Source organism: Rhodamnia argentea, chromosome 4 (genome assembly GCF_020921035.1).
Source record: "Rhodamnia argentea isolate NSW1041297 chromosome 4, ASM2092103v1, whole genome shotgun sequence".
Taxonomy (NCBI): Eukaryota; Viridiplantae; Streptophyta; class Magnoliopsida; order Myrtales; family Myrtaceae; genus Rhodamnia; species Rhodamnia argentea.
Genome location: NC_063153.1, coordinates 23,228,952 through 23,300,584, shown reverse-complemented (window position 1 = coordinate 23,300,584; position 71,633 = coordinate 23,228,952). Strand labels below are relative to the sequence as shown.

At 40.0% G+C, this 71,633-nt stretch overlaps 5 protein-coding genes and 1 long non-coding RNA gene across 8 annotated transcripts in view; 3 read left to right on the top strand and 3 right to left on the bottom strand.

The window, feature by feature from the left end:
* LOC125314753 overlaps window positions 1-15,253 on the bottom strand; it is a 19,338-nt gene extending 4,085 nt beyond the window's left edge. Inside the window, exons 1-2 of the long non-coding RNA XR_007198184.1 lie at window positions 14,855-15,253; window positions 2,090-2,099 (exon numbers count right to left, since the gene is read on the bottom strand). This is a non-coding gene — a long non-coding RNA (uncharacterized LOC125314753). The remainder of the gene's footprint in view (window positions 1-2,089; window positions 2,100-14,854) is intronic.
* A 4,452-nt stretch (window positions 15,254-19,705) lies between these two features.
* On the top strand, window positions 19,706-21,230 carry LOC115730436 (anthocyanidin 3-O-glucosyltransferase 7-like). The gene has a single exon (XM_030661044.2). The coding sequence runs from the start codon at window positions 19,841-19,843 to the stop codon at window positions 21,215-21,217; it is 1,377 nt and encodes a 458-aa protein (XP_030516904.1). The 5' UTR covers window positions 19,706-19,840; the 3' UTR covers window positions 21,218-21,230.
* Window positions 21,231-34,163: 12,933 nt separating this feature from the next.
* On the bottom strand, window positions 34,164-36,532 carry LOC115730437 (E3 ubiquitin-protein ligase ATL42-like). The gene is made up of 2 exons (XM_030661045.2): window positions 35,087-36,532; window positions 34,164-34,297 (listed from the first exon to the last, which is right to left on the bottom strand). Exon 1 carries the CDS (start codon window positions 36,390-36,392, stop codon window positions 35,088-35,090), a length of 1,305 nt encoding a protein of 434 aa, XP_030516905.1. The 5' UTR covers window positions 36,393-36,532; the 3' UTR covers window positions 34,164-34,297; window position 35,087.
* Window positions 36,533-61,292: 24,760 nt separating this feature from the next.
* On the top strand, window positions 61,293-65,638 carry LOC115740709 (probable glycosyltransferase At3g07620). 3 transcript variants are annotated; one of them, XM_030674278.2, is made up of 6 exons: window positions 61,293-61,466; window positions 62,146-62,709; window positions 62,791-63,042; window positions 63,130-63,260; window positions 63,702-64,050; window positions 64,468-65,638. In XM_030674278.2, exons 2-6 carry the CDS (start codon window positions 62,263-62,265, stop codon window positions 65,134-65,136), a joined length of 1,848 nt encoding a protein of 615 aa, XP_030530138.1. In that variant the 5' UTR covers window positions 61,293-61,466; window positions 62,146-62,262; the 3' UTR covers window positions 65,137-65,638. The 3 variants fall into 3 exon arrangements, with proteins under 3 accessions (XP_030530138.1, XP_030530137.1, XP_030530136.1); XM_030674277.2 differs by adding an exon at window positions 61,793-62,008 and having other exon boundaries at window positions 62,146-63,042; XM_030674276.2 differs by having other exon boundaries at window positions 62,146-63,042.
* Window positions 65,639-67,639: 2,001 nt separating this feature from the next.
* On the top strand, window positions 67,640-70,495 carry LOC115740580 (xylogalacturonan beta-1,3-xylosyltransferase-like). The gene is made up of 5 exons (XM_030674085.2): window positions 67,640-68,551; window positions 68,639-68,769; window positions 69,609-69,957; window positions 70,173-70,362; window positions 70,431-70,495. The coding sequence occupies exons 1-5, from the start codon at window positions 67,640-67,642 to the stop codon at window positions 70,493-70,495; spliced, it is 1,647 nt and encodes a 548-aa protein (XP_030529945.2).
* A 63-nt stretch (window positions 70,496-70,558) lies between these two features.
* LOC115740635 lies at window positions 70,559-70,799 on the bottom strand. Its single transcript, XM_030674160.2, is given in 2 exon segments — window positions 70,559-70,708; window positions 70,710-70,799. Coding segments are annotated over 2 exon segments (240 nt in total).
* Between the last annotated feature and the right edge of the window lie 834 nt (window positions 70,800-71,633).

Genomic DNA, 71,633 nt, shown 5'->3' with positions numbered 1-71,633 from the left:
AGAAAAAGTTGTCCTCTTTCGTAGAAAAAGCAAGAACCTATATGCGAGACTAACGGATCAGAAAAAGTTTATAAATGACCACCAGAACTCGTCACGAAAGACCACCATCACTTTTGTGATTTTCGGGCAGATTATTTTGCAAGTCCGAGAACATCTAAAGCTCGGTCTGCGGTCGAAACAGCCATTTTTGATCTACATATGGAAGGTTTTAAAAGAAAAACACGTTCATTCCAGAGGAAGTATGGGAACCTTCCTATCCCGAAGATCTGCGAGTCATGGTCATTGATGGCAACCCCGTTTCCCTCTCAATCCTCGTTGCTATCTTTGAGAAGTTGCATGTACGGGGTTTTTGCTAATGCGAAAGCAACGGATGCCTTACAAGTACCGAGGCAAGATAAATATGATTTTGACATCGTCGTCACAGCCGTCGTAGGGATCGACATGGACGGTTTCGATCTCTTAAAGATCATTGATTCCGAGTTGGACATACAGGTCATCGTAGTATCAACAAGTAATGATCATCAGTTCATAACGAGGGCCATATCGCATGGTGCTCGAGACGTCCCCGCGAAGCCGGTTTGCGTTCAAGTGCTCCAAAACATTTGGCAGCATGCTGTAAGGAAGCAATTACTTGTACAAAAAAACCACGACCAAGGCGACGACGACGATTTTGTCCAAAAGAAAAGGCCCCTTTGGTCCGCCAAGCTTCATTCTATATTCATTGAGGCGGTTCGACGGCTAGGAATCAATTCAAGACGACCACCGGCTGTACACAAAATGATGAATATAGACGGACTCACCATGCAAAGTGTAACAAATCACCTTCAAAGGGTTAGAGATAAGGCGAGGAAGCACGATGCAGCTTGGGACCAAGGCGACCGGACCGAGTTGGTTGGAAGATCAATTCCGGGAAAACCTACCGAGCAAAAGGTACCCGGCCACTTCCCAATCAAGAATACAGGTCATACCAACCTTCCGCTGATGGTTCTAGTAGCAGCGACCGGTTGATCATCCCTACAAGTTCCCGAGCAACGACGGAGGCTCAAGCTTAAGGAGTCGACCGCTCACAAGAATCGTCACCGGTGTTAGCAAGTAACAATGCCCAATTCGAGTATCAATTGCTCGAAAAATCAAAAGATTACTTTGATGATGAGCTTGCTACCTTGATGAGCCTGTTTGGAAATGAAGGACCTCCAGAGCCGTGATCCGAAGCAAGTTATTATGGGTCTTCAAACAACGATTGTTGGTGTTTAGTCCAAGACAGAATCGGTTGATCGTTGAAGTGGCCAGAAGAGAGGTGGAACCAATCTCGCATGAATACTCCTTTAATTTCATGTATAGTTCCCCTACGTGGGATATTTTTTTACTCTCTAACTGTCTAGAATTTGCCTAGAGTTAAAGGACGAATTTTCTCCTCTCTTGTCAAAATGCGTAAGTTCCTTACTAAGCTAGGCCTGTAGCAAATCAATTTGTGGACGACGCCCCTGAACGCCCGTAAAGAGAGATTCCGAATAGCCTTACTTGGGAGAATACGAGTAAAAGGCCGGACGGGCTCAAAGATGGGTAACTCCGTATCGTCCCCAATTGGCTCTCGTTCATTTCAAACTCTAAATTATGCTTATTTTATTCTCGACGAGGGGATTGCCAACCTGTTTTGAGAACAATATAGCAAAAAGCGAACCAACCGTGGACGCCAACATCATCACAAATTTTAGTGGTTGGGGGAATGACAATGGTCCGAGGCGTTCCGGGTTCGATCCCGGGATTTGGCATCAATGTACAAAGATTAATAAAAACCTTTTTGCTTCGCAGTTCAATGACCGATTGAAGCTCAGCCCGGATGGTTACAAAACCGGAGAGATAACATCCCGGCCATACAATCCGATCCAGATGAGTTGATCTTTTCAATTCAAAGTTCACAAGAAATTCGTACAAGGGTAAAGCGGTATCGTTTCAACTCGTTTAGGACATGAGAACGTACATTGATGCTTTCCCTTTTGATTTTTACGAGGGTCACCGTTTTCCGGATAGGGAAGTATCCATTCTCCCCGAAAAATTAATGAAATAAGAAATTCCCGAAGCCTTTGACAATCTCATGTCTCGAACCGAGATAATGAAGTTTTTGCAACTCATTTGCATGAGCAGGGGCAACTCGCGATCCACGCCCCTAAGAAGTTTCTTATGTGCTTGCGAATTCTGTCCACCAAGATAAAAAGTTGTTGCATTTTATATGCTCAAAAACACTCATACATTGCAAAGTTTGCGCATGACCTGTTCCTCATGTTTAATTTACCAACTCGAATAAGGAATATGAACTACATAAGATACATCGAATGTATGGAATGGGGCAGGCGAGGATGATGAAAGGCAATCTTTTCCCAAACACGTCCAATTTTTTCAGGCGAGATGAACAGTGGCAAAATTCCGCATTCCCCGAGGTAAAGAGTTTTCTCGCGAAAGGTACGATAGCCGAAATGACAGAGGCATTCAGTTCTCTATCCCAAACACTACAGGTGATCCATTGATTACCCCTTTTGAGCGGTGGTTTCGTTTCTTTACCCCTGTCAAGAACCACCCCACATCGGGGTCCAGACGATTTAATTCTAGCAGCAACACGAGGTAAATGGTTAGAAATTTTCTTGCTCGGACTAACATTAATCTTCGGGTGTTTCTTTGCATTTATACTCGAATTTTAATTCAAGTGCCTTAGGATGATGAAGAGCATTCACTTCTCTATCCTATACACTTCATTCTTTGCATAGCCCACTTGAGCCTGCAAATTCATTTCTTAAACCCCCGTTGGTGATCATTTGCTCATTCCAAAGGCGAAGATAGCATTTTCCCAAGGATTAGAATTGGAGATGGTCGAGTCAACAGAGAATTCCCCGAATGATCATTATGCTTGTTGTAATTCCCGGTTCAAAGTCATGGGATTGTAAAAAAAAAAAGGAGAGGCAAACTCGGCTTTAAAGGAGAAGGGCCCGCTCTAAAAAACAAAAAAACAAAAAAACAAAAAAAAGCAAAATAAAGAGATGTCGAAGGGCTCTCAAAGAAAAAGGAAAAGAAATCTTTTCTCGAAAAAAAAGAAAAAAAAAAAAAAATGAGAGTCGGGAGTAAGAAAAGCAAAGGCCGATCTCATATGAAAATTTCAAGCATAGGAAAAGCAAAGTGCCTACCAAAAGTAAGGCCAATGCACATTCATTTGTAAAGTACTTCTGAATTTTGAATGTACATTTTTGCATGTTAAGTTGTAAATTCCATGTACATGTTTGCATTGTGTCTCTTGCAAATCCTTGACAGACACTTGTTATGAAGAAGACTCCCCAAGAAATCGGTTTGTAAAGTGCAATTTTCAGTAGAAAACTACCATCCCTCATTCAATGATGGTATTCTTTCCCAAGACATTTCCGAAGACCAAGATCGGTGACTAGTCGGCGATGATCACCAACGTCAAGCCCCTTCTCATTTAATTTCTGAGCCAAAACGAGCCTTTTCGTTCCTCGCTCCCCAATCCTAGCCTACGTTATAACCCTCCAAAGTCTCTTCCGATTAGGGCACTTGAGTTAACGTAGAGTTAAATGATTTTAAGCATCACTCGAAGAAGTTCGAGCAAGATTATTTCTCTCTCATTTTTGCAGGATTCTTGACTTGTAAATCCGGAGCAAATGATGAAGAAATTCATTTCAAAGAAACCTTGACTCAACCGGAGTCCCCTTTGTAAACCTTTGACCTAGCTCTCATTACGGTCCTAATCAAGACCTCCGGATCGACTCGGTCGTATCAATTGCGAGATTACTTGGATCCTTATCGAATGCGATGATGGAAAGATTGAGTGATTTCTCTTGAATCCTCGCAGACAGGATAAATAGCTTTTCTCGAGAGTGAGAGAAAGCCCTTTCGGACCGAAGTCCCCCATTCAGCTCACATTCGAGGTATTCGTAATGTGAGAACCTCCCTAGACAAAATTGGTAATGCAAACTTGACAGAATGGTTATGCATGAACCATAGTATGAGTGATTGCATTATACTCATTGTTGAATATGTTTGTGTGTGTTACCTCGACATTCTATGATAGGTAATACATTCCCGATGTTCGAGTTCCCTCCCAAGGTCTCGAAATTCTTCCAAGGATTATTGAATGAGCAAGTTTTGCTGGCAAATGCCTACCAGGTACGATACAAACAATCCGCTTCGTTCCTTGATTAATCGTTTGGAGAACCCGGGTAAGTTTTCCGAACCCCTTTTCAAATTAACAACTCTTCTCATGATAGTTGTTATGATTCAATTCAGGCAATATGCCCCTTTTGTACTTATCGATTTCATTCGATGGTGCTCCTATCAAATATTGTTCAATTCCCGGCAATATGCCTCTTCCGTCAAGTCGTGTAGACATATGCACCGGCGATCTTGACATCTTATCAAATTATAACGACGTAGCTCTTATGGTTTCAATCTCGGGACGTGAAGACATATGCACCGGCGATCTTGACATCTTATCAAATCATAACGACGTAGCTCTTATGGTTTCAATCTCAGGACGTGAAGACATATGCACCGGCGATCTTGACATCTCTTCAAATCATAACGACGTAGCTCTTATGATTTCGGTTTCGAATCACGAAGACGTATGCACCGGTGATCTTGACCTTTAGTCGGCTCATAATGACATAGCTCTTATGATTTTCGGCTCCTTTATCAAATCATGAAGACATAAGCACCCATGATTTTGATCCAAACCAAATTATAACGACGTAGCTCTTATGATTTTGGTTCCCCTTTATCCAATCGTGAAGACATATGCACCGGCGATTTCGACATTTAATCAACTCACAACGACGTAGCTCTTGTGATCTCAAACGACACACATATCTTGCGCTGTCTTGCATTATGGAGAAGTCTCCGATAACGGATAGGCCAAATACCTTAAAATCCTTGCATCCGCAAAAAGAAGCTTGGAAATTAAGAGAACCATTAGCTTACGAGAAATTTGGTAAAACAGGTATTCTTGTATGCGATCCATGTGCGGGTTTCTCTAACATGAAAAAGGGAAATTATGACACATGTTATTTACAGTCTTGCATATCATGCACCACTTCATAAAAATGGGATTAAAACTCCCGCCAAAAAGTTCATCCATAATTTGCACCGTCAAAATTTAGGATTCAATTTTGTCTTTGAGCGGAATCTCTACGAGCCTCCACTCAAAGAGGGGCAACTGTTGACGCCTAAATTTTGACTAATCTATTTTTTGCATAAAAATTATAAAAAATCATCTCACATATTTATTTTTAGCGTACATTGCATTGGCATATAATTGGGCAAAGCGAACACTTAATTTAGCATGCGTCTAGACTAGGCACGGGATGGAAAAATACACCGATAAGATTTGAAACTTCAAGGACAGTATTGCAAATACTTAAAATTTCAGGGACTGCATTGCAAATACTTAAAATTTCAGGGATCGCATTGCAAATACTTGGAACTTCAGGGACTGTATTGCAAATACCAAAAGAAGATGAAGAAGGGAAGATGAAGAAGGGAAGATGATGAAGGGAAGGTGATGAAGGGAAGATGAAAATGGAAGGTGAAGAAATGAAGATGAAGAAGGGAAGATGAAAATGGAAGGTGAAGAAATGAAGATGAAGAAGAGAAGATGAAAATGGAAGGTGAAGAAATGAAGATGAAGAATGAAGGGTGGAGAAATTTGGCTATAAAAGAGGGAGAGTTCTTGAGAATTAGGGAGGAGAATTTTTGTGATAGAGAATTTAGAGAGCTCTTGAGAAGAGTTTTAGGGAGGGGAGTGGAAGAGAATTGAGAGAGTTTTTGAGAAGAATTTTTAGAGAGGAAAAAGAGAGTTCTTGAGCAAAATCAGAAGAGAAAATTCGAGAGTGAAGAAAAGAGTTTTAGTCGAGCATCATCTTCGACGAGTCCCGACACATATTTCGCCTCTCGCCACCCAACAACGCTATTGCTTGCCATTTTCGACGACACCGCGCTTCTTCCACTCCGAGATCTTGAAGGGAACTATAACGTGTATGTGAGTAAGATTTTGTGTAATAGAAGGTAATCATTTCCATCTCGATCTACAAAAATGTAATCGTTTGGTTTGAACATTTGTTTGTTTATTTTAGACATGCCACGTGTTCCAAATTTTAGCATTATTACATGTTAATTTATTTTTATAAATACTCGTGACTGGCTGCGTTTTCTTTCTTTCTAAATCACCCATGGTGTATATCGTACAAAGTTCAATGTTTTACATCCCCATAAAAAAGAAGAAAAAACCAAAAAAATTGCATCTTTGAATTTCAAGTAAAATCCATCAAAATTGCCAAATCAAATATTTTTCATGAAAATGGTACCGAAAGGGCGTTAGAGAAATCTGACGTAACCAAATCCCCGAATTCAAAATCTCCGGTTCGCGGAAATAAGATAGTTTTCTCCCGCTATTTTATTTAGGTTTCTAATCAACCTACCGAAAATGATTAGTGGCGACTCCAATTCAAAACACGTTGCATGTTAATTATTTGAATCTTAAGTTGCGATTTGGTATGGACTTGGGAGAGTCCGAGTTAGGTTAGTTAATTAATTAACCTGATAATCCATTAGCCCGAAAATTAACTCGTCTATTTTTTTAGGTCGCGACAGAACCATACCCTAAATTGCTTTCCAGATTTGATTCGGCCCAAACTTGACAAGATTGCGGATGACGGACCCGCGAGTAAGGCTTGCGGATCAGCGGCTTGCGGCTGATGACGACTCGCACTAGTGATGGGACTACTCGATCACTTCGCAGATGGGACTCGCATCGTGGCGCAGCTTAACGGAGTCACAGTAGTATCCCGCATGAGGGACGAGCAAAGATACGGATTGCAGGTGACCCGTCATTGTTCGGTTGCCAAACGAAAATTTTGGTTGTGCAAAAGCTGAGTCACCAATTGGGTCTTCGTCTGATCATCATTAGGTGCTTGGATGCGGAGTCCCAGATGGTCGGTCTTTGATGGCTTCTGATGGAGTCTCGGCAAAACTGTAGAGGTAAAGGAAAAAGCAGCTTGCCTGTCGCGGTGCAAGGACGACAATTTGTCAGAGAGTTACCTGAAGGGCACCAAGGATTTTAATGGTGTATGGTGCAGGTGTCGTCTCGATGATAAGAGACATAACACTGCCCATTGAAGACTTCTTTGGCTTCTTCTGCAAATTGGTTAATCTTGCACGAGTCTCTCTCTCTCTTTTTTTTTTTTTTAATGAAGCTCTCCCTTTTCACAGTACGAAGCTCACTTTTTTGAACCAACCCTCCACTAGATGAAGCTCTATGGTACTCTGGAGCTCCCTTACTTTTCTGCACCATAACACTATGAAAGCTCCCCCTCTTTTCAACGAAGCTCCCTCTTTTATAGACCCAGGAGAAATCTCCCACGATTTTTATGCAACCGTGAAATCCCTTGATCGTAGGGATTCAACAATTTTTGTTCAGATCATTTTTGATATCCCACGGTCTTGGATTTCTTCCTTAAAAATCGCAAGGAGTCATACCAAATAATAACTAAAAAAATCTTAGTATTATTGGCTAGTTGATTCCCATAATCTGTTTAAGTTCAAAAACCCACGTACACAATTTTGACCATATAAATGATCAAAGGACTTGGCCGTACATCCAATGTATGGGTTTTAATTTACCAAATTAAACCCAGAACCTCTATCACTTAAACCTGTCCACCGCCAGTCCAAATTAAAATGCAAATGATATGCATGAACGACAAACTTAAATACGAATGATGAGCTAATTTTTGTAGGAACTAAAAATAATTCCTAATTTTTATGCTAATTAATGATTGAAAATTTTAGTCAAAATTTAGGTATCAACAACTGCCCCTCTTTAAGTGTAAGCTCATAGAGGTTTCATTCAAAGACAAAATTGAACCTAAATTTTGACAATGTAAATGATGAATGATTTTTTTTTTTTTTTGCGGGGTTTTAATCCCAATTTTCAAATGCAATGATGCATGATATGCAAAATGCAAGCAATAAGGAACGTATCTTGAGGCTTCTTACTTCATGCGGAGTGGTCAAAGAGCCTTATATACGGATTGCATACAAAAAGCACCCAAGTGAGGGGAAGCTTTATAATGCTTGAACTCCCTTGATCTTCGAACTTCTATTCTACTGGAAGTAGGTTCTCAAGGTACTGAATTGCCTGTCTGCTACCCGTAATTTCCTACAGATGCGAAACAGCGCATGATATGATTTAAAAATCATTTGAAGAAATGAGAAACGTGCTGCCTGTACCACCGGGCAATCACGAAAAAGGACCATGCCACCTATTCCACTGGGTGAACATGAGGTTGGTTGTGCTGCCTATTCCACTGGGCAGACACAAAGAAATATGTCACCTATTCCACTGGGTGAACATATAAGAGGGATCATGTCGCCTATTCCACTGGGCGAGCATGAGATGGATTGTGCTACCTGTTCCACTGGGTAGACACAAAAAGTATGTCACCTACTCCACCGGGTGAACATACGGGAGAAATCATACCGCCTAATCCACTGGGCGAACACGAAATGGATTATGCTACCTATTCCATTGGGTAGACACAAAAAAAAAATATGTCACCTATTCCACTGGGTGAACATATGAGAGAGATCATGTCGCCTATTCCACTAGGCGAACATGAAATTGATTGTGCTACCTGTTCCACCGGGTAGACACAAAAAAGTGAAATAATGAAGAATAATTTAGGAGACTTACTTGAATTCTTCTTTTGCTATAAAAAATGACAGAGCTAATTGCCTTGCACTTGTTTTTACCCGAGACAGGGTTAAAACAACACACGCGCACGGACAAAGAGAATAGAATTCATGAATCTGCCTGCATTACCAAGCTTCACCGGGGAATTTATCAATGAGAAAAACAGTTTCATCCTTTTGACAATTTGATCACATTAAGTGAGGGACCTTCAATCAGAAAGGACTTTCCACTCGCTCTCAATGAAAGGCTTTTGACCCGACCCTTGATGCGGGTATAAAAATCACTCGGACTCTCTTCATCGTGCTTGACGAGGGTCCGGATATTCTCGAAATCGGTATGACTTGACCAATCCGAGAGGTCTTTTGAAGGACCGACATGCGGGTTTGGTCAAAGTTTTAACAATGGGGACTCATGGGAGTCACGACTTTGAAAGAATTGATATCACACATTGCTTCGGGTTTACAAGTCGGGAACCCCGCAAAATGAGATAGAAAAATCTTGCTCGCACTTCTTCGAGCCACATTTATAAGCATTTAAAACTCTACGTTAACATAAGTGCCATAATCTGAAGAGACTTCGGTAAGGGTTGTAACGTAGGTTCAGGTAAGCTTGAAATGAATGGCCTACTTTTATCAAGAGGGCTATTATTTGAGGAAACTGGGAATTGGTGATCATTTATCGGGCTTCCATCACAGACTCTTGCTTTGGCAATTTGCAAACTCCTTTTGGGATCCTTTCAAATGATTTCCTTCCGAGAAGCAATTTTGCACATCAAAATTTTTCGAGATCTCTCTCTCCTTGATTGATTTTTTCAAGAGGGATTTTCTCTCTTTTCCTTCCCTTTTTTTTTTTTTTTTTGAGAGAGATATCTCTTTTTCTTTTTCTTTTTTTTGAGAGAGATATCTATTTTTCTTTTTTTTTCAAGAGAATTCAGTTTCTCTTCTCTTGTTGTTTTTTTTTTTTTTGAGAGAGATCTTCTTTGAGAGAGAACTTTGCTTGATGGAGTCCTTTTGCATCCTTTCTTCGACTTCTTCTAAGCTTCTTCCACTTGCCCCAAATCATTTTGAGCTTGCTTTGAGCTACTTTCATTTGTTCACCATGGGAATGATCACCAATCAGGTTGAAATGAATCCATCGCTCAAATCGGGTATGCAAAGGGTATAGTGTGTAGGGAGATAGAAAGAAATGCTCTTCGTCATATCTAAGGCACTCAAGCTAATACAGAATTTGTATGCAGTAAATACGCTTGAAGATTGATGCAAGTGAAAGCAAGAAAAATTCCAACCATTTTTGAATTTCTGACATATTGCCCCAATGTGGGGTTGTTCCCGACAGGGATAAGAAATGAATCTCCGCTCAAAAGGGTTAAGCAAAGGATAACCCGTAGTGTTTAGATAACGTAAATGAATGCCTCTCATCACTTTGGTCGTCATACTTTTCTCGAGATAACCCTTGACCTTGTAAGCACGGAAATTTTCACTCAACTCGCACCGGGGATTAATAATCCGGACGTGTATGGAAATGGCTTGCCTTTCGTCATCCCGATGTCTCTCACTTAATATGATCGTTTCATTAGGACAGAAAAAGACTGCCCGATCAAAAGGCTTCCTTAATAAACCATGCATGGAATTTTGCAATATATGAGCATCTTTTAAGTATGCAAAATGTAGCAATTTGAATCGACTTGTCATGTTTCATTAAAAACTTGTGCATTTTCTTAATTTGAACAAAATATGCAAATATATTCAAATTTGTGAGAAAATCCTCTTGGATTGGGAGATCATGGATTGCCCCCGAACTTCTAAAAGAATCAAACAAGTCGGTGAGTTTGTTCCTTGAGTCGAGAAGTGGCTTGTTCCCGAATCCGCCCAAAGATAAAGAGAAACATGCACGAAACAAGTCAAGTGAAGACTTTGAGATGCCCTGGCTTGTTTAACAGCAGTGACCATCATGGTTAGTCATATGCCCCTGTAAGAAAAAAGTAAAGTGTCACTTTCAGAGCCAAGTAGGTAGAGGAGAAATATACTCCCTTTTTAAGACCGGGTTTCACTGTCAATTTGCCCCTTTTTTGTTGGGACAGGCTCAGTCAGGTACCCATAATATGGAATTGCCCCCCAGTTATGCCCCACATTGAAAGTTTGACTTCCGGCTTTTAGCGGAGACTTCACTTTTGCTCCCGATCCTGCGAGAAGAAATCAAAATGTCATTTTCAGAATTTGTCGAACTCTGTAGAGATACTCCCTTTGAGGTCGGGTGGCCTTGGTTTTGCCCCACCTTCCGTCAACTAATATAGCACGATTGAAAGATTGGTTGAGGACAAATCATGGATTGCCACAATCGGCCAATAGATCGGGACTAGCCCGGGATTTCTAGCTTGCTTTAATGCTCGACATTCATCTCGCGGGTCGTCACGGGATGATCATGCTTGTGCATAGTTAGAGTTAAAATATTCCCTTTTTGCCCCCGAACATACAGTAGATGGATCAAGAAAACAAACAAGGTTAGACCGCATGCCAGAAAATTTTTTTCAAAAAACACATTTTTTTTTCGAACACCTTGGGACGAAAATTCTTGAGAAGCCCAACCCTCGGCGCTTACCATAGATGACAAAATTTTCAATCGTTGGTTATTGTCATCGGGTTGGTTTGGGATACTTCACCAAGATTTCAAAACTTAATGAAAAAGTTCTGTAATTATATTGATATCAAATCAATGAATTACATCTTATTGAAATGCAAATCCTAAAGTGCAACATGAAAAAAAGAAAGGGAAATCTTAAAAAGCAAGAAAGGTTTCCACGTAGGGGAAATGAAAAGACTAAAAAAATGATTGCTATTGTGGGCCGGCGCCGTCTCCATCGATGACTCTTCAAATGTCGATCGAATGATCCGGTAGTGGGTTGCTCTGCACATTGGGTTTACCGGCCGGTTGAAATGCAAATGCCCCGGTTTCAAGTAAATCCTGGATGCGATGCTTGAGTACAAGACAATCATCGACCGAATAACCCATTTCGCCGGAATGATAATCACACTTTTTCGTGAGATCATACTTAGGATACTTCGGGGGATTGGGACGTTGCGGCTCAGAGGACAACGGACCCTTCTTTCGTAACACAGCCCGGACTTGGGAAAGTGACCCGGGGAGTTGAGTAAACTAGCAAGGTTTGCGCTGCTGGCGTGGGTTCTCCGGGCTTTGCTGCCCATAAGAGGTTGGCTGCTGGGTGGTGAATTGCAACTTCGAGGCTTGAGCTGGTGCCTTACGTGCATAAGTCATGTTGACTTCGGGGACGGACTCCTTCTCCTTCTTACCGAAAAATCTCTTGCTAGATGCACCCGACTCACCGTACCACCCCTTCTTGAGCCCAGATTCAATTTCTTCTCCCATGGAAATGAGCTCACTAAACGTTCGGACCACCGTAATCGGCATGCGTGAACGGACTGCGTGCGGAAGAGTCGATACAAATATCTTCATCAAATCTCGCTCCGAAGGTTTAGGCATAATCTGTCCCACCATGTTCCTCCAACGAGTAGCATACTCCTTTAGAGTTTCGCCTTTCTTCCGCTCGGCTCTCTCCGGATCTTCCCGTGTAATGGTGACATCAAGATTGAACTTAAAATGCTTGACGAAAAGGTTCACCACCTCTTCCCATGAGTCCTTCCGGTTAATTTGATGGTTAGTGTACCACCTCATCGCAGCATCCTTCAAACTTGCTTGGAAAGTTTGGATCATTAGAGGTTCATTAGACATATATCTACTCATGTGCCCCCGGTACATCTCGATGTGTTGAATTGGGTTTGAGGTGCCATCATACTTATCAAAGGTCGGCATCTTGAATTTTTTGGGCACTTGAACCCGGGCAAAAATGGACAGATCAACAAGCGGAACACTTTGAGTTCCCTCTACTTCTCGCAACCTCCGGTCGAGCTTTGCCAGCAACTTGACATTCTCATCATTTAAGTGTGGATGATGAACATGGGCTGCCGGAGATATACTAGTATCACTCAAAATGACATCATCCAAAGTGAAAAGTTGGGTCAAGATCCACCGCATGAGCCTTGTCGGCACGACGACCTTGGCGAGCCGGAGGTGGAATCTCCGACCGAGAGCCAACATTGACTTGCTGCTGCTTGGCCATGAAATCATTCATCATCTTGGACATGGTAGCCGCAACATGTTCATTCATTGCATTCATGTGTTCCTTCAGCTTTTCATCGATCATGGCTGCAATCTCGGCCTGATTGGCCATCCTTCTCTTTTTCACCGACCGAGTGTTATAAGAATGTGGAGGATCCGTAGTAAATTACCCTAAAAAAAATTGATTGAAATGAATATAACAAGTAAAAATAGCGAGTCGATCCATGACATCCTCTAGACCCCAAAACGAAATAAAGGACTAAATCAGAAAATTTCCAACTTCGTCGATCCTCACAAGAAAATTCATATCAATTCGAAAAGTGGTTGAAAGAAAAAGTCACATTTACAAACTTAAAGTCGAATTGATGATGAAATAAATCAATAACATTCACGTAAGACCGGAAGGTCGATCCGAACAAGAACCTTTAATACAAGAAAAGCCCATAAAATCATGAAATATAATTACAACTGGATGAAACTAACTAAGAACAAAACAATGACTCCTAAACATGGCAATCAAATCATTTTTCTCTTCTTTGTGAGGACACGATCTATAGACGAACGGGCCTCCAATTCTTTTCCGAAGTCGTGCATTTTCCTTAGCCAAGGTCTCCATTTGCTTCTTAGCCTTTTGCGCGTTCTTCTCATAGGCCTCGATCTCGGCTTCATGAGTGGGTTTCACGGGCATCAATGGGAACTTCGGGAGCATATGGGCCAAGATGAAATGATGCTGGATATACTGGGCTCTAGCATGATAAAGCCTTTCCTTTCCCTCGGGCTCCGCTTCGGGTAGCAATAGTTGGTGAGTCTCGGACTCAAGCCAAACTTGATCGATATGTCCGAGCTCGGTTGCATATTTTTTGGCTGCAACGAATTGGACTTGAAAAGCATCAGGCCCCGGTGGTGGTGGAATGTCCCGCAAAATCCCATATTGTCATACCACGCGAAGAGGATGATATCTCATCACACCCGTAACACCCAACAAGGGTATGGGCTTCCGCTCACCGTGATACAAAAGGGCCTCGGAGACTCGGAACCATATAGCTTGCCATAAGAAAACCTTAGGACTCGGATCTTTAAGTAAATCAATCCATTGAGAATAAGACATTCCTTTAAAATTTCTTTGCAGTTCTTGAAATTTTGCAATTGGATTTTCATTTTCACTTATTCGAGGTATAATCATCTTAGAACCAAACTCAGCATAATGAGAGAAAAACCACATTTGCAAAAGTTTAGGTGAAGCATGGAATGTCTTATCTTCCTTTTTTATGAAACGAGTCAAGGATATGAAAGTTTCAGCTAGGATAGCGTTAATGAAATTCATTCCACTACAAATTTGCCTAACTATCCAAGCCATAGATGGATTGATGAAATTCTTTTGAAGTGGAAAAATCACAAGCCCAAAGAAAGCTAGAATGAAAATCCTACCTCGCAAGTATGAATTGCTTTCATAAAAACGCTCCATGAGAAATGAGAAAGGACACATTTGACATTTTTCTTTCAAAATTTTTCTCATTTTATTCTCGCTAACTTTCAAAAATTCAGCTAAAAAGAGAACTGGATCAATTCCCACACAAGGACGAATTAAATCACTGTCTAAAGGTTTTCCAATAGCAATGCTATATTCTTCCAAAGTCGGAGTGAGCTCGTGCTTACCTAGAATAAAGGTAGCAGTATCCGGGCACCAAAAATATGCAAGTGCCTGCGTAACCCCAGCCTGTAATCCGATGTCCAAAAGTGGCAACATGTTACCCATACGGCTAAGGACATAATTCCGTGCATCAGCGTTCAAATGACCCCACATCTGCTTCAACTCGGCCTTCGGAACGTACACGAAACGGAGATCCGAATGCCCCATTGTCTATAGATCACGTGCCACAAACCTAAGTATCATGGACCGACCAAAAAAAAAATAACATAAGACAAGATAAAGTTCAGGAGCATACATTACCGTAGGATAGGAAGATAAACAATCACCTGGACATGCACATGATTCGTAAGTTAACCTTATTCTATCTATCCTAGAGGCTGACAAATTGAAGCAAAAGACTTGCGGCAAGGCGACAATCTCGCGCACATAATCAAGATTAATCGTAATCCTACGATGTAACCAGGATTAGCCGCGTCATTTCACAGCGGCTTCTCGAGTTAAAAATCATAACTCTTGCTTCGGTAATCCTACCGGGCATGAGTTCTAATTTTTTAAACTCATTTTTGGAAAAAGATTCGGGATTGAATTTGGACTAACTTTCGACCATGATCCCACGGTGAACGCTAGAACCAATCTCAATACCATCCTAAAACTAGTGGCCCAAGTCCAGCCACGGGTTATTGTGTGGTGTAGTGCTAAAGCAATTAATCATGCACAACAAATAATATGCAAACACCGCTTCAAAAATTGCAAGAAATAATCACAAAAATTCCAAACTCCAATCCTGCAAAACAAAGGGGTTAGCCACACACTCCACCCCTTATATCCCCCATCCGCAAAACCATTTAACACTTGAGTTAAGACTTACCCGGAATCCAATTGCCAGACAAAAATGCAGTTTTTCCCATGAAATTATTGGCCTAAGTCCACTAAGGTTCCTTTTAATTCTTTCGAAAATTAAAGTGACTAATCAATCAATTTTTTTTCGAAAAAAAATCAAGGTAAAATCCCGAATGGAGTCGCCAAGTTGTCGCGACCTAAAAACCAAGTTTCTAGGCTAATGAATTATTAGGTTAATTATTCAACTAACCTAACTCGGACTCTCCCAAGTCCATACCAAATCGCAACTTAACATGCAAAGATATTTGAATTGGAGTCGCCACTAATCATTTTTGGTAGGTCGATTAGAAACCTAAGTAAATTAGCGGGAGAACTAAATTACTTCTGCGAACCAGAGATTCTAAGTCCGGGGACTTGATTACGCTAGATTACTCTAACGCCCTTTCGGTACCATTTTATTTCATGAAAAATTTTTGTCGGGCAACATTAATTGATTTTAACCTAAGTTACTAATAAAGGTTATCATGCGATTGCACAATCAATTAATTGAACATCCAGAAGTCAAGGTAATTGCGGGAAGCATACGCCAAGATAAATTGTTCTCACTTTTGAGTTTTTGCTTTTTAATGAGATAAAGACTAACTTATATGCAATGCATGAATTTAATCTAAGATGCAAATGAATTAAATTAAATGCAAGGAAACCCTAAGCGTGCATATGAAATTAATTCAACTACATGACTAACCTAGATGACATGCAATTAAATGAAACTAATGTACAAATGATGTTATGATCTAATTAAATGGATCACATGACGTAAAGACCGAAACATGCAACATGCAGATTCTATGTATTCCAAACCTAGCATGCAAATGACATAGCAAGCTTGTTTTATTTTTTTATATTTTCGGATTAATGAATGACCCTAAATAAAACTATGGCTAAAGATAATTATCTTTACATATTTTAAGGTTCGGAGTTTGCCTAATCCCTAACATATTAAAGATAAATTATTTTAGACATGAAAATCAATGCAAATATGCATGTTCTATCCTAGAATGCAAATCTACATTAACCTATTCTAAAATTAAATTAACGTGCAAATATCTACATGATTTTAATGCAATTTTATCTAAAAATGCAATGCAATATCTTTTAGAATTTTAAATATCACGCAAGAGAATATTCATTCTAAAGATATTATGCCAATCAAATCAATCAAAAAAGTGGATATCTCAACCGATTTTTGAAAACATTTCGCAAATATCTGAATTCAATCTTTAATCCGTAATCTTACGGTTAACGGTTGAATTCAAATCCTTGCTCGTGGCAAGTTGCGGATTAGGACATTTTCCTAATCGATTACATTTTGAAAGATTTTTGATATCTTGAGTATCTTGGATATGTTCAAAAGATTTTTCTTGAATTAACCATATTATCAGCAAGATTTCAAAAATTCAAATTAAGCAAGTGATATGACGAGATACCTAAAACATTCAAGATCCGATGCTAAAATTCTCCAGGCAAATAATCAACCATAATATCCCAAAGATATTCAAATGATATCGCAATCTTTCAAGTCGGGTAAGCAAGACATGCAATTTCTCAATCAAAGCAACCATTTATGCAATGTTCTAAATCAAGTAACAATATTCTCCAAATATGCGATCTAATCGGCAATTTATACATATAAGCAATCAAATATTGAAAGCATTTGAAATAGGAACCATACCCTAAATTGCTTTCCAGATTTGATTCGGCCCAAACTTGACGAGATTGCGGATGACGGACCCGCGAGAGCGGCTTGCGGATCAGCGGCTTGCGGCTGATGACGACTCGCACTAGTGATGGGACTTCTCGATCACTTCGCAGATGGGACTCGCATCGTGGCGCAGCTTAACGGAGTCACAGTAGTATCCCGCATGAGGGACGAGCAAAGATACGGATTGCAGGTGACCCGTCATTGTTCGGTTGCCAAACGAAAATTTTGGTTGTGCAAAAGCTGAGTCACCAATTGGGTCTTCGTCTGATCATCATTAGGTGCTTGGATGCGGAGTCCCAGATGGTCGGTCTTTGATGGCTTCTGATGGAGTCTCGGCAAAACTGTAGAGGTAAAGGAAAAAGCAGCTTGCCTGTCGCGGTGCAAGGACGACAATTTGTCAGAGAGTTACCTGAAGGGCACCAAGGATTTTAATGGTGTATGGTGCAGGTGTCGTCTCGATGATAAGAGACATAACACTGCCCATTGAAGACTTCTTTGGCTTCTTCTGCAAATTGGTTAATCTTGCACGAGTCTCTCTCTCTCTTTTTTTTTTTTTTTAATGAAGCTCTCCCTTTTCACAGTACGAAGCTCACTTTTTTGAACCAACCCTCCACTAGATGAAGCTCTATGGTACTCTGGAGCTCCCTTACTTTTCTGCACCATAACACTATGAAAGCTCCCCCTCTTTTCAACGAAGCTCCCCTCTTTTATAGACCCAGGAGAAATCTCCCACGATTTTTATGCAACCGTGAAATCCCTTGATCGTAGGGATTCAACAATTTTTGTTCAGATCATTTTTGATATCCCACGGTCTTGGATTTCTTCCTTAAAAATCGCAAGGAGTCATACCAAATAATAACTAAAAAAATCTTAGTATTATTGGCTAGTTGATTCCCATAATCTGTTTAAGTTCAAAAACCCACGTACACAATTTTGACCATATAAATGATCAAAGGACTTGGCCGTACATCCAATGTATGGGTTTTAATTTACCAAATTAAACCCAGAACCTCTATCACTTAAACCTGTCCACCGCCAGTCCAAATTAAAATGCAAATGATATGCATGAACGACAAACTTAAATACGAATGATGAGCTAATTTTTGTAGGAACTAAAAATAATTCTTAATTTTTATGCTAATTAATGATTGAAAATTTTAATCAAAATTTAGGTGTCAACAATAGGCTTTAACTAAAATGTGTTGTCGTTGTCCTACCATAAAGGAGCAACGTGGTGGTAATAACTTTACCATAAAAAAGTCATGTGGTGGTAACAACTTCGACGCGGTTGCACGAGGTTCGCTAGCTATATTCTGCCCTACCGTGCACGAGAGATGGAGTCAAAAGGACGGGAGATGAAAGTAGATGGAAGACATGAAAATAAAGTTTGAAGGAAAGTAAAGAGCGTGACAGGGCGACTCAGATTTTAAAAAACCCATTCAATTAGCAGCGGTTTTCCTTTCATACTTTATTTGAGGCATCTATGCCACTCAGCTACCGAGTGAAAGCATTCACAACAATGAATTATTCGATAAAAATAATCAAATAATTGCCACCAGATAATCAGTTCGATCGGGTTCCCAAGCAGGTCCATAGAACTGGTCTAGGATCACTGTAATCCCGTACGGATCTCCTCTCTGTTTGCTAAGAGACGAAAAAAAAAAAAACCCCCTTTAATATTGTGCTCGAGCTACTAGATGCGAAGCAAGAGCGAATCAAAGATGGAGCTCCCAGAGATTGAATTGGGAAAAAAAAACCTGCAAAGACAGAGTAGAGAAAAGAGAAGGGGTCCTGCTAGCATACTAGGTATAAGATCGGAGGTGGGTCTCGCCATAATTGCTAAATATTTTTTGTTGTTTATAACATTTACGGTTAAGATTATACCGTTACCAGTTCTTCCGAACATATTGGTATCCACGTGGAGGGCTAGGATATAAGGATAATAGGCAAATTTTGACTAAGAAATGTTACGTGGTTAATCAAATTATATGTGTATATATATATATATATATATATATATATAAATATATGTATGAACCGTCCGGTCCGAGTGGGTGGGTGGGCAGTTCCGCACTTGAAATCGGGAGCTAGATTGGTACTCATCGGTTCCAGTAAATTGGAATCGAGCATTAGATCGGTTCCCATCAAAACCGCCGATTCGGTCCAATTCTAGGCGGTTCCTAACTCTTTTCAACACCCCTAACGGACATACTGGTATCCACGTGGAGGGCTAGGATATGTGGATAACAAGCATATGTTGACAAAGGATGTTTGGTGTAGTTTACCAGATTTTATTTGACAAATGATTACGTGATAATTTTTAATTTATTGTAAGAGTAATAGCCTGCTTTGGTTTTACCAAAAAAAAATTAAAAATTATTGTGAGATTCACTCTTTTAAAAATTTATGGCTCACAATATATTTTACTCGGCCACCCCAAAGGTTGTTATGCTAGGAAATTTTATTTTATTTTCATATACAATGGTTGGATTCTATTGAGAGGTGGTCAAAAGAATTACCGCACGGGTTGGAGAATTTACTTTCATCGTTTGATAAAATTCACGTCCTCTATTGAAAAAATTTATCTCTATAAATAACTGATGAAGCAGAGGGGTTGGTTAGTGAAGGCATCGCTCTTCCTGTCACTCCCACTCTCTCTCCACTTCCGGATTCTCCGCAAAACACCCGGTCATATCCAACCATCATGCCGTCGGAGAAACACGTCGCGGTTTGCGCTTTCCCTTTCGGCAGCCACCCCTGGGTTCTCGCCAACCTGGTCGGCAAGCTTGCCGCAGCGGCCGCTGACGTCCGCTTCTCTTTCCTAAGCACGGCCAAGTCCAACTCCGCCGTCTTTCCCCCTCCGTCGAGGGCCGCCTTAATACCGCCGAACCTCAGAGTCTACGACATCGGCGATGGCTTGCCGGCTGGCTATCGCGAGGGGACCGGCGACCCGCGGGATCCAGCCGATCTGTTCCTCAGAGCAGCGTCTGCGAGTTTCCAAGCCGGAGTCGATGCTGCAGAGCGAGAGGCGGGGAGGAAAGTGAGTCTCTTGCTGACGGACGGTTTGCTAACGGTGGTCGCATGCGAAATAGCTGAGAAGATGCACGTCCCGTGGGTCGCGTTCTGGGGTTCAGCTCCGCACTCTCTGTCCATGCACGTCTATGCCGACCAGATCCACCAGCTGAGCCGAAACGCCACCGGCGAAGAAAAGACCCTGGACATGATCCCGGGACTGTCCCTCATGCGCATGGTCGATTTGCCGGAGGAACTAGTGATGGACCCGGACACGTCGACGATTTGCCGGATGTTCCGCGAGTTGGGGAATGTAATCCCACGCGCGGCCGCCGTCGTCATGAACTCCTTCGCGGAGATGGATCCCGAGCCCCTCACCGCCGACCTTAAGTCCAAGTTCAACATTTTGCTCCACCTGGGCATGTTGACGTTGGCACTGTCCTCGCCGCCGAGCCTCCCTTCCTCGGACGAGACCGGCTGCTTGACCTGGCTAGACTCGCGAGGCCCACAAACCGTGGTGTACATATCCTTCGGGTCCGGGCCCTTGTCCAGCCCGCCGCCGGACGAGATAACATCCCTCGCCGAAGCCCTGGAGTCCACGGGGACGCCGTTCCTTTGGTCCCTAAACGACCGGCTGAGGGCCAGGTGCCTGCCCGGAGGGTTCGAGGAGCGGACGAGCGGGCAGGGGAGGATCGTGCCGTGGGCCCCGCAGAGGGAGGTGCTGGGCCACCCGGCGTGCGGGGCCTTCGTGACGCACTGCGGCTACAACTCGGTGTTCGAGAGCATGGCGGCGGGGGTGCCGATGATAGGCCGGCCAGTGGCGGTGGACCAGAGGATATGCGGGAAGATGGTGGAGGAGGTGTGGGGGGTCGGGGCGCTGGTGGAGGGTGGGGCCCTGACGAGGGGCGGGATGGTCAAAGCGTTGGAGGCGGTGCTGAGGAGCGAGGAAGGGAAGGCGATGAGGGAGAAGGTCGGAGAGCTCAGGCGGAGACTGGTGGAGGTGGCGGGACCAGGAGGGAGAGCTGAAGCTGATTTCAAGGCTCTCGTGGAGCTCATCTCTACCTTGTGAAAAGCCACAAGCCGGTAACCACGAGGTGGACCCCCTGGTGTTCCCCATTTGAAAGATCTGCGAATACATTTCCTTTTGTCGATTAATTAGACTAGTATCTAGAATTATTTATGTTACTAAGCTCCGTTTATTTCACAAAAAATCATCCCATTCAAGTTCATTTAAATTATAAAAGCTTTTAATTAGCTATCTATTATTCGAAAAAAAAAAAAAGGCCTTAATTGAGCCCAAAATTGTGCAGCAAGCCTATAATTAATTGGAAAGATTCGGCTAAGGCTTGGATGAATTCTATAATGGGGCTTTGACCTATTTTTAAATTTAATTCAGTCCGTTTTTGTTCACTTAAATATCTAAGGCCTTTAATTAATTAATTAAAGCCCGAATTAGGCTCGGAATTGCACGATTAAACCTGGATGAGCTGGAAATTTCGGCCACCATGGAGATACCCTCTATTGGCCAAAAATTTGAAGAGTTTTGAGAGATTTGGACTATTCAAAGTTTGAATTAAATCATAATTTATTTAAATTAGGAATCCTACCTTAGCTAGGAATTAGTTTTTTAATAGACTTGGACTCTTCGCATCCTACGATCCATATCTAATCCTACTCTAACTAGGTTTCCTAATCTTACGGTCAAAAATAAATCATACTCCTACTAGGATCATAAAACCTCATTCTATAAAATCTTTATGTATAATATTTTTCTTAATTTTCTTTTTAGGAAAATGACAATATTTTTTGGTATTCAGCACCGTTCGGTACGAAAAATCGGATTTGATTTTTCTTCGTGCACTCCTCTTAATAATTTTTTTAAAATTAATTTGAATTCTTATTTTTTATTATTTATATTTTTTTATTTTTTTCCTTTCATCTTCGATCGGTCACAGGCGAGGCTTGACCTTACTTGAGGCTAGCAAGGCTTGACCTCCCCTGGCGAGGCCGAGGTGAGCCTGGCTGGCCAAGGGCGAGCTCGTAGCTCGCCTGTGGCTAGTCGTCATGGCCAGCAACAGACAAAGGAATAAAGAAAAGAAAAAATAAAAAAAATAAAAATTTAGAGTGGCGCTATTTCTACTCCCTATATGACTAAATCCACCCAATTTTTATCAAAAAGGCAAAATCGTCCTCTATCATTCAAATGCAATTTAAATTGGTGGTCTCAAATTTAATCACTTTTTTTAGTATGTAGGATCTACCTACGACAATGAAGAATTTCGTATGTTTAGTTTTTGTTTATTGTATATCAAAGGCACTATGTTAGTTTTTTATTGTGAGATATTACTTCCATAAGAATTTGTTTTGTCAATTTCCAACAAATCGAGTTCTTCTCTACGTTGTCCATCAAATTTATGGATAAGTTGTTAAGTAGATGAAATTCAATTAAATTAAAACATTGTACAAAGTGAGAGTTTGTTTGTAAAATTTTTAGTGAAATATCATTATTTTGGATTGACAAAAATTAAGATCATCTATAACTGTTCACGAAAAAAATATCAAGATACTTCATTGTGCATAGTATTTTTAGTATACTCCTATATATTCCTCATGTTTTACATACTCTATAGAAAGGTCTCTCTCCAATAAAGTAAGGAAAAAGGAGAGACTTGGTATATGTCGTAGAGCAATGAAACTAATAAAAAGTTCACCACAATAGTAAGCTTTTGAGATATGAGGGACATAAAATTGATAAGTGGTTATATGAAGAGACTTGTTCTGTTTTATACTATATCAAAGAATGTCTTTTTTCCTTAATATTAGCGAGATAATTTTACATGGAGCATGTAAAATATTACGAGAATATTTGAGAATACATTTTCATTAATACACTAAGAAACAAAATATGTGAAATGCTAAATTACGGTAACATCCTAAATAGAAAAAAAAAAAAAAAGAGCAGGGCCGTCACTTTAAATTGCAATCGAAAGATTGAGGGCATACTTGTCTTTTTAATGTAAATAGGGGTGGATTTAGTCATATAGGGGGTAAAAATAGCATTGTCCAAAGTTTATCCAAAATAAAAAATAAAAAAATAATTAAGAAAAAGGAACGTGAAGGAGTGGAGGGAGAAAAGATGAGAGAAAATATTTTTCCCTTAAAGAAGAGGAAATCATTTACCTTACTTTTGAATGTGCTTTTTCATGGATGGAAAATATTTTTCTTAACTCATTTATTTTTTGTTAATCCAACGTCAAAAAATTCAAAAAATGTTTTCTTGAAAGTTATTTTTCGCTAAATGAATGGAGCCTTAATATACAATTATTTTCTATTTCATGTTTATAGAAATAAATACAATCTCTTTGTAATTTTCCCATTACGAATTAGTTAATAATTGCGGTACTTCCATAAAATCTAGTCATTTAAAATGTTTATGTCGTAATATTTGAGCTTTTCTTACTCATAAAGTAATCGATGTCTCTTTTCGTACGTACTTTTAATGAAAAGGGCGATGTTCAGACGTTATAGTTTGGGTTCCATTTATTGCGGGAAAAAGACCATTGCAAAAGAACGAAACTAAGGGTGTCATGAGTTCTTTTGTTTTTGGTTTTTTTTTTTTGTCAAAGTGCCATGAGTTCTTTAAAAAGCGACTTGACGCCCGAGACAAAAATTCAAACTTCTAGTATCTGCGGTCTGCGTGAATCACAAAACGTCGATCCTAATTATAAGCATAACCAAATATCCCTAAATCCATGCCTTCTACATCAAATCTCACTCGTTCTCCGAATTGTCGTGTATGCATTGAAATTTCAATGACACCGAGGCTTAATAAACAATCGCAAATCATTTTATTGGAATCGCTTATACTGAATTGAAACCAAGCGGACCGAACCCTTTAAAAGTATAGAGATAAGGAAATCAGATACCAATACTACCATGTTTCATTGTCAATGTTTGCAGGCGAGGTGATTGGCGATTTATAGTCAATCTCTCGCTCTTCCGTTGCCTTCATCTGAATTTGTTGAAGGAAATTTTCCAATCATGTTTTCTCGGAGACCAACCGAAGTAGAAGGGAAAAGAAAATAAAAAGAAAAAAAAATAATAAAAAATTATTAAAAAGAGTGTATGAAAGGAAAATCAAATCTAATTTTCGTTCTGAACAGGGAAAAATACTTTACAGTTTAATTTTAAGTTAGCCAACCACCGAAAAGTATTATCATTTTCCTTTGCTAAGTGAAAATAACAAATATAGGGTTTACTGTTCATATCGGTTCCGTCGGCCCGACCCCGCATAAGTAACCGGAAACCAGAAATCGCTCAGTCTGCTTTCCCTCCGCAGAAGTCTATCAACAGGCTAGAACAAGTGGTTTAGATAATCGACAAAATTAATTAATGTGAGGATTTAATTGAGTTGCCTGCTCCAAGTGGCTTTTGATCAACAAATGGTGGAGGCTGCCGCATGCAGACAGATGAGAAAAAAAAATTGCGAAAGAGAGAAAAATATAAAATATGCATAAAATTCTAAAGAATACACAAGCTTATTTATAAGTTGTATTAGATATTTATTTAGGTAACATTTTCATTAAAGATATGTATAATCAAAGGAAGATGCGAAGAATTTTCAATATATATATGCATCATTGTGAAAGATATAAATAATCAAGGAAAATACCCAAAATATCTCCAGCGTCTGTCAAACTCATAGTGACGTAGAACAAGTAAACTTGTGTTTGGATAGAAGACACGAAAAATGCTTTGTATCCGCCCGAGTTGCTGAAGAGCGTCGGCGCGGCTGCTCTGTAGCTGACGTGGGAGGAGGTTGCCATCGCGCAAGTGGCTATCGTGGCTATTGTGCAGGCTGACATGGTTACGGACAAGACAGACAATAATTAAGGATCAAGAGAGAGTGGATTGGTCGATAAAGAGAGAGTGAGCTGATAGGTTGCGTAGGACCGGCGTTAGAAGTAAAGGTGATGGAATCGGAGGATGACGGTGGTGTAGGGTCGGAGTGGTAGGTGTAGAAGTGGGGTCGAGACATGGACTGTTGAGCGACCTGAGCTGTAAACATCAAGCGCTCGACGAGCAACATGAGCGGTCGAAAGTCGAAACCGTGAAAGCAAAGGGAAAGTGCGACTCGCCAAAAACGACGTGCCGGGAAGGGAGGTCCCGGCCACCGGCTCTGCAGGGCCTTCGTGACGCCCGAAAAAAAGGGTCATGCTAGAAGAATCCTACCGAAAATGATTCATCGATCGATGTGGCAAATTTGTTATCGGGTGCCACAAGTAGGATCAACGAATTGAACTCCTGAACTCATGATTATTGATACCTAAATTTTGATTATTTAATAATTTGCATAAAAACTAGGGATTAATTTTAGTCCCCACAAAAATATAATTAAATCATCTTACATATAGTTTGCACTTAGTTCATTTATTCTTATTTATTTTAACACATGTTCACATTTTACATTTGAGTCGGACCGACGTTGGATGAACTTGATTCAATTCGGATTAAGTTGATATTATTCTCCACATGGTCGAACATCGCAAAGGATTTCGCAACAGAACGTGATCTTTGAGGGGTGTGGATAAAGAAAGGGGTACGAATAAAAAAGAAGAAGAAGATGAGCCCATACAGTTAAAGATATTCAAGCGTCCATATCTGCAGGGGAACGAAAAAGGAGATTCTGGCTTGATTTGGTGGTTTGAAAAGTGGGTAAAATAACAACAAATGGAGATTTCAAAGGGATTGTTTTAAAAAAAATCAATTCTCCCACCCGCTTAGATAGCGCACATGTGCGTCGGCTATAAAAGGGAGCGACTCTCACTTGAACTGGGGGGCTTCGCTGAAAAAGAAAGAGGGACTTGATAGTATTATAGTGCAGAGAGAGGGAGTCGTCCAGTGAGGTACGTGAGAGAAAGCTAGAAAGAGAGAGTGCAAAAGTGGGGATCCACATTCAGTTCTGAAAAATAAGAATTTCTAGAGAGCACACACAGATTGAGAGAGTAGGGCACACGGGTGAATACCCGAAGAGAATGGAAGGAGAGAATTCAACTCTTCTCGCGCGTTCATCCGTCGTCGCTACCCGCACTTCCCCGCTTGTCGGACCTTGATACCGCGTCTTTAGTATTGATGCCATTGACCCAGCTTGGCGTTTCCACCGATCCGTTGCTGAATCGGTGACGCTCAACCGTCCAACAACGACTCTCGACACTACGTTGAGCGTCCCGAGGTCCCTCACCTCGCAATCTTTCATCGATCTACGACGGAGCGTGAACTGGAGCCACGGCGATCTATCTCTGGAGGAAGCCGCGAAGCTGCGGAACCTCGAGAACCACAGCCATCGCTATCGCCGAATTGAACGTGAGTCTCGCCACCGTGCGCTCTTCCACAGGAGCTCATGCCAACGACGTTCAGCCGTTGTTCAGGGGGTGGCTTCAATCCTTCGTGAGTTCCGGTGACACTTAATAGAGTCATATGTTTGCCCAGTGTTGGTTGACCAACGAATCCCATAAAGTGCTAATTTTTTGGTCAAAATTTCATTCCGCATCATAGCCTTTATTATTATTAAAGAATTCAGAAGTAGTTGAAGCTGATCCTACCATGCGGAGCTTTTTCTAATGGCAATTTGGTGAGTCTCATCAAAAGGAGATCTACTAAAAGCATTCAACGTTGCCACACCACCGAAGGTTTGGTCATGTGTTCATCCGAGCCATGTAGCTGTTGACGAGCTCTAGTGATCCGCAAGCCTCCCATTGGCTCGAATTCGAAAAAGAAAGTTTTTGCGGATAAGGTAAGATTTCTTATTCCAAAGATCATAATATTTGCTTGCCTTTCTTTGAAATCATTGCCTATCACTCGTTGCATACCTCTAATATTGCAGATTTGATTAATGATTTCTAATCCGTAACTTACCACACAATCGAATGGAATATTCGAATAGATAAGGATCTGAGTTCAATCGTTAACCGTAAGATTACGGATTAAAGATTGGGTTAAGATATCGCGGAATATTTTTAAAAATCGGTTGAAATATCCACTTTCTTGATTGATTGGCATAATATCTTTAGAATAAATATTCCCTTGTGTGATATTTAAAATTCTAAAAGATATTGCATTGCATTTTTGATAAAGTTGCATCCTTAAATCATGTAGATATTTGCACGTTTTATTAATTTTAGAATGAGTTAATTTAGATTCGCATTCTAGGATAGAGTATGCATATTTGCATTGATTTTCATGTCTAAAATAATTTATCTTTAATATGTTAGGGATTATGCAAATCTGAACCTTAAAATATGTGAGATAATCATCTTTAGACATATTTTTATTTAGGGTCATTCATTAATCCGAAAATACAAAATTAAAACAAGCTTGCCATGTCATTTGCATGCTAGGTTTAGATCATATAGAATTTGCATGTTTAGGTCTTCAATTAATTCATAAGTCATGTAGTCATTTTAATTAGACCGTAACATCATTTGTATATTAGTTTCATTTAATTGCACGTCATCTAGGTTAGTCATGTAGTTAAATTAATTTCGTATGCATGCGTAGGATTTCCTTGCATTTAATTTAATTCATTTGCATCTTAGATTAAATTCATGCATTGCATATAGGTTAGTCTTTATCCCATTAAAAAGCAAAAAATTCAAAAGTGAGAACAATTTGTCTTGGCGTATGCTTTCTGCAATTACCTTGACTTCTGGATGTTCAATTAATTGATTGTGCAATCGTGTGATAACCTTTGTTAGTGACTTAGGCTAAAATCAATTAATATTGCCCGACAAAAATTTTTCATGAAATAAAATGGTATCGAAAGGGCGTCAGAGTAATCTAGCGTAATCAAGTCCTCGGACTTAGAATCTCTGGTTCGTAGAAGTAATTTAGTTCTCTCGCTAATTTACTTAAGTTTCTAATCGACCTACCAAAAACGATTAGTGGCAACTCCAATTCAAATATCTTTGCATGTTAAGTTGCGATTTGGTATAGACTTAGGAGAGTCCAAGTTAGATTAGTTGAATAATTGGCATGATAATCCATTAATCTAGAAACCTGATTATTAGGTCGCGACAATGATGGAGTTCCCGTATACTAGCATTTAAGAAGTTTGTAGCGGTTTCTTAGTACTCGTTGCACGGATCCTGAAATAATTCTGAAAATTCTTGTAAAATGACTAGATGACAACCACCGTAGTGTGCAAGTAGGTTATATTGGTCATATTTAAAAATCCGACCATGTTGTGTCGCATCAATTTCATGAGGTCGGATTTTATATCTTCCGTTACATTTACGTACTGACAGTGCTAATATTGGCATGTTGGGGGCGAGGAAAGAAAGAACTGATTAGTTCTTCTACTGCAGGCATTGTTTTTCTTTTCGTGCAAAAAGTCAAAATATTAGTAACATAGCAAAAATGCATTCCTCGTCATTACTATGTTTGCTTGCGATAATTGTGACCTTTCAAGATGTCTTATTGGTGAAATGATAGACATGCGAGACTCAAAATCTTGTGCTAAAGAGCTCGGACGTTCTATTATTCAGCTCCAAATCGAGCGTATTGTCATATGTAATGTCACCGGCGCAAAAAAGAAGAAGAAAACGGGACCGGCGAAAAAAAAAATGTGGTCTATGACCAAGTAGTGAATAAAGAGATTTTATATTGTGGACTAGCTTAATTACAACACTTTGATTTTGGGATATAAAGGGGCCCCTCCAATTTGATGGTTGACGTGGGCTGCATGCTCATGCACTCGATAGGGGTGTCAAAACCGAACTGAATTGCTAACTAAATTGAATTGAATCGAAAATTTCATACATTTGGATTCGATTCGATTTTTGGTTCAGGTAATTGAAAAATAACCATTCTCTTCTTTTTTTAAGCTTAGTTATTTCGGTTCGGTTCGGTTGATCAAATCGTACGGAAGATCTCCAAAATAATTATTTTCCCCTTTTCTTTCTATTATTTTTTCCTTTTTCTGTGCAAAGGAAGCTCGGGGCTGCGAAGCCCTCGTTGGACGTGGGTCGGGGATGGCTACCCCTCGCCGACTAGATGCGGCGTCATGAGCCCTCGACGACGCCTGATTTGGCGAGGTCGAGGCACGGCGGCCCTTGCCGGCCTCAACAAGGGGCCGCTACCCCTCACCCGGGGGCCGGCAATTCCGCCTGCTTTAGAAATAAAAAATAAAAAAATAAAAATAAAAATCGAAATCCAAATAGAATTGAACTGGATTTTTGGTTCAATTCATATTCGGTTTAGGGCGATATTTGATTCGGTTCAAGCTTACACCCTAATTGTTTAGTTCAGTTCAATTCTTTTGAAAAACCGAACCGGACCGAACTACTGATACCCCCATTTGATGCATCCAATAATTCTTACCGAGCGGTCAACTTACAATTAAGGGTTTACAAGTTCATGCTTTTTAAAGGATTAATGTGCTTTTTAGGCCTAGAGCAAAAGTTGGTGATTTTTTTATTCCAAAGGGATTATTTGGCCGTGAAGGTATAAATTCAGTTATTCTTTTAGATTTGGCCATTGATAATTCCATGCTTAGGTAAATGAAGAAATCGGGCAATGTTTATCCCAAGTTTCGAACTAGAAATCGGGCAAGGTTTATTCCAAGCTTTTATCTTGCATAAAGCTCGAGGAAAAGGCCACCTGAAGGCCCAGTTGAATGGAGGGCCTGAAGAGTGAAACAGTCCATTTGCAAATGAATAGAACTAGGTCTAGTTTCGTTAGGTGAGTTCTAGTGTAATATTTAGACTTCCCCCATTTCATTATAAAAAAATAATAATAATAAGTTAAGCTTTTGAATCTGGTTTTCTACGAATTATTTATGTTCGCTTTACTCTAATCATATTGAAACTTTTCAATCTTCTCGTATTAGATGTGCATGTGATTCACAATATACATCTATGTGTCTTCCTAATCAAGTCTCATTTTCATTTTTTTTTTGTCATTGTAATAAATCGCTGCAAGTTCTTCTTCTGATAATATAGGGGCACGGGCGTTGAGACCTGGAGACCCATTGAAATGATAGGAGATGTTAAAGATACGGAAACTTGACAAGTAGAACAGCAAAATCGCTTAAATTGAAACTCATAAGAGATAAAAGATAAGGAAATTTGACTTAAGAGTTACGTGTTTCAATCATGCACTCACTTGAAGGGGAACTGAAAAAAATCTCATTGTGTACAAATTAAAATGATTCGAGGGATATCAGAACCCCATTGATTGCTCGAAAACTCTGAATATTTCTTATGTTCCGATTGCAGATTCCTAATTAGGTTTGATGATTCCAAGATCACCTCGAATTATGTTGAGACAATATTGTTCCTAGTGTTGGGGCGATCGGAGGCACTTGTCTGGACGCCGGAAGGCACAAAGATCGAAAATTCAGCTATTTAAACAGTAATTACGCTTGATTAGTATAAATAGGGTGTATATTTTAAGAATATACTCACTCTAAATCCTTTGTAAACATCTTGCGATGAAATGCTTAAGTGAAAATCGTCGTATTCGAGCGTAAAAAACCAGTGAGAGCGTTTTATTTTAATATATTGAGAGTTTTGTCATTGTTAGACTCCAAAATCCTACAACCTAGAAATCAAGCTTTTGACCAATTAATCCTACGCCTCTTTTGGAAGGATTCAGGAGATGGTGTAGGCATTGATTTTGTTGAGAGAGAGTAGTAGAAGTCCGATACCTTCATCCGGAAAGATCACTAAGAGAGAGCCCAAGTACGAACCCATCAACATGTTTAGTTGGACCCTCATTCACTCAAAAGTTTAAGCCAATGAGTTATAGATTAACTAGGATATATTAACTACTCAATACCGTATCAATTCTCCGATGTGACACTTCTCTAACACAACTCACACGTGCATCCCGACAATCTCTTCCTCACGTGTGAGCTCCAATGTTAGGTCTACTTCTCCTTAATTCAAGTATCCTTCTATATCAATATATCTCAACTTGAATCTTTAAGTTATTGCAAAACACCGGCAACTATGTACATCAATTAACCAACATCAACTGCTGACTTGGGATTGCATCACCTATGAAAACAATTGTCGATCATGAGACTTCTTTCTTGAGACATTCGCCAAACACCGAAACGTAATGAGTGTGGATCACCAATCAACTATCGGTTCTAATACCATTTGTTAAGAGCGCACAGCAAAAATCTGATATCTTCACTCAGCGAAATCGCCAAGAGAGAACCCAAATTAGAGCTCGTCAATATATCCAATTGTACTCACTTTTACTAAAAAAACTTAATCTTATAAGTTATGGACCAATTAGGATATAATAATTGTTTAATATCATATCAATTCTCCAACGTGAGACTTCTCTAACACAACTCACACGTGCATCCTAGCAATACAATTCCATCATCCCAAAACTATAAGGGTTGTGGGAAAAAATTCAGGTGCTCTAATAGCGGTGTTGAGTAGTCTTATGCCCCTCTCATTTTAAAAGCTAGCTTAAAGGATGAAACTTTTTTTCACACTTATAAATTGTCTACTAGCCTCTTCTACAATCGATGTGGAATAACTCTAATAAATTTGGAGCCGAACCGCTAAAAAATCGGTGCAACATTTTGTCTATCCCTTTTCTGGACGTGTCCTAGAATGCTCGACGAGGTTTGTTCCGCGGCACGGGATGCAGGATACCGCCCAGGCGCTCAGCTAGACGTGGCCAAATGCTTGGTTCAACCTTTGCAAGCCCGACCTGCCATGGTGGGGGCACCCGGTCCTCCATGCGCTCGCCCCGCCCCTCGTTAAAGCTCTTCTACAAAGGGCCGTGCGGATTTCTAAGTGGACTTTGAGATGAATGGACGTATCGAATGAGTAGCTTATGTGAAGGATTTCTAGTACGACCTCTCCGTGTACTTAACACAGCTCTTAGTTTGTTAGGGCGGATTCACCTATACTTTCACGAATCAACAGAAAATACTCTAGTTCAATTAATTTATAACTCAGAAGTCTCCAATTTAAAACATCCAACCTCTCTCATCAGGAAAAATTGTCCAAAAGGTATTAAACTTGTCAATTGTGTTAATTTAGTCATAATTTCTTTGAAATTTTGCCAATTTAATTATAAACCTATATTGAAACTATATTGACAAATTATAAAAAAAAAAGTTTAGGACTAAATCGGCTAATCTTTAAAAGGTTTATGACTAAAATGGCACGATTGAAATATTTAGAATTAAATTGGCAAAATCGTCAAAAGCTTTGGAAGTACGTTGGCACAATTGAATGATTCAGAATTGAATTGATTCCCATACAATGGGTTTATGACCTTTTGGAATAATTGTCCCTCTCTCACCACCTAGGCAACCTTCGGCTGCCACCATCCGATTTCTTCAACCACCGTTCTTAATGGCAATGGCCGCGACTTATCTTCTCCCCGGAGGCTAAACTATTTCTGCGATTACGAAAAAAGCGTAGGGACTAGAACTGAAATAACATGGATCGCCTTAGCAAACGGCTCAAACTATCAAAATAAGCACTCGGATACAGTGCCAAAAGATGCTCGTACTATTGTGGATCAGATCTGCTAACGACATCACTTAATTATATAAACATATTGTTACCAAATTAAAAAGACCATATAAAACGGAGAAGGCTAAGCACAGCAAGCAACCAGTAAAATGAGATTATAAAAATGGCGAATGGAACATGAAAAGTCCAATCAAAATTAAATATCGAAATAAATTAGATCAAATCGAGCAGTTGGCAGATAAACAGCGCTTTCCAATGCAATTTTTCTTTCTTTTTTTAAGGCTGACAACTTGTGAGAGACTTGGCGCAAAACGTACGCCGTGATGCATCATGGGTGGTGGGTTGGGGATTCCTCGAGGCGGAGACAAAGAAGAAAGAAAGAAAGAGGCGCTCATCTCTTACGTCAATTCACGTTGCTTTCGGTTCTTCAACAACTCCCCACGCCATGGATTCACATGATATTTACACTTCTCTCTTTTGCCTTTTTGTTCTTTAATTTTAAGAAGTGACTAATTTCGTGTGCTGAGCGGTATGCAAAATCCGGTCCATGACGAAGCACTAATTTTAAGGGAAAGAAGAGAAGATTAACGCGCTGCCCCTTTCCGTGCACACGGGATGAAATCAAAGGGGGTATGCATGATTTACAGCTGCGCTCGCCAAATGGATGAATCGAATCGAAAATGATCGGACTCAAGTGGATTCATTTCATCCCGTTTTGACCAATTTATTTGAAATGCAAATTTAGTGTCATGTGGCCGACTCAATCAATATTCTTTCAATACTTACATATTTAGTCTAATCTAGGAAAAGTCATACCCAAGGTGAGAGTGCAAAGAGAACGAGTACGAGATTTAGTGATGGCAAGAGAGAATTAAGAGAGAGCTGTAGAGGTGGTTAAGTCCTATTCAATAATACATTTAAACTCATTTATTGAATATACCCAACACATATAACAATTCAACTCATTATGTTCAAACTCATTTATTGAATGTAACCAACACATATAATAATTCAACCCATTATATATGAGTTAATAAGTTAATTTATGACCAATTTTGGCAAGTCTACTTATAATTGAACTTTCACCCGTAAACTGCCTTTGACCTAAATTATTATGCAAATTAGGTCTTGCACATTCCGAGGTCAAGACCTCCGAGCGTCCAAGCTGATCCAGCAATACAATATCCTATTTTAGATTTTACTAGTATAATAGTTTTTAGGTCACTATGAGAGTAACAATATATTGTGAGTCACAAATTTTTAAAAGAGTGAGCCCAAAATAATTTATAATTATTCATAATTTATTTTTTTATGGGTCAAAACAGACTGTTATTCTTACAACAGATTAAAGGCTGTTGCCTAAGCATTTCTTTTTTATTTTTCAGGTCACTCTTTGCACCTATCGAACTTAGTCTAGTCGGTACACCAAATTTTCAATATGAAAGATCAGATATGCTTCTCTAGTTTTGCTCTGACCGACGACAAAATTGATGTTCGAGTGCCTCTGCGGACCCGAAAGATAATCGTCTTTAACTCAGAAGTTTAAGCGCGTTGAGAAAAAATATCAGAAGGGTTGAATCAAGAAGTGAAGATGGTGTACCGAATGGGCTTGTTTCTTCAGTCGAAGAAGTAGATACTACCTGAAAATTAATTCCAAGTGTTAGTGACCTGCAATCTCCCTTTGTTTCGAGAGAGCAGTTTCCTAATTTAGCCCTTGCTTTCAAGCTGCATATAATTAATGTAACTTGGTGGGGGAATTAATGATTAAGACAATGAGATGCTGATGGTCCCCCTGACCGAGAAGATGCTTGTGAAATTGAGAGGGAACATGCTTCGCAAAGCCAGGGTGGATCTTCCACCATTAAAAAAAAGGGAACATTCTTCGCAAAGCAGCTTCTTGTCCTCTAAGCTGCTTTGCTTTCATTGCCTGCTCTCATGGAGGAAGCTATACCAGAAAGTTTCGAGAAATTTGAATTCAATGAAAAGAAAGAAAGGGTGTAAATCGGATTTCGAGTTTTCGGTTTCTTCTTTCGCCGATGCGTACAGTTCTAGTTCGGAGAAAAAAAAAGTTAAAACGGCTTTCGGATTCTGGGTGTCTTTTTCCCTTCGCAATGCTCAAAGGTTTCAGTTTTCAGACCGGGGCATGTTTCTTGCATCTGTCCTTAGCAGAAACAGAGTTTAGGAGTCGTAACTGCTGGCCAACATCAAATGGTTGCATCAAACGACTTGTTATCTTAAAGCTGCAGACAACTGATTCAATTAACTTCAGGAGCAATTCCAAATGTTGATTCAGTCGACATTTTCTCGCGGTATTCAAATCGTAAAGGGCAGATAACCCTGAGGCAGAAAAGAGACCCAGGAAGAGATTCCACAAAAGGAAAGAGTATGTGAAAATGAAAAAAGAGTATTTGGAGAATGGGTCAGCAAACTTTACACATCTGGGACTGCGGTCTGCGTTGGGCTGTGGGTGTTTTGAGACCTTCTTTCTCTATTGGCAAACCACTGTACTGTCCTCCTAGCAATTGGCAACCAAATCTGCCGCATCCTCTCATTCTTAACATCACCACCATCCAGTATCTCTCTGTGTCTATTCCTTGAACTCGAGTCTCCGAACCTCGACACACCAGTTATCTCCGACATCGATCTCTTACCCACTGGCGACATGATCTTCGATTGCTGACCTGAGCCTGCATCTACAGGGGACGTGGAAGGATGCCCCGGGATGGAGACCAAGCTGTTCTTGTCAATTGAGCTTAACTTGCTCTCAAACAACCTCTTCCTATCCATCTCCTCCTTGATCTTCATTATCTCGCCACTCTCGAATGTCCGCGCCGCCATTGTGGCGGCTTGTTCGGCGCCTTCCAGTTCTAGGGAAGAGAATCTATTGCGCGAGCGGTCGTTTAGCATCTCCGAATTGAGGTACATTAGATCGGAAGAGCTCACGTTGCTCCACCGGTTCTTGAGGACGACGTCGGATGCTATGATCTTGTGGTTGAGCTTGTGCAGGATCTTCCTATTCTCAGCCTCTTCTTGGATCTCCTCTTCCTTGTTGCTCTTGAAAATCTTCCGAAAGCTGCTCCCAATGTTGAACCGCGATGATGATCCTTGAATCCCCGCCTCTCTCTGAACGAATAGCTCCAAGTTGGAATCTTGTCTCATATCAGATTGGCTCATCAGCCTCATGCTATTTGAATAGGTGAAGCTCGCTGGGTCCTCGGCGCTGACCTTGTGCCGGCACAGCGGGCAGCTCGAGTGCCTCTCGAGCCAGTAATCGATGCAATCGATGTGGAACGCGTGCCTGCACTTGGGGAGCAACCGGAGAATCTCAATGTCTTCGAACTTGGACAAGCACACCGCGCACTCTAGCCCTTCTTTCGATCCCTTGAGCGAGGAGAACCTGAAGAAAGGCAGCGACTCGATCACAGTCTTGTTGATGCCCGAGAACCTCGACCTCGACCTCGACCGCGCGAGCGCTGCGGGGTTCTCTCGATCACCGCCGCCGGCAGTAGCGTGCCCAGCCCGGTGGCAAAACTTCGCATACACTAGCAGGACAAAGGTGACAGAGAACATCACAGAGAGTATGCCGATGACGACGGCGAGGCTGGGCTGGAAATTGGACTCCGTGTCCTGTGATGAGGATGGGAGACTGTCCTGGCCATATGAGGTTTGTGCTTGAACTTGTGAGAACAGGAGATCAAGGAGTGAGACCCAAACGAGGACATGCACTTGATTCATCTGGCGTGCTAGGAATGTTTCTAACTTTTGGCCAGGATTCTATGCTTTTTGCCCTGACATTCTGAGAAGAAAGCCTAGGAACGTAAGCCTTTTGAGCATTTTTAAATGGGGGAGGTTTAAGGTCACTGGTTTTCTGGGTTCGTTTCAGAAAGGAGTTAGTGGTCTAGAGGTGGGTGAGGTTGATGATGGCATAAGAGTTTTGGCTTTTGACTTGATCAAAAATATTGATTTTTTTTTTTTTTTTGGTTTTTGCTTCCTCTGATTTCAATATTTCGCTTCAACCATCCCCAACTACTAAATCAATTGATAGGAGAAAGTAGGCATTCAAAACACCTTAAGTCTAACAATAATCAGGAAACTTGAACTGTTTGTTCTAGGGTAACTCTCTTCATAACGTCAGAGCTTCATCTAGTCTTTAGCATTGCCATAACACCAGTCGATTATGCTACAGAGCACGCCTATTTAGGCGTTATCTGTACTTTGTTAAATACCACAAGCAGCGACATACCCCGCATACCGATATATTCTTCGTATAGTTTGCATATATTGTGACTCTATCTGTACATGTATGAGTGAATACACTATTTAATAGCCTCAGGCAATTTGGCTAAGGAAAAACTACTCTAATAAAGGGTGGAATGAAGACAGATACAGACCAAACTAACTATATTAAGCATGACAAACATTTCTTTTTCTTGAACTTGGAAATAATTGTATTTTGATTTGAGTTATTATTATTAAATTGATATCCCTTAAGAATGAAAAAATAATAATAATTAAATCGGTCGATCCCGAACCCTACTCAACCACTCGATTATAAAGTCAATCGACCTAATTGAGCTAATACAGTATCTCTTAAATGCATAGTTTGTGACTAGCAAATTTCATTTTCAGAGCCAAATGGGTGCTCAGATCACCTGATTAAGGTGAGTCTAAAAATGGTGAAAAAAGGATGGTTTTTTCCTTTTTCCAGAAAATGTTCTAATGAGGTAAATCAAAAGAAGGATCCTTATCCACTCCTAACGAGACATACAAGTCCAATCCGAGTTGCTCTCTAATGAATTAAACTTTAGCAACCGCAGCGACCATAACGAGATTTAATTTGCACACATGTCCAAGAGGGCAACAACAAGTGTGCATTTGAGGTTTGGATAAACCATATGAACTCCAATATAGAAACGGCGAAAACAGATCTAAAATGCTCGAATCAACTTAATGCACTAGCCCAATATCATGGGAACCAAAACACTTTGTTAGGGCGCGCATGGCAACACTTCTGCTTCTGAAACACCATCCGAAGCAGAAGTTGATTTTTCAACTTCTCCATCAAAAGCAGAAGTTGATTTCTGATAAAAAAAGACGTTTGATAAAATTTCTACTTCTGAAATTTCTACTTTTAATTAAATACCGGCGGCCGGCAACCGGCAAGCCGAGGCCGACGAGCCGTGGGTGGTGACCGTCGAGCGGCGGCCGGCGACCGGTGGGCGGACATTGGTCGGCGGAGTCGAAGAAGTGATTTCTGAGGCTGAGAAATAAAATTTTTTTACTTATCAAAGTTGGCCAAAAATCCAATCAGAAGTAGAAATCTCTTTCAGAAGTAGAAATTCCTACCATAAGTCAATATTTTTACCAAACGGATTTCGGTTTCAGAAGCACTTTTGAAGTGTCTTTACCAAACGGATTTCAGCTTCAGAAGCACTTCTGAAGCAGAAATTCTGCTTCCGAAGTGTTACCATGCGCGCCCTTAGCTTCTTGGCCAAGGAAGTGGACAATCAATCCAAGCAAAAAATAAACAACAACAAAAGAACAAACAAGGCAGAAGTCATGGTCGGCAACAAATGTCCAGACATCCAACCACCATTAAAGCTCTGATCTCATCCCAATCCTATTGAGAGAGAGAGAGAGAGAGAGAGAGAGAGAGAGGGAAAAACAGATCAAATCTGGGAGCAACAAACACAAAAACAGATACGGATCGCCATAGTTTTCAGAGGCGGGCACATGCAGGATGATCGTAGCTTGAGATAAAAGTCAAAATGGAGGAGATAAGAGTGACGCCTGGATGAGAGATTAAGACAGTACATGCGTGGTCCACACGATAAAAGTTTTGTCCGTGCTAGGCATCTTTAATCGTGTTCAATTGTTGTGTCGTTTTCTATAGTGATTATTTGAATAAAGTACAGATTATTCACTAGATCTAACTTAGGGAAAGAAATAATTGTTAGGTAACAATCGGTTCGTAGCGCATGCCCATTAGAAAATTCTCTAGCAATCGCCTCGGAATAGGATGGAACTTAAAATATTAGGACAAATCTAATGTTCCGTAGAGGAAAAACTGACGATCTTCCATGGTTCGTAGTAGCGTGAGATTTCTCGAGAAATTCGAAATCTTGTTGATAGGTTTTCGCGACAGGCAACTTGAGGGCTTCCTTCGCCCTTAGTAATGTCAAGAATTTATTGCGTCGAGTTTGATAGCGAATTATTGATCTATCTAGAATTTTACCATGTCAAACAGAATATTACTACTGGAATTAGTAACTAAAAACGGATTTACCAATTTATATTTAACAATGAACAAGCATTACATTTTATCACGAGTTGGCGATGTTACCAATGGAAAATTACCAAAAATTTATAACCATATTGCAATTATGCCAGTTTAGTGCTAACTCTTTTTATTTTGCAAAACTTTTTCATTTATGCTAATTTAGTCCTCCAGGTCAATTTTGGCCGAAAATTGATAACATAGACGCCGACCGTCCTACATGATATTGCCGGCACCGACGTGAAATTTCTTTTGATTTTTTAAAATTTTTCCATCTTTTGTTTGCTTTTCTATTTTTTTTGGTTAATGGTCGACGGGAGGTCGCTAGCCACCGGTTGAGGGCCGCGTCCCTCGCCGCAGCTGGCGAGGGTCGCGAGCCCTCGCCCAATGGCTGGTGGGGGACGCCGGGCCTCGGCTAGTGGCCGCGCGTCTCTTGCCGGCCATTAACAAAAAAAAAAAAAAAAGAAAACAAAAAGATAGAAGAAATTAAGAAAAAATAAAATAATTAAGAAAAATTCCACGTCGGCGCCGGTAGATGGCCGACGCCCATGTCAATAATTTTCGGCCAATTTTGGCTAGAATGATTAAATTTGCATAAATGCAAAAAGCTTAAGACTCAATTGGCCAAAAAAAAAAAAATTGTTTAGGACTCAATTGACACAATTATAATACGTTTAGGACCTTTTTTGATAATTTTTCCATGTTACCAACATAGGGACCACATTTTACAATAGTAGGTTATGATCCTTTTTAGAAATTTACCTAATAACTTGAAAGACAATAAGTATAAATGAAATTAGTAGTGATTGGTGAAGTTTGTAATTTACGAGTTTAGGCTCGCTTTTAGAGTTGTAAGCTCCCAACAATATGAGAAATTTACAAAAGTCAAAACCGTTAGTAAGTTATCAGCGTGTTTGAAGAATTTAACATTCAAAATAAAAACTTCCAAGTGATATTAGTAAATTCTTAAGAATTTATCAAGAAGTTTACCATGTCGAACCGAATATTACTATAAGTTTACTATGTCAAACCAAGTATTACTAGTAAATTAGTAACTAAAAACGGATTTGACAATTTATTTTCAACTACGAACAACAAGCATTATATTTTGTTACGATTTGGCAACGTTACCAACGTAGGGGCCACATTTTATAATAGTAGGTTATGATCTGGTTGGAAATTACCTAACAACTTGAATGCAACTATGATAAAAGATATTAGTAAGTGACTGGTGAAGTTTGCAATTTAAGAGCTTAGGCTCGCTTAATAAGTTCCCAACAATTTGTGAAATTTACTATTAGTAAGTTATCAGTGTGTTTAAAGAATCTAACATTCAAACTAAAATCTGTTGAAAGTTTGTTTGTAATACAAACAAAATGGTTTCTTTTCTTTGTCCAACATAGGAAAGATGGGAAAGCATGAACTACTTTACTAGTGAAAAAGGCTACCATAGACTGTTAAATAAATAAATGGGTTAAGTGGGCTAGACTTCATTGTACTCGCGTGCGGGTGCGCAATCGCAAAATAGAATTGACACTAATCAACAAATTTTTCGGACATAAAGAGTTGTGTCCGAATTACAGCTTTCAAACATGAAAAGTTATGTTTAATTAAACACGAAAAGTTGTGTTTAGTTCGGAATAGTATGAAAAGTTGTGTTCTTTTCGCTATTATAAATCGAATGATTTTGTTCATTATTGACATCTTATTCATCCATTTTTCATTTCATTCCAAAAGAAAAATACATCCATTGTTTTTTATTGTTTACTGTGAGAGTTCTTGGATGCTTTTTTTTTTTTCCAGTAACCATTAGTAACATTGTGGGGCAAATAATTCATTAAAGATAGTGTTATCATGCTTCAAAGTCTGATATCATTTATTTCCATTCGTCCACTATAAATTTCTCAACAAAATCTTCCAATTGACATTTGTAAATTGTTAAGAATTTACAAATTAACATTTAATTAACAACATGCATTAGTAAGAAAGGAGGTCATCACCTACACCCTTGAAAGGACAATCTTACATTTTTAATCAGTAACTTTCAAATTTTGAAATTGGTCATTATCCCATTAAATTGCCAACTATAATTTCATCTTCCCTGTGATGCGCTCTCTCTCTCTCTCTCTCTCTCTCTCTCTCTCTCTCTCTATGAGCTTCTTGTCGCGACCTAAAAAATAAACAAGTTAGATTTTCGGGCTAATGGATTATCAGGTTAATTAATTAACTAACCTAACTCGGACTCTCCCAAGTCCATACCAAATCGCAACTTAAGGTTCAAATAATTAACATGCAACGTGTTTTGAATTTGGAGTCGCCACTAATCATTTTCGGTAGGTTGATTAGAAACCTAAATAAAATAGCGGGAGAAAACTATCTTATTTCCGCGAACCAGAGATTTTGAATTCGGGGATTTGGTTACGCTAGATTACTCTAACGCCCTTTCGGTACCATTTTCATGAAAAATATTTGATTTGGCAATTTTGATGGATTTTACTTGAAATTCAAAGATGCAATTTTTTTGGTTTTTTTCTTCTTTTTTATGGGGATGTAAAACATTGAACTTTGTACGATATACACCATGGATGATTTAGAAAGAAAGAAAACGCAGCCAATCACGAGTATTTACAAAAATAAATTAACATGTAATAATGCTAAATTTTGGGACACGTGACATGTCTAAAATAAACAAACAAATGTTCACACCAAACGATTACATTTTTGTAGATCGAGATGGAAAGGGTTACCTTCTATTACACAAAATCTTACTCACGTACACGTTATGGCTTCCTTCAAGATCTCGAAGTTGGAAGAACGTGGCTATCGTCGAAAAAAGGCAAGCAAGGGCGTTGTTGGATGGCGAGAAGCGAAGTACGTGCCGGGACTCGTCGAAGATGATGCTCGACTAAAACTCTTTTCTTCACTCTCAAATTTTCTCTTACGATTTTTCTCAAGAACTCTCTTTTTCCTCTCTAAAGAATTTCTCTCACAAATTCTCTCAATTCTCTTCCACTCTAAAACTCTCTCAATTCTCTTTCCCTCTCCCCTCTAAAACTCTCTCAATTCTCTTTCCCCCTTCCCCCCTTCTCAAACTCTTCTCAAGAGCTCTCTCTTTTATAGGCAAAGTTCTTCATCCTTCATTCTTCACCTTCATTTCTTCACCTTCCATCTTCATCTTCTCTTCTTCATCTTCATTTCTTCACCTTCCATTTTCATCTTCCCTTCTTCATCTTCATTTCTTCACCTTCCATTTTCATCTTCCCTTCATTATCTTCCCTTCATCATCTTCCCTTCTTCATCTTCTTTTCATTATCTTCCCTTCATCATCTTCCCTTCTTCATCTTCTTTTGGTATTTGCAATACGGTCCCCGAAGTTCCAAGTATTTGCAATACGAGTCCTCGAAATTTTAAGTATTTGCAATACAGTCCTTGAAGTTTCAAATCTTCTCGGTGTATTTTTCCATCCCGTGCCTAGTCTAGACGCATGCTAAATTAAGTGTTCTCGCTTGCCCGATTATATGCCAATGCAATGTACGCTAAAAATAAATATGTGAGATGATTTTTTATAATTTTTATGCAAAAAATAGATTAATCAAAATTTAGGCGTCAACAGCTGCCCCTCTTTGAGTGGAGGCTCGTAGAGGTTCCGCTCAAAGACAAAATTGAATCCTCAATTTTGACAGTGCAAATTATGGATGAACTTTTTGGCGGGAGTTTTAATCCCATTTTTTATGTAATGAAGTGATGCATGATATGCAAGACTGTAAATAACACGTGTCATAATTTCCCTTTTTCATGTTAGAGAAACCCGCACATGGATCGCATACAAGAATACCTGTTTTACCAAATTTCTCGTAAGCTAATGGTTCTCTTAATTTCCAAGCTTCTTTTTGCGGATGCAAGGATTTTAAGGTATTTGGCCTATCTCGTTATCGAGACTTCTCCCTAATGCAAGACAGCGCAAGATATGTGTGTCGTTTGAGATCACAAGACCTACGTCGTTGTGAGTCGAAAGAAGTGGGATCAAGTTCACAAGAGCTACGTCGTTGTGAGTTGATTAAATGTCGAAATCGCCAAGTGCATATGTCTTCACGATTCGATAAAGGGGGAACCAAAATCATAAGAGCTACGTCGTTATGATTTGGTTTGGATAAAAAATATGGGTGCTTATGTCTTCATGATTTGATAAAGGAGCTGAAAATCATAAGAGCTATGTCATTATGAGCCGACTAAAGGTCAAGATCACCGGTGCATACGTCTTCGTGATTCGATACCGAAATCATAAGAGCTACGTCGTTATGATTTGAAGAGATGTCAATATCGCCAAGTGCATATGTCTTCACGTCCCGAGATTGAAACCATAAGAGCTACGTCGTTATGATTTGATAAGATGTCAAGATCGCCGAGTGCATATGTCTTCACGTCCCGAGATTGAAACCATAAGAGTTACGTCGTTATGATTTGATAAGATGTCAAGATCGCCGGTGCATATGTCTTCACGTCCCGAGATTGAAACCATAAGAGCTACGTCGTTATGATTTGATAAGATGTCAAGATCGCCGGTGCATATGTCTACACGACTTGACGAGAAGAGGCATATTGCCCGAATTGAACAATATTTGATAGGAGCACCATCGAATGGAATCGATAAGTACAAAAGGGGCATATTGCTCGAATTGAATCATAACAACTATCATGAGAAGAGTTGTTAATTTGAAAAGGGGTTCGAAAAACTTACCCGGGTTCTCCAAACGATTAATCAAGGAACGAAGCGATTGTTTGTATCGTACACTGGTAGGCATTTGCCAGCAAAACTTGCTCATTCAATAATCCTTGGATGAATTTCGAGACCTTGGGAGGGAACTCGAACATCGGGAATGTATTACCTATCATAGAATGTCATAGGTAACACACACAAACATATTCAACAATGAGTATAATGCAATCACTCATACTATGGTTCATGCATAACCATTCTGTCAAGTTTGCATTACCAATTTTGTCCAGGGAGGTTCTCACATTACGAATACCTCGAATGTGAGCTGAATGGGGGACTTCAGTCCGAAAGGGCTTTCTCTCACTCTCGAGAAAAGCTATTTATCCTGTCTGCGGGGATTCAAGAGAAATCACTCAATCTTTCCATCATCGCATTCGATAAGGATCCAAGTAATCTCGCAATTGATACGACCGAGTCGATCCGGAGGTCTTGATTAGGACCGTAATGAGAGCTAGGTCAAAGGTTTACAAAGGGGACTCCAGTTGAGTCAAGGTCGCTGAAATGAATTTCTTCATCATTTGCTCCGGATTTACAAGTCAAGAATCCCGCAAAAATGAGAGAGAAATAATCTTGCTCGAACTTCTTCGAGTGATGCTTAAAATCATTTAACTCTACGTTAACTCAAGTGCCCTAATCGAAGAGACTTTGGAGGGTTATAACGTAGGCTAGGATTGGGGACCGAGGAACGAAAAGGCTCGTTTTGGCTCAGAAATTAAATGAGAAGGGGCTTGACGTTGGTGATCATCGTTGACTAGTCACCGATCTTGGTCTTCCGGAAATGTCTTGAGAAAGAATACCATCATTGAATGAGGGATGGTAGATTTCTACTGAAAATTGCACTTTGCAAACCGATTTCTTGGGGAGTCTTCTTCATAACAAGTGTCTGTCAAGGATTTGCAAGAGACACAATGCAAACATGTACATGGAATTTACAACTTAACAGGCAAAAACGTACATTCAAAATTCAGAAGTATTGGCCTTACTTTTGGTAGGCACTTTGCTTTTCCTATGCTTGAAATTTTCATATGAGATCAGCCTTTGCTTTTCTTATTCCCGACTCTCATTTTCCTTTTTTTTTCTCCTTTTTTTTTTTGAGAAGAGATTTCTTTTCCTTTTTCTTTGAGAGCTTTTCGACATCTCTTTATTTTGCTTTTTTTTTTTTCGAGAGTGGGCCCTTCTCCTTTAAGCTGAGTTTGCCTCTCCTTTTTTTTTTACAATCCCATGATTTTGAACCAGGAATTACAACAAACATAAACATTTACAAAGAAAAATTATGTAAACATAAAAAATCTAGCATACAAGAAATGAGTCCATTCGGGAATTCTCTGTTGACCCGACCATCTCCGATTCTAATCCTTGGGAAAATGCTGTCTTCGCCTTTGGAATGAGCAAATGATCACCAACATGGGTTTAAGAAATGAATTTGCGGGCTCAAGTGGGCTATGCAAAGAATGAAGTATATAGGATAGAGAAGTGAATGCTCTTCATCATCCTAAGGCACTTGAATGAAAATTCGAGTATAAATGCAAAGAAACACCCGAAGATTAATGTTAGTCCGAGCAAGAAAATTTCTAACCATTTACCTCGTGTTGCTGCTAGAATTAACCCGTCTGGATCCCGATGTGGGGTGGTTCTTGACAGGGGTAAAGAAATGAAACCACCGCTCAAAAGGGGTAATCAATGGATCACCCGTAGTGTTTGGGATAGAGAACTGAATGCCTCTGTCATTTCGGCTATCGTACCTTTTGCGAGAAAACCTTTTACCTTGTGGAATGCGGAATTTTGCCACCGTTCATCTCGCTTGAAAAAATTGGACGTGTTTGGGAAAGGATTGCCTTTCATCATCCTGTCTCGCCCCATTCCATACATTCGATGTATCTTATGTAGTTCATGTTCCTTATTCGGAGTTGGTAAATTAAACATGATGAACAGTCATGCGCAAACTATGCAATGTATGAGTGTTTTTGAGCATATAAAATGCAGCAACTTTTTATCTTGGTGCAAGCACGTAAGAAACTTCTTAGGGGCGTGGATCGGGAGTTGCCCCTGCTCATGCAAATGAGTTGCAAAACTTCATTATCGGGTTCGAGACATGAGATTGTCAAAGGCTCCGGGAATTTCTTATTTCATTAACTTTTCGGGGAGAATGGATACTTCCCTATCCGGAAAGGCAGTGACCCCTGTAAAAATCAAAAGGGAAAGCGTCAATGTACGTTCTCATGTTCTAAACGAGTTGAAACGATACCGCTTTACCCTTGTACGAATTTCTTGTGAACTTTGAATTGAAAAGATCAACTCATCCGGATTGGATTGTATGTCCGGGATGTTATCTCTCCGGTTTTGTAACCATCTGGGCTGAGCTTCAATCGGCATTGAACTGCGAAGCAAAAAGGTTTTTATTAATCTTTGTACATTGATGCCAAATCCCGGGATCGAACCTGGGATGCCTCGGACCACTGTCATTCCCCCAACCACTAGGCCGTGGTGATGTTGGCGTCCACGGTTAGTTCGCTTTTTGCTATATTGTTCTCAAAACAGTTGACAATCCCCCGTCGAGAATAAAATAAGCATAATTTAGAGTTTGAAATGATCGAGAGCCAATTGGGACGATACGGAGTTACCCATCTTTGAGCCCGCTTGGCCTTTTACTCGTATTCTCCCAAGTAAGGCTATTCGGAATCTCTCTTTACGGGCGTTCAGGGGCGTCGTCCACAAATTGATTTGCTACAGGCCTAGCTTAACAAGGAACTTACGCATTTGATAAGATAGGAGAAAATTCGCCCTTTAACTCTAGACAAATTCTAGACAGCTAGAAAGTAAAAAATATCCCACGCAGGGGAACTATACATGAAATTAAAGGAGTATTCATGCGAGATTGGTTCCACCTCTCTTGCTGGCCACTTCAACGATCAACCGATTCTGTCTTGGACTAAACACCAACAATCGTTGTTTGAAGACCCATAATAACTTGCTTCGGATCACAGCTCTGGAGGTCCTTCATTTCCAAACAGGCTCATCAAGGTAGCAAGCTCATCATCAAAGTAATCTTTTGATTTTTCGAGCAATTGATACTCGAATTGGGCATTGTTACTTGCTAACACCGGTGACAGATTGCTGTGAGCGATCTGACTCCTTAAGCTTGAGCCTCCGTCGTTGCTCGGGAACTTGTAGGGATGATCAACTGGTCTGCTACTAGAACCACCAGCGGAAGGTTGGTATGACTTGTATTCTTGATTGGGAAGTGGCCGGGTACCTTTTGCTCGGTAGGTTTTCCCGGAATTGATCTTCCAGCCAACTCTGGTCCGGTCGCCTTGGTCCCAAGCTGCATCGTGCTTCCTTAGCTTATCTCTAACCCTTTGAAGGTGATTTGTTACACTTTGCATGGTGAGTCCGTCTATATTCATCATTTTGTGTACAGCCGATTGGTCGTCTTGAATTGATTCCTAGGCGTCGAACCGCCTCAATGAATATAGAATGAAGCTTGGCGGACCAAAGGGGCCTTTTCTTTTGGACAAAATCGTCGTCGTCGCCTTGGTCGTGGTTTTTTTGTACAAGTAATTGCTTCCTTACAGCATGCTGCCAAATGTTTTGGAGCACTTGAACGCAGACCGGCTTCTGCGGGACGTCTCGAGCACCATGCGATATGGCCCTCGTTATGAACTGCTGATCATTACTTGCTGATACTACGATGACCCGTATGTCCAACTCGGAATCAATGATCTTTAAGAGATCGAAACCGTCCATGTCGATCCCTACGACGGCCGGTGACGACGATGTCAAAATCATATTTGTCTTGCCTCGCACTTGTAAGGCATCCGTTGCTTTCGCATTAGCAAAAACCCCGTACATGCAACTTCTCGGCATAGCAACGAGGATTGAGAGGGAAACGGGGTTGCCATCAATGACCATGACTCGCAGATCTTCGGGATAGGAAGGTTCCCATACTTCCGCCCGGAATGAACGTGTTTTTCTTTTAAAACCTTCCATATGTAGATCAAAAATGGTCTGTTTCGACCGGAGACCGAGCTTTAGATGTTCTCGAGACTTGCAAAACAATCCGCCCGAAAATCACAAAAGTGATGGTGGTCTTTCGTGACGAGTTCGGTGGTCATTTATAAACTTTTTCTGATCCGTTAGTCTCGCATATAGGTTCTCGCTTTTTCTACGAAAGAGGACAACTTTTTCTCTCCTTTCCGGTCTTAGTGCCTTGGATCCATTTCGTAATAACTCTTGCCTCTCACTCAATCTGTCATCTTTTTCCTTTTCGATATGTAGGAGCCCTCAAATCTTTTCGCTTTCTCTATGAACGAGGCGGTTATTTCCTTCCTCGAGATCTTTTCGGTTCCCCCTACGAACGAGGCGCTTATTTCCTTCCTCAGATCTTTTCACTTCCTCTTGAGGCGCTTATTTCCTCGAATCTTTTTGCTTTCTCTAATAACGAGGCAGCTATTTTTTCTCAAATCTTTTTGCATCTATCTATGTGAAGGCTTTTAATGCTTTTCCTTTCGGCGTTCGATCAAATCGACAAAGAATTCACGCATTTAAGCATGATGATATTTGCGGATAGTACTTGTTCTTTGCCCCTTGATTAACTCTAGGCGTAAAAGGAAGAATGTCTCACATGGGGACTTTGTAACAAACAAGACATTCATTCACGCATGTCTCTACTTCTCTTGAGAATTCATAAGGGCTAGCTAGTAACGCTCAAAAGAGTAATATTTTGAAAGCCCATAATAAAAACTCAAGCTTCATGTAGGCTACAGATTCGGAGTTTCATCGGTGTTGAATTGGCCGATCGTGACATCGTGGAAACTCCAATTGTAGTGATGCATGTCACTTCCCTCGAAGGGCATCGGTTACGCCTCCGCAAGGCCGACATTCAGGATGTATCCCCAACGAAATCCGATTGTGCGAGAACTTGCTCGGGAGGATGAATCGATAAATGAGCATTTTCAATGCTCGGATGTGGCTCATCAAGGAACATGCCACCAAAGGTGATGGGGTTGCTGCGAGACATGGCAAATAGCGATGTTAAGAGCATCCCTATACCTCTTGATCTCCGCTCGAAGCTCTTCATTTTCTTCCTTTAGAGACGCAAGTTCATGACTTTCACTTCGAACCTTCACTCGGGCCCGCTTGTTTTGAAACCAAAACCTGACCTTCAAGGGCTCCATTCCTAGCTTCCGGCTCAACTCATTTTTTCGTTTCCCGTTCACGTAAGGGCACTCCTTAAAGGCAGCTTCGAGCTCTTTGATTTGATGTTTTCTTTTACGGGGTTGACTACAGCTGCTGCTGCTGCTGCTATTGTTGTTGTCTGTTATCGAGATCTTGAACTTCACCGCCAAGGGAGTTGGGTTTTACGGCTTCTGGCTGGATCCGGCCTCGAAATTCAGCAGGTTCATTCTCGGGGATGTCTAAGTTGGTTGCCTCCAGTAAGTGCTGGTAGCCTCCAAACATGTTGGATTGAAATACTTCTTACTTGCCTTTTGTTCACTCTATTCTCCGTTGTATGCTTACTCTCTCCAAATTCTTCCGAGTAAACATGCATGTTCCGAGCCTCCCTTTTAACGTGGATGAAAACCACTAAGCCGAGTGCTTCTCCCAAGATTTCGTGTTTCCCGCTCCTGTCTTCTTCATTTCCTTCTAACATGGTGGGACCCTCAAATCTTTTCTGCGGTATGCTTGTCCCTCTTTTAATATGGCGGAACCTTTAAGTCATTTCGCAACTTTTCGAATTTCGTGAGCCTCGAGATGGTAGATCCGTGATTCACGGACGAAACGTCTGTAGTTTTACCCGGATAATTAACTCGGCCCCCACAATAATTATTGCTATGACTTTTTCTGCCCTTTAAATTAGGATTTAACGCCGAGACGATTATCGCTTCCATATCCTCATCTCCAACCTTCTAAGCACTCTTTCGCATCCACTCTTTTTCAGCAACTTCAGCAACAATGGCCTCCCTCCCCGCACGCATCTTCTCGGCTGAAGTTTTGGCCAAATGGGAGAAACTTTATAATCTCTTAGGCCAGGGCTACTCTTATATAGCCAACCATCCGGAGGTCGAAACCGAAATCCGTCTCATGTTTACGGATATGGACACCGTTTCTATTCAAGGTACCAAGTTAGAAGAGGAATATAGGATCTTCCCTACCCTCTTCACTAACTTCCCGGAGGCTTACAATCATGCTTATCAAGATGTTACCTTGGCTCATCTTGTGAGAGCTCGCTATCGGGATCGGTCGGACAGCTTGGTGTTGGCCGGTCTTGTAGCCGACAATCATAAGAAGGCCCTTGACTATGGTAATGAACAAGTCTCGCTGCTGATTCGTGAGAGGGGGAACTTGGTGGAACGTTTGGCCATGTCCCCGACCATCTTCGAGCGCGATCCGCTCGATATCGTTTTGAAATTCCAATGCACATGGCTGGAAGAAAGGTTGGACGATCCGACCCTGGATATAGCCCGGGGAGAATGCTGATCCATGACTTGGAATCTGCTGCCGAGTATCACGAGGACAGGGTGGCCAAGCTTAAAGAGAAATGTGAGCTCCTCCTCTTTAAGGTGGCGGATCTCGATTCTCGAAGCGATCGGTGTAGGCGGAGCATCAACCGTATGGAGAGTCGGTTAAACTCCTTTGTGATGCTCATTAGGGCTCGGTTTGGCTTTACGTTCCCACCCCGATGATCCGTTTGTAAGGTTTCCCGATGGATGGAATAAATGCAAGTTTTTACTGATTTGCATTTCGCTTTCGCATTATTCCTTCTTCCATGTGTTGACAGATTTTATCTTGGTCGTCATATTTTTTTGCAAGATAACCCCTTTACTTTGTGGATATGTAAATCTCACGCTCCCGATGATCAATTCAATTGGGCCAGAGAAACCCCCATTTGAAATAATCTCTCAACAAACGAATGCCCGAATGTGAACAACTCGCGAATCTGTCTTAATATTATAACTCGATTATGAAAACATGAGAGTAAATCAAGTATAATATTTTTTTACAGCATCAGAATTGACTGGATTGGTAAAGACACGACCATCCATCTCGGCTAGAATTAAAGCACCACCGGGGAGCACCTTCTTTACTATATATGGACCACCATAGTTTGGAGCGAACTTCCCTTCCGGGAGTGGGACCATTGGCAACAATTTTCGCAAGACCAGGTTATTGATCCGAAAATATCGAGGCCGAACTTTTTTGTTGAATGAATTAGCAACCCTCTGCTGATAACACCGGCCATGACATATAACCTTAAGTCTCTTTTCATCGATCAGATTCAATTGGCTCGCCCTCTGCTGGATCCATTCAGCTTCCGTCAGCATAGCTTGAGACAGTATACGTAAGGAAGGAATTTCCACTTCAACCGGTAGAACAGCCTCCATTCCATATACAAGAGAATACGGGGTTGCCCCGGTAGATGTCCGGATCGAGGTCCGATACGCCATAAGTGCAAATGGCAACCTCTCATGCCAATCGCGATAATTTTCAGCCGTCTTCGCTAAGATTTTCTTGATGTTCTTATTGGCGGCTTCTCTTGCTCCATTCACCTGAGGACGATATAGGGAAGAGTTCGGATGCTTGATCTTGAACAATTCGTCCATTAGCTTGTTGTTTAAGTTCGAGCCATTGTCGGTGATTATAGCTTCAGGTGAACCGTATCGAGCAATGATATCCCGGCGGATAAAATTCACGATATTTCGTGCCGTGACCGCTAAATAGGATGCGGCTTCGATCCATTTGGAGAAATAGTCAATCGCCACCAAGATGAATCGATGGCCATTGGATGCTTTAGGGTTGATAGGGCCGATAACATCAATGCCCCACATAGAAAACGGCCATGGTTCGGATAAGCGATGCAACTCGTTTGGAGGGACATTAATCTTGTTACCATGAATCTGACATTTGTGACAGCTTCGGACATGCTGAACCGGGTTGGAAGTCCCATCATACTTTTCGAAGTCGGGCATCTTGAACTTTTACGGCACAATGATCTTTGAAAAGACAGACAGGTCGACCCGGGGTATGTTGTGAGTCCCCTCGACCTCTCGGATCCTCTGTTCCATTTGGGCCAATAGCTTGGCCGTATCACCATTCAATCCGGGGGCCACGGGGCTGGCTTGAGGGATTGGGACTACGGGCGGCGTGCTCGAGCTCACACCTGTGAAGATCACATCTTCTAGCGGCATTGTCCGATAGGGAGCGGTTTCCGGGGCTTTACCGGAGTTATCCGCAGGAGGAATTCGAGCAGAAATGATTAGCGGCGGGCTGAAGGTGGATGATTGCAGTTTGGTGGTGAAGGCGGCCATCATTTCCTCCATCTTTCGGGACATCATCCCTTCAAAGCGCTCGGTCAATGAGTTAAGTTTCTCGTCCAGGGCAGCACCGATAGTGGCGTTAATGTCGGCCATCCTCTTTGCGATTGATCGAGTAATATGTGGAGGATCCGTGATAAATTATCTGTACACAGTAACAAACCCAAAATTAGTACAGGGAGCAAGAATAGCGAGCCGGCCCATGGCATCCCTCTAGACTCAAATGAACAAAGTGATTATGACCAAAGGATTGAAACATGTAATTTTCAGTTTGTCCGCTTTTACGAAAAAATTCGTATTAATTCGTACGTTGATCAAAACATGTCCAAATTTTACGAGCTTGTAGTTGAGAAGATGATGAACAACTTTTATGTTGGCCAATCGGACTAGAAATGTGCGGATCAAATCAGTTTAATGTGTCTTTTCAAAAAAATCATGTTCAGAAAACTGTTATAACCGCATGTTGTTGAAAAAACGAAGGGCCATCTTAAATTATGAATTTAATTCTGAAATTTTGTAAGATATTAGTTGAAACATAGGTCTACAACTTTCGTGTTTGGCACTTACTCAAAGCTCGATCGTAGAATTTAGTAAAAATCGCACAACAGGAATAAGCCAAATCAGAATTGAGGACAACTGATGAAATTGTAAAAGCTGCGGAAGCAAAGTGCGAAATTGGAAATAAGACAATGAAACTTCTAAACAATCAACCTAAACCATGGACCGGCCCAAAATAAAAATGAGATAACAGGGTACAAGAGACAAGAAATTACCTCTCATACGAAGAAAATGTCAATCACAAAGACATGCGCATGAATCGTGAGTTTAAATCTTATTCTATCTATCCAAAAGGCTTTTGCAAAGTGAAATGATGAACGAAACGACATGTCGCAGCCTCGCGCACAGTCATCATGACTAGTCGCAACCTTGCGTACAATAGTCATGACTAGTCGGGTCCAATCACTTCGGCTTGGTTGGGTCGACAAGGGCAATTCTCATGCATCGTAGCCTCACGTGTATGAGAACGACCCTTGAGCCATTTTTTGGAAAAATTTTCGGGATCCGGATGGGATAACCTTTAGCGAAACCTTACCACCAAGGTTAAAGAACCATCTAAATACCATCTTAAAACTATTAGTGTGACCCAGGTCCGGTCACGGGTTATGTGCAGTGTAGTGCAAATACGATAAATCATGCACAGCAATTAAAGGCAAACACCGCTTCAATGATTCAAAAGTTAAATCACAATTCCAATTCACCAAGCCTGCAAAACAAAGGGTTAGCCGATCACTCCTCCCCTTATAACTCCCAATCTGCAAAAACATTTAACACCTAAGAATGAGAATTCAACCAAAGTTTACCAAATCAAGTGATTTCTTTTTCATGAAATTATCCGGCCTAAGTCCTCTTTGGGTCCCCAGTGGAGTCGCTAAGCTGTCGCGACCTAAAAAATAAACAAGTTAGATTTTCGGGCTAATGGATTATCGGGTTAATTAATTAACTAACCTAACTCGGACTCTCCCAAGTCCATACCAAATCGCAACTTAAGGTTCAAATAATTAACATGCAACGTGTTTTGAATTTGGAGTCGCCACTAATCATTTTCGGTAGGTTGATTAGAAACCTAAATAAAATAGCGGGAGAAAACTATCTTATTTCCGCGAACCGGGAGATTTTGAATTCGGGGGATTTGGTTACGCTAGATTACTCTAACGCCCTTTCGGTACCATTTTCATGAAAAATATTTGATTTGGCAATTTTGATGGATTTTACTTGAAATTCAAAGATGCAATTTTTTTGGTTTTTTTCTTCTTTTTATGGGGATGTAAAACATTGAACTTTGTACGATATACACCATGGATGATTTAGAAAGAAAGAAAACGCAGCCAATCACGAGTATTTACAAAAATAAATTAACATGTAATAATGCTAAATTTTGGGACACGTGACATGTCTAAAATAAACAAACAAATGTTCACACCAAACGATTACATTTTTGTAGATCGAGATGGAAAGGGTTACCTTCTATTACACAAAATCTTACTCACGTACACGTTATGGCTTCCTTCAAGATCTCGAAGTTGGAAGAACGTGGCTATCGTCGAAAAAAGGCAAGCAGTGGCGTTGTTGGATGGCGAGAAGCGAAGTACGTGCCGGGACTCGTCGAAGATGATGCTCGACTAAAACTCTTTTCTTCACTCTCAAATTTTCTCTTACGATTTTTCTCAAGAACTCTCTTTTTCCTCTCTAAAGAATTTCTCTCACAAATTCTCTCAATTCTCTTCCACTCTAAAACTCTCTCAATTCTCTTTCCCTCTCCCCTCTAAAACTCTCTCAATTCTCTTTCCCCCTTCCCCCCTTCTCAAACTCTTCTCAAGAGCTCTCTCTTTTATAGGCAAAGTTCTTCATCCTTCATTCTTCACCTTCATTTCTTCACCTTCCATCTTCATCTTCTCTTCTTCATCTTCATTTCTTCACCTTCCATTTTCATCTTCCCTTCTTCATCTTCATTTCTTCACCTTCCATTTTCATCTTCCCTTCATTATCTTCCCTTCATCATCTTCCCTTCTTCATCTTCTTTTCATTATCTTCCCTTCATCATCTTCCCTTCTTCATCTTCTTTTGGTATTTGCAATACGGTCCCTGAAGTTCCAAGTATTTGCAATACGGTCCCCGAAATTTTAAGTATTTGCAATACAGTCCTTGAAGTTTCAAATCTTCTCGGTGTATTTTTCCATCCCGTGCCTAGTCTAGACGCATGCTAAATTAAGTGTTCTGCTTGCCCGATTATATGCCAATGCAATGTACGCTAAAAATAAATATGTGAGATGATTTTTTATAATTTTTATGCAAAAAATAGATTAATCAAAATTTAGGCGTCAACACTTCTCTCTTTTAAAATTTGTTCAACTTCTAATATTCATAGTTGTAGTGGTAGATGAGAACATGATTATATGAGTCAGCGTTGGTCACCCAAATTGGATCCTAATGTCTTCTTCTGTTTAAATTTTCTTGTCAAAATTACGGTGCATTTAACAAGTCATCAGCCACATACAAATTCGTCTATTTTGGAAACTTCCTTTTATTAGCCTCTTATCAATTAGCCTTCATTGAAGGGAATAATTTTTTCAAAAAACTATATACCTATTGTACGGAGGCCAATTCAACCGTAAACTCAATTATGTCAATTTCATCCTAAACCTTCAAACAATTAAGTCAATGCAGTCATTCCAACCAATTTTGATCAAAAATTGCTTACGTCGGCTGTTCAATATAATGTGGAGGGCCATGAAACCCTCGCCTATGGCATGACGTGCAATGAATAGATAAATTTTGCAAGTTTTTTTTTTATAAAAGAATTTGAACTTTTTTTATTAATTTTTTTTTCTATTGTTAAGGGCTAGCGGGGGACCATTGCCCATTAGCCGAGGCCTGGCGACCTCGTTGGGCACTAGGGGGAGGGCCATGAAAACCTCACATGTGGCTCGGCTATCACCGTGGTCATGCCGGCGAAGGAAAATAGAAAAAAAGAAAAAAATCGAAAATATTTTTAAAAAAATTAAAAATATTGTCCGCGTTAGCGCTAATTGTGCTGGATAGGTCGATCGGTGCCCACATTAGCTATTTTCGGCCAAAACTAGCTAGAAGGACTACAATGACAAATTGCCAGAATATTTAGGATTAAATTGGCACAATTGAAAATTTTATAATTGAATTGCCGGTCATACCATAGGTTTAGGACTTTATAAATAATTTTCCTCTGAAGCATGCCTTTTTTTTTCCTACCGCACAGGTCTAGTAAATTTTCACGAGTTTGTGCGCTTTCCTTTTCCTCAAATTAAAAGGTTGACAATACTTGGATTTATTTTTTGCTGCACAGGCCCCATAACTTTTATGCGTCACCAACCACTGAGACGAATGATAAAAGTTGGAACAACTAACCAATTCATTACTAAATTTCGATGATCTTAAGTAATTATCAAAGCTAGCTTATGCAGGGAGTACGAAAACCTCTTTGATTCATGATTTCTCTATACCAGAAAACATGCATATGCACCGATTAAATAGCCGCCCGAAATTAACTAATTGACACTCAAAATTTGCTATCGCCTTGCTAATTCACATTGGACCAAACTACTTAAGTTTTCTCGACATGAAAATAATAATAGTAATAATAATTATAAGCTACTGAAAATAAACGCAATATATACAGCAAAAATCCCATCAACCCTAGCCAAAGAAAAGAACCTTTAGTACTGGCTTCAACTTGAAGTACCCTGGTCCTTCAGTTCGTGTCTCTTCTTCTCCTTTTCAATCGGCTCCGGCGCTTTCGGCCTTCTACTAGAAATCAAAAGGCACAATTCTCGGGTCCGGACGTCGCGAAACGCCCATACCCTGACGATATCCGAAACCTCCAATCGGTTCTCCTTAACAAATAAATTCCATCCGCTTGTGATCACGTGCGACCGACCGCACCAAATTTTGAACGTCATAGGATACGCCTTCCCCACCGGATTATACGTCCTCACCGGTATTGCCAGCTCTATGTCGTCGCCCTTCTTGAGCAAGGGCAGGATAGATTTTACAAAGTCAGCTTTGTTCACGAGCAGCCGGCTTTGAATGCCGATGATGTCGCTCGTCGTCAGTTGCTTCTCAAATGGCTCGCTGCATTCTCCGATCGAGTCGATGAGCGCATTCACCATCTGAACTACCGGAGGGTAGGGCCAGCGTGGGTAGCATCCGGCCGTCAAGTGTTGCGGATCACACTGTGGCCTATAAACTGGTGGACTTGGACATGAACTTGAACTAGCTTGAATGTTCTTCGATTGCCCATGTTGTTGCATTGGTCGGACTCCTCCTTGCTCTTTATTCAATTCCATGTCCTTCAATATGGAAAGACACAATGATGCTCCAAGTCTGGCTTTGGGTTCTTCAGAGAAAGCAACACTCGTGGAGGAGAGATTGCTTTGATTGGGACTTCTCTCCATGTCGACTTCTTCTCCCTTATTGTGCCCTTGAGATTCACAGCTTATGAAATTTACAAGTATGTGAATATATAAGCAAAATATGAAGTCCTTACAAAATAAAACTCAAATATTCTCAGATTGGGAAGTTACTTTAAAGTCATCATATATATAAGTCGTATCAAAATCTTGGAGTAATCAGTAGTATTTTGGGGTTTATTCAGGATACTTGGAAAGATGTACTTCGTGCTACAATATTAATTTTCCTAATTAGGATAAACGCCATTAGGTAGTCTCGACATTATCAGATATTGCCAAGAATATCACTTACTTTTTTCAATTTTATGAATTTAAATTTTTTAATCACTTCGCACAACGTGTGTGCTCTTTCTCTAGTAGATTTTAATACATATTTAAACTAAGTTGTGTGTTATCAGTTTTCACGTGAGTTTCTTACTAATGTTTAAAATTTTTAATTAATCAAATTTTCTATTGAGTTACCAAGTTTTTTTTTGCCTTGCCGAGCAACATCTTATATTTAGTAACTCTTTTTAGAGATGATTACCACAAAGTATTGCTCTAACAACTCTAAAATGAATTCTTCCTCCACGTTGTTTGGTTTCTTATTTGATTTTGCCAACCTTTTTTATGTTTACAAACTTGTATTTGCATTTCTTAGCAACTCGTTGTTAGGAAAAATTCCTTATGATGTTTTGAAAATGCAAAATAATCAAAGGCTACTAATATGCTTATTGGTTGAGTAGAATTGAGTGAAAGTTGCACAAGCTGTTATGCAAATGTTGTCTTAACAGAACGTCTGAAAGTTGTGAGTTCTCTATCAATGGTGAACAAGACATTGAGCGTAGAAGTGCCTATAAACTGGAGGTACCTGAGTAGTGTGTGAACACCTAGAAGGGAAAGTTCAATAAAGCTTGGAGGGACCTTGAATAGGTGAGCAATCAGGTAGAGCACAATTGTCAACATGCTTGAGGAGACTAGAAGATAGAAGCTCAAGCAAAGTTTTGGATATTGCACCTAAAGTTGTGGATATTACATCTGAAGCTCTGGATATTTACTTCGAGGATATCGTATATGAATTGGATACCATTGGAGTTGGAAGTCTATTCATACTCGGAGAATATCGAGTCTTAGAGAATGTTCAAATTCATAGAGTATTCAAGCTCACCTCTGACTCGAGCTCGGATGCTGATGCGGGACTAGCTCAAACTTTGAGGAGAGCATTAGAAGCAACAAATTTAGATTTAATTCATTTTTAAAATGGCTAGTGATCCAGCTTGGATTTCTCTCTTAGAATAGAGAAGCTGTCTTCCATAAATGAAGAACTTCACTTATGGAAACCTAGATTCAGATTGCATGGACGACTGAATCCAATCCATGGAGATTCTGATTTTATCTCTTAACGGCTATTCAATCTCCTTTGTATAATATTGTTCAATAAGTTGATTGGAAAGTGATCCTCTGAAGATTGTTCAACGAGTAGATTGAAAGTGGGAGAGTATAAAAGGAGATAAAAGGTGCCGAAGAGCATGAGACGAAATCAAGAGTTGAAAATTTCAAAGTTCAAAGAGAACTTCAATTATACACTAGTCTTTGTGAGTTTCAAAGTTATAATCCTTGAGAGGTGTTGAAAAGAGTGATTGTGTGAGAGAGTATGATCTATCCAGTTGAGAAGCTTCACTCATTGTAACCTTTGAGCCATTCAATCGCGGAATCCGATCGATTGATTGCTAGCGTGAAGAAGTGGATTTAGGCTTGATTTAAACCGAATAATTATAAACTTTGTGTGCAAATTCTCTATCCCTTAAACTATTTTGTGCTTTTCTTGATAATAGAATTGTGCACAGTCAGACTTTGAAATTACTTTAGATCTTTCTCTTGAACAAACTCTGCACTAAGTTCTAAACTTGAGCTCTTTAATTCTGCAATTTTTATTAAATATTTTAAAATCACACATTCACCCTCTCTGTATGATACCGCTAGCCCCAAAACTCATTACATTTAATTTTTTTTATATAAAATTATCAATCTCAATTAGTGTAATTTATCAACTTCTCTCTGATTAAGTTACCAATGAGGCGATGAGAACGCCAATTTACCGAAGGTTGATTTGTTCATTCCTTTTTGGTTTTATTTGACCCATGTCTTATCTAATTAGATGACATACAAAGTTTATTATTCCATCCTAAAAGACATGAGATTTTTCTCTCCACAAAACAAATTAAATATTGGTAAGTGTCAAAAGAACTATGGATAAAAAAAATTGACCTATGACTTTTTTTCAATGATAATGTATAGGTGGCTTACTAACACCTTTTATTGAAATTGTCAATTATTTTCTGATAATTTGCAAATTAGCAATTTTTTAATAACTTACCCACTATTATATGCAAAACTTTTAAAATTTTCAAATTTACTAACTCTTTGATAAAATTATTTGTCTTACTTAGAGTGATTATCAAATTTTGTTATATTAAATCACCAATTAACTTTGGTTGTCAATTCTCATGTGAGTTTCTTACCAATGATTATTTCATTTTATTCAATGACTTTGCAATTGAGTTACCAATATTTTTTTGCCTTGGTTAGCAACCCATTATTTCGCAATCTCTTCTTAGATATTACCACCTACAGATATTATCACATAATATTTGGTTATATTACTTTAAAATGAATTACTTACGGACATTATTTTTCCTTTTTTATTTGCAAACTTTCCTTATATTTACAACTTTTTTTTGCATTTCTCGACAGCACATTATATTTACCAACCTTTTTCAAAAAATTACTAACTTTAATTAAATTGATTTACCAACTTATCTATGATTAATTTACAACTAATTTTGGATTGTAATATCTCGGCAAAAGTAATTGATAACGTTATTGGACCTCGGCGTGGCTGGCGAGGTTTATTGAAATTTTCAATTCTTGTTAAGTTTTTTTTTTTTTGAATTATTTTTTATGTGACCATCAAGCGGGATTAAAAATGATAAAAAGAATTTATAGGGTTCTTTCATTAAAATTATTGGAGAAACAAGTTTTAAAATTTAAATAAACGTAGTAAAAGATTTAACGTTGGCGCATGGTAACACTTTTGAAAGAGTATTTTTGCTCCAAAAGTGCTACTGGAGCATAAATCTATTTGGTAACGTAAATTCTGAAGTAGAAATCTATGTAATTATGCAGCTTTATTTTTCTAATTTTGAAGCAATTTTTTGCTTTTGAAGTTGTTTTTTAGCAATTTTCAAAAGTAAAAAAAAAATGTTACTTTTCTTTAGAAGCTAAAATAAGAAAGAGACAATTCGCTGCTGGTGACCGCCGTCCGCCACCACCGGTCTCATCCTACTGTTTAACAAAAAATAATTTTTTTAAAAAATTAAAAATTATTAAAAATAATAAATAATAAATTTTCACTAAATTTGTGTTCCATGAAAGTTTTTTTTTTTAGCAATATCATTTTTTAACAAATTATAAGAAATAAATGTTTCATGATTTGGTTAAATGGCATTTCACAAACAACACAATCATGACGAAGTGAATCTAGCAATTGACCCAAGTTAGTTAAATGGCATCCCAAAAAAATATTTTAAAATGGATCGAGCAATCCCACAAAAGCATAATTTTACTATTGTTGTTGTCATATTTGTCAATATTTTTCACACCCTTCAAAGCACTAAATGTCATTTTTTGATGCACTCACTTAAAATTTCTCCGTAGGTTCTCAACAAGTACCAAACCAAATTGTTGAAAAGAATTGTTGTTTGTCATATACCAACTCGACCAATGATATGGTTTACTGAATGTATCATGATGCACCTCCAAACTAAAGATGATTTAGGCACAAAGAAGGTTTATATACTATGCCCATTGCGACATAAATCATGTTAGAGGCGCAAGCGAGGAAGCATCGGAACTCCCTATGCTTTTAGCATGGATATATCAGCTCAACTATCATATTCATTAATAGAATTTTTCCTATAAAATTAATTAACATTTGCATAAAATAATTAAATAACAAATTACACGTAAATACGTTAGTATTTCATTTCACTTTTCACGAAATGCATTTTACGTTAAGATCAATAATTCTTCATAGATGTTTTTGTGCTAATAACTTTTCAGAAGTATAAATTTTTAACTGTTATCAAATGAATTACTGTTTTAAAAAAGAAATTTTGTTCTGTTATCAAATATCTTTCTCTCGTTAGAATTTAACTTCTGGTGCATATGCAGAGAAATCAGTTGATTTCTCAAGCATAAGTGCTGTGGTGCGCGCCCTCCACAGTGTGCCAAACTTCCCCAGAGTAGAGCAAACCTCACAGAAGATTCAGGCCGAAGCCAAAGCAAAATCACGCTGTATGTTCCTTAACAGGGTCAATTGTTGTTAGAACTTAGAAGAGCTCAGTACGGTGACCGACAACAGTCAAAAGAACTCAGAATGCTGAAAAGCGAACTTCGCAGGTATCCATTCTTGTCTAACAATGGAAGCTGAACTATCGACTCGAAAACTCCCTCTCCTGATCTCTTCAACTTTCCCCATTTTGCTTCTTCTGATCGATTAAGGAAATGATTGTGGCTGGAGTCCTTGCTTCTCAGTTGAAGAGGCTTAAGTTCCTCGTGCTCGCAAGATTTACTGATGTTATCTTAAAAAGTTGAAACCTTCCGAGGAGTGTCAATCGGGTCAGTCGAAGTAAATGTACCTTCAAGTTCGCTTCAGTTAAAGATTCTTTCTCGTGTTTTGCCCAAATAGACTGAATACGGTTCTACCCAGAGCTTGCCCCCTTTAGGATTGAGCTTGAGAGGATCATGATGTGAAATCGCTGCCTCATCGTTTAAAAGGGATTGGCTCTCTTAACAAGTTCTGGGTTTTTGAATAGTACTCTTTGATACATGCCAAGATCATCCGTTGGGTGTGATGATGTTTCAATTCGAAGTTTAAGCGAGCAGTGGGCACCAAGGAGAACCAATTGGTTAATGGGTGTGTATGTGAAGGGGGTTGATTAGTAAAATTGTTTCCTTCTTCTTGAGTTGTCGTTTTGGTTTTATGGTTCGAGTTGATTTCGATTTACAGGCATCACATTCATGCTTCGTGGGGCTGTCTTTCCTTTGTTGATAGCTACTCATTGCTTTAATATTTCAGGTCGTTGTAGGAGTATAAGCGGAAGAACTCTATCAACTGTGTTACTTTGGAAACTAAATGAATAAATAAACAATTTGGAGATTGCTGCTTTTGGTCTAAGGTTTTGCTTCTGTGGATATGAGGAGGCTGCTGTTCATCACTGGCATCTTCGTCACAGCTTTAGTTGTGTTTCAATACTCCACACTCCCTCACGGGAGAACAGGATTTGCATTTGTCGTCGGGGGAGGAGTTGGTTCGACGGTGGTGGCAATGAGCAATGCCAACATCTCGGACAACTCAAAATCACCTGACTCTTACATATTGCATGAGGAGTCTGATGAGTTTGCTGGCTCTGATTCGGAGGAAGAGAGCAGCTTCCAGAATATGGGAGTGAAAGATGCGGACAAGGCTCTGAGGAACTCAGATGACAGTTTCTCACCTCATAAAAGTAGCAACTTGAATGAAAACTCCATATCCATGATGAGTGTCCACCATGAAAAGGATTTGCAGTCTGGAAACCATGATGATGTAAATATTGTGTCTACTGTGGAGGAGGCTACCAACCCGATTACCATTTCAAGAAAGGTAGAAGATGCAGGAAAAGATATGGTTTCATCTGTGAATTTTACTTCTCTTCCACTTTCACCAGCTAAATCTCCTGCACAGAGTTTACCCGATGAGGATGCAGATTTAAGATCTATCTCGGAGTTTCGGACAGATTTCTCCAATATAAGCAATTTCGGAATTCCAGCCAAGCAAGAGGCGAAGAGAAATGCCAATAAGCTGCGAGTTGTATCTGCGACTCTGGGTGACAAGTCTACAATGGCTAGAGCGTTAAAGAGGTTAAATGTGAAGCCCATGTTGATATCAGAAATGGTATCTTTGTTGAGACAAAGTGCTGGTTCTTCAAATTCCTCGGTATGACTTTGAATTTGAAGGTAAAAGTTGCTAAGGGAGTGAATGTGATTATGTCGTAGTATGACCATTGCTTTTTGTTGGCAGTAGCGACCAAGATGGTCTTCTGTCCGCGACCGCGAACTACTATATGCAAAGTTAGAGATCCAGAAGGCTCCTATTACGGCCAATACTGCAGGACTCACAGGTTATGTTTTCAGAAATGTTTCCCAGTTTAAAAGGTAGTTAAACTCTCTCTACTATTTTGTAATGCGTGACAGTCGAGCGGCTTATAAATAGGGTCTCAATTGTTGAAATGCCTTGTTAAATTACTGTTGGAAAACATGAATCATTTTTAATTTCTTGGGTTAGGCTGGTAAATTTGTACTGGAATATTCAGTTGTGTACAGTTAATTCAATTGCTAAACAGTATCTAAAATGCCATTGATTTTTTATAGTCAACCTTACCGAGACTAATACTTCTGGCAAAAGCTACTTTGTGAGGAGTCTTGATAGGACATATCTTTTTTGACGAGATTCTACTTTATGTGTTAGCCAATGGAGGGTTTCGTGAACTGCTTCCTTTCATTGATGCTCATGTTATTTACTGTGTATACTCTTCATTAATGGATCAAATGTCCTTTTTGAGTTTATTTTATGCGGCTACTTCGTTTTGTTTACAGGAGCTATGAATTGATGGAAAAGACGCTTAAAGTGTATGTCTACCGGGAAGGAGAGAAACCCATATTTCACCAGCCAAAGATGAGGGGGATATACTCCTCTGAAGGATGGTTTATGAAACTGATGGAGGGAAATAAGAAATTTGTCGTGAGGGACCCAAGAAAGGCACACCTGTTTTACCTGCCCTTCAGCTCACAAATGCTGAGGAAAACACTAGACAATAACAACTCGCAGAGTCACAGAGATCTAGAGGGATACCTCAAGAACTATGTCGATTTGATCTCTGGTAAATATCGCTTCTGGAATAGAAGCAGAGGAGCGGATCACTTTCTCGTCGCTTGTCATGACTGGGTAAACGTGTAACCATTCTAATATTTACTTTCTGAAGTAGCTTTCTTGATTTTGCTTATTGCTAGAATTTGTGAGCCGGAACAATATAATCCTCTTGATCTTGCTTATTAGGATAGCAGTGGCCTCCTAGATTGTCGAGTCTTGGAAGGTCCATTGCCAATTATAAGCTATTTATCCATTCGTTGGATGGCTTTAGATTTCAGCAATATGATCTTAAAAAGTCAAAAATATCATTTCAAACACTTCATTGCGTTGACTTTACCAAAAAAAAAATACTTCATTGCCTTGTTGATAGAAAATGAAAATGAAGTAGAGAAGTCACTAGTGTGCAAGTAATATCCCCGAAACTGATTTGAACTAAGCGGAGGCCAAGTTTTCTGGGTAATCCTTAAGCTAACATGATACTTGGCTTTTCAGGCGTCCAAAATAACCAGGCAACCTCTGGGGAATTGCATTCGAGCTCTCTGCAATGCAAATGTCGCCAGAGGATTCATAATAGGCAAAGACACTACTCTGCCAGTGACATATGTGCGCTCTGTGGAGGATCCTGGAAGAGACATCGGTGGCAAACCCCCCATACAACGAGCCATCCTGGCCTTTTTCGCAGGAAGCATGCACGGTTATCTCCGGCCGATTCTGCGCCATTACTGGGAAAATAAGGAAGCGGACATGAAAATCTTAGGGCCAATGCCTCGTGATATCGACGGCAAAAGAGCTTATCGGGAATACATGAAAAGCAGCAGGTACTGCATTTGTGCCAGAGGTTATGAAGTTCACACACCCCGTATTATCGAGGCCATTTTCTACGAGTGCATCCCTGTTATAATATCAGACAATTACGTGCCTCCTTTCTTGGAGGTTTTGAACTGGGAGGCATTCTCCTTGTTTGTGAAAGAGAGTGATGTTCCAAAGTTGAGGGACATCCTGCTATCCATTCCTGAAGAAGAGTACCTTCGGATGCAGATGGGAGTTCGAATGGTGCAAAAGCATTTCATTTGGCACAAGAAGCCCACGAAATACGACTTGTTTCACATGGTTCTCCACTCAATATGGCACAACAGAATCTTTCAGCTAAAAACCAGATGACGCAGCGACTTTTTCGGCCTTCTGGTACAGCCGAAGCGGGTACCAACCGACTCAGAAGTACTTGATTAGGCACGGAAGCAAGATTTGGTTGTTCAAGAGACTGGAAAATCAGTAATCAGAGATGAAGATCATGTCGGGGGTCAGTGGTCACATGCCTCGCTTAAGGTTAGCACTGTGCTTTAGCTTGTGAGCCTTGAATCATGGCCATATTAGACGTGGCTTTCGCAGGATGGGGATAAATCTGCCGGCGAATGACTGATTCGATCATCTGTCACTCTTTTCTCATCTGGATCATGGAATCCTTGGTTCGCTTCCGATTTGATTGGTGACCACCGATTTTGTAAATATGATACTGTAATCGAAAACTTCTATCCTGCAAAGATCAATCAATGGTCCGGTCGCTTATGGAAAATCACGGGGATGTACGGACAACGTGCTAGTGAAAAGTATTTGGTCGTTCTTGTGGGCTTTCAAGTTGCAATGAAGTAGCCTTTCATGTGAAGAGTGTTAGTTCCATTTGCTAACAACATTTGGTAGCAGTTTTGTTCTAATCAAACTCTTCACAGGTTACTCTTACAGTAAAAAGCCAAAATACATCTTAATCTCAAGAAACTTAGTCAGATAAGACATGTGAGGCTTATCGAATTGTCTTTACGTTAAATAATAAAAGAAGATGAAAAAACAAAGATAAGATTATGAGCACGTTCATTCTTAAAATTATGAACTTCCTATCCTTTAATAAGATAACTACAAATTTTCTAGTCATGTAACTACGACGTGTCTCGATAGTAGTCTATACTAAACTGAATCTGGATCATTGAAAATGATGGGTCTCGCTTACTAAATTGAATCTGGGCTATTGAAAATGATGGGTCCCGCTTATCGAATCCAATTGTCTAAATCAATTTTAGTAGATGCATCGGGTCGATCAACTCGTCCATCTACACATTCCAGGGCAAAGCACCGGCGTGCCACGGAAACTCTGCTTTTATAGTCGGATATCTTTGCACGGACCGCACCATTTCGGTACATCTTTGCTCTAATGAGATAGCTTCCGAGAAAACGTGGGAGAAGACGAAGAATCCCCGACAAAGAACATGGCAAAGGCACGCCGCGGATGGTGGTGCTGGTGACTCGTGCAATTAAACAGAGGGAAAAAGGAAAAAAAAAAAAAGCAAATTTGATCGCACTGTGTGACTGTGCCACTGGCCATGGCGTCTCTCCTTTGATTAAATGCTCTCTGAACAGCATTCAATTATCTACGGCGGGTAAGTCGCTGAAGAAGACCCGTGAGTTGATCCAGCTGATGTTCTGGGCCTTCTGGCCGACAGTCATCGACATTAGCATCGTTAATCACTTGATTAGTTCGAGAAGAATAAGTTAAATTGACCGTGGAACGATCAGAATGTTTCTCCGCTTGTTTAGTCGTTAATTAATCTACTCCTGTACGGTTTGCTGGGTCTTTGAATGTACAAATCACACATTATTAAATTGGAAAATTTCTGGTGGGTGTGATGAAAGATTCTCTGTTTCACCGAGCTTCATCGAGACAAGAGGAGCCGCTGCCCAAGCTCGAGTTTGAATCAGACTAGCGTCATTGATTATTGTTCTAGCACGACGCCACTTTCGCTTTTCAGTGTTCTGATGGCGTTGAAGTTTGGTGAAGAAGCATCTTTCTAGGGTTTCTAGCTGCTTGCTGAGGTCGGAGTAGGTAGTTTTGGGTTGCTCCGTCTCGGTGACTCGTCACTGCCACTGCTTCAGACTGGCACACTGATTCGGGACGGTAAGAATTATTCTCTCATTTTGCTTCTGAATTTGCTTGAATGCGGAAAATCCTCAAGAGCCTTCTTCAGATTCTTGCTTCGCACTTGCTTGGGTTGAATTATGCCACAATCTCGTCAGGTCTTCTTGTGCTCGAACCTGTATTTTAATATGTAACCCTGTGTTTTTTTGGCTTGAGATAATTCCTCTGCTGCAGAGGCATATAAGATTTCTTCATTTCTGGTTGGTCGCCAGTATTACCTGGCTAAACTTTGGTGGGCGCTTGCTGAGTATATATATGGGGATGTCCTGTTCGAAAAGCAATGAAAGTTCTTTCTCCATATAATGGTTCTCGGTATTATTTGGTGTTTATCCAAGTAAAGATGCGGTTAATCTGTAATTGGGTGATGCGCAGTTGACATTGTGAACAAGTGCTTTGATTATTTGCGTATGATTAACATGCATCTCGATTTCATTCCAGTAAGGAAAATAGTAATATGGTTTTGTCTCTAGTTGTCGCCTAGAATCATTTCAAACTTTGAAGTGTGTTCACCCAGCGGTTCCTTTTGCCTGTGTGTGGTGACTAGTGCTAGATACCTGCATCAGATGCTCATTGTTGGTTTTCTAAAGAGACTATTTTAACATTAACTCTTGCTGCAGAGCTGAAGAAAAAAGGTGTCATTTTTCCTTGGAAGATGATTCGTTGAACTTATGTGTTGGTGTGGATCCCCCTCTTCCTGCTATGGGGCTCTTTGTTAAATTTCAAATGCTCTTCCTGAACAAAAATAGGAGATGGCTCTTTTTAGTGGCATTAGTTGCTGCTACTCACTTGATGTTTCAGTCTCTGCTGCTTCCATATGGAAACGCTCTTCAGTCTTTATTGCTTGATCGAAAGATTTTGACTGGTGACAATGGCACCTTCTTGAACACGCATTCATTTGCTAAGTCTGCGATGGTTCGCAACCCTCTTACAGTTAACATTTCAGAGTCTGCAGAAGCTCTCATGTTTGTTGGAGTGTTTAACAGCAATAAGAACTTTAATGGAGGAGAGGACATTGGGCATTATGATGGGCAGAATAGAGTGGACAGACGAGAAGTGGAAAGTAACGGACCTGAAGGCAGCATTGATCATGTGATTGAAATGGGTGCGGCTAAAAGTGAAGAGGGTGGTTTGTCCTCTGATAAAATCATGCAGATGAGCAGGAGTCTGGTCATGCAGGGCAGAGAATTTGAAAATCATACTTTTGTCCCAGTCATGGCCAGTGATAATCATGGTGTCTCTTTGGAGCAGACTGTTGAATCAAACAACAGAACATCATCAGATGCTATTCAATCAGAAACTTTGAGTTTGCCTCGAGAAATGTTGAAAGATTTGGAAACTGAGTTCCATTCCACAGCACTTACATCACCTGCCACCCCTGCCAGGTCTCTACCTTCTGATGCGAACAATATGAAAAACTTGACGTGGAATGCAAGTAATTCCTTTCATTTTGCTGGTACACAAAATATTCGTACATATTCGCAAAATCAATCCTCATCTACAATCAATCCTGGGAAGAAGAAAATGAGGTGTGACATGCCACCTAAATCAGTTACAACTAAAGAGGAAATGAACCATATATATTTGCGGAACCGAGTATCTTCTCGATCAATGGTATGAACATTTCACTAATAGGACTAAGAATTAGATTACAAATCTTTCATTTTTTCTGCAAATCTAAACTGACTTACGTGCTTGTAGAGGCCGAGATGGTCCTCAATAAGGGATCAGGAAATTTTAGCTGCAAAGGTGCAAATTGAGAATGCTCGAGTTGCTGTCAACAATCAAGAACTTTATTCCCCTCTTTTTCGGAATGTTTCCATGTTCATAAGGTGAGCGTATTCAATTCAAGTATGAAAATTCACTGGCAATTTTTTAAGAGAAGGAAAAGTTTTGCTTGCTAATTAACTCAGGTGTCTTGCATAGTGAATGCTGATATGCTAAAATTGCTTTTATTTTGCTTTAGCATTATTGATCCTAGTCATGTCAATGGAGGCCTCAACAGTAGAGGATGGAGTGATAGGGACTTGCCTCTCCTGAGTTAGAATTGTAAAATAAGAACCGTGTGTGGTAGCCAGTTGCTGTTTGTAATTGCTGCAGGAAGTTTCATGATCTGTAATCAGCTTCCATGCAGTGTAGTTCCTTTTATCAACTAAGTGTCTAAGCAGAAGAAGTTCCAATATTTCATTGCCTGCAACAGCACTTTTATGGGGGCGTAGGTGATGTGTGATCATGAGGAGCTAGTTTTTCGCTTACTGACCTGACTAAGATGCTTTATTTTTAATTTGTCCTGGGAGTAGCTTTAGTGAATTATGTGGCTTTTCACCTCTTACACTTACTCCCAGAAACATGGAAATGCTAAACCAAGCTCTTTTCCTATTCAACTGTGAGATGCGTACGTAGTTCCCATGTCAACAAGTTGTGAGCAATTAATTTTCAATAAGCCAACAAGAATTAGACCCTTATCGGAACTTACTTTATTTAGCTTGAATACAAGCCGATAGCTAAGCACATAATATCAATGTCAGGTCCAGGCCTTCTCTTCGAGCTACAATTATCTTGTCTCGCTTGTAACCGATCCACATTTTACTTTCCTATATTTGTGCATGCAGAACAGGCAAGGATGCTTGTGGTTCTCATTTGAAATTGAAATTATTTGATTGTGGTTTAGGAGTTACCAGCTCATGGAACACATTCTTAAAGTCTACGTTTACAAGGAAGGAGGAAGACCTGTCTTTCATCAGCCGATACTCAAAGGCTTATATGCTTCAGAAGGATGGTTTATGAAGCTGATGGAGGGGAACAAACAATTTGTAGTGAAGGATCCTCGAAAAGCTCACTTGTTCTATATGCCATTCAGTTCACGAATGCTAGAGTACGCAGTTTATGTTCGAAATTCTCACAATCGGACAAACCTACGCCAATATCTGAAGCAGTACACTGACAAGATATCAGCAAGATACCCATTTTTCAACAGAACAGGAGGGGCCGATCACTTTTTAGTGGCCTGTCATGACTGGGTAGGCCATTGATGTTTTATTTCTTACTCTCGTTTCCTTCATTGGTGTGGCTTGCAGAGCCGGTAAGTACTAAAAAATTCTGTGTTGATCTAGGGTTCTGTCATTAAAATGTATTGGCTTAGATGTAAAAGTTGGGTGATAGCCATTCTTTTGATTATCAATGCTATTGGTCTATCCACACCCGAGTCTTATTACCCAGTGTCACTTTGTTTCAGGCTCCTTATGAGACGAGGCATCATATGGAACGATGCATCAAAGCACTATGCAATGCTGATGTAACCGCAGGCTTCAAAATAGGGAGAGACGTGTCTCTACCAGAAACATATGTCCGTTCTGCGAGAAACCCTCTCAGAGATCTTGGTGGGAAACCTCTGTCTCAGAGACGCATTCTTGCCTTCTATGCTGGTAATAATCACGGGTATTTACGACCGATTCTGCTTAAACATTGGAAAGATAAAGACCCCAATATGAAGATCTTCGGTCCGATGCCTCCTGGGGTTGCAAGCAAGATGAACTACATCCACCACATGAAGAGTAGCAAGTTCTGCATATGCCCCAAGGGTCATGAGGTGAATAGCCCTCGTGTGGTCGAAGCCATCTTTTACGAGTGCGTGCCGGTGATAATATCCGACAACTTCGTGCCGCCATTTTTCGAGGTTCTCGATTGGGGGGCGTTCTCTGTGATTCTGGCCGAGAAGGACATTCCCAATCTGAAGAACGTATTGCTTTCAATACCAGAAGAGAAGTACAAGGAGATGCAGCTCAGAGTAAGAAGGGTTCAGCGGCATTTTCTATGGCATGCGAAGCCTGTCAAGTATGACCTGTTTTATATGACGCTCCATTCGATTTGGTACAACAGGGTGTTTCAGATCAAACGTAGATAGCTCTTTTGAAGCTTTCTTGACGAGCATTTTTGATTGACTGAAACCAAGCGAGAAACATGGGGCGATTCGACCTGAAGGAAATAGCAATGGATCGTGAAGGCGAGCGAGCACGATCATGGCCTTTTGCTGATACAAGGGAGCTTTCCATTTGTGTGTCATTGTGAGATGGGATAGGTACAGGCTCTTCTTGTTGTGTCGTGCATCAAGTGTATGTGGCGTTCTTGTAGATACCTACTCTTAAACATTTTCGTCTAGTAAAAGAAGTTTGTTGAGTCTAGTAATGTCACCTAGAATGTGTGAATAAATGATTCTGAATAGTTTTAAACCGCAGTGTGGAATTTGAATAAGTTTAAAACACAAACTGAATAAGAGACACAGTAAAGAAAGTTTAGAGTAAGAGAGAAATGCACGAAAAATTTATAGTGGTTCGATTTTAGCAAGTCTATGTCCACTCATCCCTGCTGACAACCAATTGGCTGGATTTCACTATATGAATTGTTGAAATTTTAAAAGAGATGTCACACTTTAACATTCTTACAAAACTTCTCAAAGATAAAATTTATAGCTCTTAAAAATAAGTATGTGAATCTGAGCAATTCAAGTATTTTGGAATTATATGTTTTGATTTCTTTTTTACCGGTCACTATGGATCTCCCTTTTATACTTCTTCACCTCCAAACTAGCTGTTGGAAGGTCTTCAAAAGATCGCTCTTCAATCGTTGATTGGACACCATCAATCTTGATTGAATGAGACCGTATCTGGGAAGAGTTAGTAGTCATTGGTGTAAAGTA

Coding starts and splice junctions, on each gene's coding strand:
- LOC115730436 (XM_030661044.2), top strand. CDS start 19,841: ATGCCGTCGGAGAAACACGTCGCGGTTTGCGCTTTCCCTTTCGGCAGC.
- LOC115730437 (XM_030661045.2), bottom strand. CDS start 36,392: ATGAATCAAGTGCATGTCCTCGTTTGGGTCTCACTCCTTGATCTCCTG.
- LOC115740709 (XM_030674276.2), top strand. CDS start 62,263: ATGAGGAGGCTGCTGTTCATCACTGGCATCTTCGTCACAGCTTTAGTT. Junction 63,261..63,701: donor AATGTTTCCCAGTTTAAAAG/GTAGTTAAACTC, acceptor TTTTGTTTACAG/GAGCTATGAATTGATGGAAA. Junction 64,051..64,467: donor TCGTCGCTTGTCATGACTGG/GTAAACGTGTAA, acceptor TTGGCTTTTCAG/GCGTCCAAAATAACCAGGCA.
- LOC115740580 (XM_030674085.2), top strand. CDS start 67,640: ATGGGGCTCTTTGTTAAATTTCAAATGCTCTTCCTGAACAAAAATAGG. Junction 68,770..69,608: donor AATGTTTCCATGTTCATAAG/GTGAGCGTATTC, acceptor ATTGTGGTTTAG/GAGTTACCAGCTCATGGAAC. Junction 70,363..70,430: donor CATTCTTGCCTTCTATGCTG/GTAATAATCACG, acceptor CCCAATATGAAG/ATCTTCGGTCCGATGCCTCC.